Raw genomic sequence first — 72,089 nt, forward strand, 5'->3', positions numbered from 1 at the left:
CGTGCCATAAATCTGTCATCGTCCCGTAATTTCTCTTGTGCCCAGTGGCAGAACTGTACACGACGTTCAAAGTCGTCGCCATGCAATTCTTGGTGCACAGGAATATGGTACGGGTGCAATCGATGTTGATGTAGCATTCTCAACAACGACGTTTTTGAGACTCCCGATTCTTGCGCAATTTGTCTGCTACTGATGTGATCACAACAGCCATACATCAACACGATATCGACCTTTTCCACAATTGGTAAACGGTCCATTTTAACACGGGTAATGTATCACGAAGCAAATACCGTCCGCACTGGCGGAATGTTACGTGATACCACGTACGTACACGTTTGTGACTATTACAGCGCCATCTATCACAAAGCAAAAAAAGTGGTCCAACTAAAACATTCATATTTCTTTACGTACTACACGAATATGTAATAAAAGTGGGGGTTCCTATTTTAAAAAACGCAGTTGATATCCGTTTGGCCTATGGCAGTGCCATCTAGCGGGCCAACCATAGCGCCATCTGGTTTCCCCCTTCAAGCTAGACGAGTTTCCTTCTTTGTAGTTTTTTCGTTTGACGCTTACTTCTTGAGATATTTGGCCCGGCCAGGATCAATGGACCACCCTGTATGGTGATGCTACACGTAACCTTCAAAATGGCATCTGTAACGGAGGTCATTACAAGCAGAGACCTATCACTGAGATTCTGTTGGCGGAAAACGATAGCATCTTAGATATTTGTAGGCGTTTGCAGAATGTTTACAGAGACATGCAGCGAACAAAAGGACAGTGAGTCGTTGCATGAGGCGTCTGTCATCATTGCTACAAGGTTTGCACAAACCTGTCCAATCTCCCGCTTGCCAGCCAGCCGCACGTTATCTGTGACTCCTGCTGCAATATTGGAACGTGCGGACACTCTCATGCGATGTGATCGACGGATCTCAATAAAACAATTCACTACTAAACTGGGCGTCTTGGGCATCTCTGTTGGTAGTGGGACACACTCGTGTATCAGTTTGGTTACTCAAAGGTTTATACCCACTGTATTCCTTGCCTTCCAACAGAAGAAATTAAGACCAACGAAGGACCATCTGTGTGAAATAAATTGCGCGTTGCAATGCTGGTTGTGGCAATTTTTCGTCGAACAAAGGCGATGAAACATGGGTTCATCACTTCGAACCGTAAACAAAACGGCTATCTATGGACTGTCGTCACACAACCTCTCCTGAGAAGAAGAAGTTGAAGCTGCACCGTCAGCCAGTAAAGTCATAGTGCCCGTCTTGTCGGACTGTAAAGGGGTTACTTTGTTTGATTTCCACCCTCATGGTGAAATGATCAGCTCTTAAGTATATCGCGCAACCCTCAGGAAATTAAAGAAACGACTCAGTATGTTCGCCGGCACGAAAATTCAAACTAACTTCTACTTCCCTATGATAACGCAAGGCCTAAATCTTCCTTTTCCAACATACAGTCCGGATTTCGCACCTTCCGCTTACCATCTGTTTGGCCCATTGAAGTATGCACTCGGCAGGAAGAACTATGTGGATGTACGGGAGGTTATTGATGCAGCAAGACGTTGGCTCCCAAGTGCCGAGTAGAGTGGTTCCATTCGATCACACGGAGATTATATTCAGAAATATGGTTCTGTAGCCCAAAGAGCGGGGAATGTTATTGTGAATTGAGATCCTGAATAAAACCGACCTGCTTTCAAAAAGAGTGTGTTCCACTGCTTATTGAACGCCCCTCGTACTTACCAAGCCACTGTGTCGTACATGGCGGGTGGTTCTTCGAATCACAATTATCAACTTTCTGTCGGTAGAGGATCAGTGGGAACTTTGAACAGCATCAGCGTCATCGTTCCTGGAGTTTCTGGCAGCATCAGCCTTCCCGGAATCGCTGATGTCAGCATTCAGCGCTCAGGTAGTGATATCATTGTGAATAACAGTAAAAACACTCAACACTCAGTAACCACTCCAATTATCATAAAAATATGAGAATTAAAAGGTCATGAGTGATGAGGAGCTTGCAAAAGCCACATAGCCGTAAGGTGCTTCATTCGCTACAACCGGTTTCACATCAGTATACACTCCTGGAAATTGAAATAAGAACACCATGAATTCATTGTCCCAGGAAGGGGAAACTTTATTGACACATTCCTGGGGTCAGATACATCACGTGATCACACTGACAGATTCACAGGCACATAGACACAGGCAACAGAGCATGCACAATGTCGGCACTAGTACAGTGTATATCCACCTTTCGCAGCAATGCAGGCTGCTATTCTCCCATGGAGACGATCGTAGAGATGCTGGATGTAGTCCTGTGGAACGGCTTGCCATGCCATTTCCACCTGGCGCCTCAGTTGGACCAGCGTTCGTGCTGGACGTGCAGACCGCGTGAGACGACGCTTCATCCAGTCCCAAACATGCTCAATGGGGGACAGATCCGGAGATCTTGCTGGCCAGGGTAGTTGACTTACACCTTCTAGAGCACGTTGGGTGGCACGGGATACATGCGGACGTGCATTGTCCTGTTGGAACAGCAAGTTCCCTTGCCGGTCTAGGAATGGTAGAACGATGGGTTCGATGACGGTTTGAATGTACCGTGCACAATTCAGTGTCCCCTCGACGATCACCAGTAGTGTACGACCAGTGTAGGAGATCGCTCCCCACACCATGATGCCGGGTGTTGGCCCTGTGTGCCTCGGTCGTATGCAGTCCTGATTGTGGCGCTCACCTGCACGGCGCCAAACACGCATACGACCATCATTGGCACCAAGGCAGAAGCGACTCTCATCGCTGAAGACGACACGTCTCTATTCGTCCCTCCATTCACGCCTGTCGCGACACCACTGGAGGCGGGCTGCACGATGTTGGGGCGTGAGCGGAAGACGGCCTAACGGTGTGTGGGACCGTAGCCCAGCTTCATGGAGACGGTTGCGAATGGTCCTCGCCGATACCCCAGGAGCAACAGTGTCCCTAATGTGCTGGGAAGTGGCGGTGCGGTCCCCTACGGCACTGCGTACGATCCTACGGTCTTGGCGTGCATCCGTGCGTCGCTGCGGTCCGGTCCCAGGTCGACGGGCACGTGCACCTTCCGCCGACCACTGGCGACAACATCGATGTACTGTGGAGACCTCACGCCCCACGTGTTGAGCAACTCGGCGGTACGTCCACCTGGCCTCCCGCACGCCCACTATACGCCCTCGCTCAAAGTCCGTCAACTGCACATACGGTTCACATCCACGCTGTCGCGGCATGCTACCAGTGTTAAAGACTGCGATGGAGCTGCGTATGCCACGGCAAACTGGCTGACACTGACGGCGGCGGTGCACAAATGCTGCGCAGCTAGCGCCATTCGACGGCCAACACCGCGGTTCCTGGTGTGTCCGCTGTGCCGTGCGTGTGATCATTGCTTGTACAGCCCTCTCGCAGTGTCCGGAGCAAGTATGGTGGGTCTGACACACCGGTGTCAATGTGTTCTTTTTTCCATTTCCAGGAGTGTAGAAGCATCTACAGGTTTATCTGTCAAGAATACAAATCCCTGTTTGAAATTTTTGAAATGGTATAAATACAGAACCATACTGTTGGCATTCAACAAACAACAATGATAAGTCCATAGATGTATCACGGCACTGCACTGAACAGATATTTGAATGTTGTGCAGGGGCAGTCGAATTTAGTGAAACTAAACTTGTAATTGTTGTTGTTTATTGGTCCCCTAACTCTGACTTCAGAGTAATTCTGCTCAGACTAGAGAAGGTTCTTCATTAACTTTGTAGGAAGTACCAAAATTAGTTATATGTGGTGACATCAAAATAAATTTTCTATATGATGGAGCAAGAAAAGAATGTTGGTAGATCGTCTAAATTGATACGATCTGACGTTTCTTCCAACTAGGGTGCAGGGGAACATCAGCACAGCCATAGACAATATTTTTATTCATTCTTCACTACTAGATGGGTATACTGTTAGTAAATGGGCGAATGGCCTTTCAGACCATGATGCACAAATTTTAACACTAAAAGGCTTTTGTACTCAAACAATGTCACATATAATTACAAACTATGTGGGAAAGTTAATCCAACAGCAATAGAGAGTTTTTTAAACCTCGAACAAGAGTGACAGGATGTTTGTAGTGCCGATGACATGACAAATATATCCTTTCCTTAACACATTTCTCATGCTCTTTGAGAGTTGCTTTCCTTTAGAACGTTGTAAACAGGGTGCTAGCAGTAATAGGCAGCCCGGGTAGCTGACTACTGGGATAAGGATATCATGTAGAACAAAGTGGGAATTATATCTAAATGTTAGAAGTAGTCACAATCAAGCTACAGCAGTAAATTACAAACAGTACTGTAAGTTGCTTAAAAATGTTATTAGGAAGGCAAAGAGTATGTGGTATGCAAATAGAATAGCTAATTCACAGGATAAAATTAAAACCATATGGTCAGTTATGAAGGAAGTGTCTGGTCAGCAGCACAAGGTCGACGATATAAAGTCAGTTCATAGTAAAAATATTTCTGTTACTGAAAAGACAGATATATGTACAGCATTTAACAATCATTCTCTGAGCATTGCTGGTGAATCAAATAAATATTCCGTTTCTACAGGGAATCATACAACTTTCTTGGCAAATGCCTTTCCGAGATTGATGTCTGAAACACTGCTCTGTGATACAGACAGAGGGGGGGGGGGGACTCAATCAATAATTAAATCAGTGAAGACTAAGGACTCTCATGATTATGATGGAGTGCCTAGCAGAATATTGAAGTACTGTATTGCACAAGTTAGCCCTGTATTTAACCATATTTGTAATTTTTCCTTTAGGAATGGCCAGTTTCCTGAACGACTAAAGTAGTCAATAGTAAAGCCACTTTATAAAAAGAGAGAAAGGGATAATACAGATAATTTTAGACGTATTCTTATGGCATCAGTGTTTGCTAAAGTTATTGAGAAGGCTGTGTATTTAAGGATAATTGAGTTTTTTATATCACACGATTTACTATCAAATGTACAGTTCGGCTTTAGAAGTCGTTTAACAACTAAAATGCTATATTCTCCTTTCTTCGTGAGGTACCTGGTGGGTTAAACAAAAGGTTTCGAACGCTAGGTTTATTTTTGATTTAACTAAGGCGTTTGATTGTGTTGATCATAAAATATTGCTCCAGAAGTTGGACCATTACAGAAATGGGGAGTAGCTCACAATTGGTTCACCTCTGACTTTAGCAACATTCAGCAAAAGGTTATTATTCACAATGTTGAGAATGCCTATGATACGGGGTCTGAATGGGGTACAGTCAAGTGGGGGGGTTGTCCCAGGGGTCAGTGTTGGGGTCACTACTGTTATTTATATAAATGATATGCCCTCTAGTTTTCCGAGTAACTCTAAAATATTTCTGTTTGCTCATGACACTAGCTTGGTACTAAAGGATGTTGTGTGCAACATTGGCTCAGTTTCAAATAGTGCAGTTCATGAACTAAGTTCGTAGCTTGCAGAAAATAAACTAACGCTGACGTTTTAATTTTACAGAATGGGCATATGATTAGTGAAACTGAACAGTTCAAATTTCCAGGTGTTCAGATAGATAGTACATTGTCGTGGAAAGCCCACGTTCAGGAACTTGTTGAAATACTTAATGCTGCCATTTTTAATATTCGAACGATATGTGAATTGAGTGATCGTTCGACAGGAAAATTAGTCTACTTTTCTTATTTTCATTCACTTATGCCGTATGGCATTATATTTTGGGGGTTACTCTTACCACACTTAAAGGAAATTTTTGGCTCAGAAATGGGTGGTTCGGGCAATAAGCGGTGTAAGTTCGCGAACCTCTTGTCGACCCCTGTTCACGAGTCTGGATATTTTAACATTGGCCTCTCAATACATATATTCCTTACTGTAATTTCTTGTCAACAGTATCAGCTTATTCCTAAGAATAAGCAACTTTCACCCAGTTAACACTCGGCAGAAAGCAAACCTGCATTTGGATCGGACTCCCTTAACTCTTGTGCAGGAAGGTGCGCAGTATACTGCTGCATCCATTTGCAATAAACTACCTCTCGAGTTCAAAAATCTTAGCAGTAATCCACGCGCTTTCAAATCGAAACAAGATTTTCCTCATGGGTCACTCCTTCTATTCTGGAAAGGAGTTCCTTAAAAAATTAAGATAATTCTTGTTGTATTGTTGATTGCGTTTACTTAAACTTATAGTTTGGCTATTTAGGGTTCATAAACATTCTATTTTTATCTGTTATTACTTTTATGTTGGAGTTTCATGTACTGACACGTTCCATGGCCTTGGAAATTTGCGCCTCAATTTGGTCCTACGGAACTTGACATGTAAATGAAAATAAATAAAATACAGTAGTTACATGTCGATAGTGTGGACGGACAGTTGCCGAGTCCCAGCTTTCAGGAAGTTATCAAAGTTAAGGGTCAAACCACACTGGAGGGTTGTCCTAACAAAATTGAGTACAACCAAAAGATGCTTGTCAAAATGTGCAAATCATCGCTGCTGAATGAGCTAAATCTGGAAAGTGAGGGAAACAACTAACAATGAATGGGACACTACTGTGAACGGGTAAAAAACGCCTAAAAGTTAACTAACGCCTAGGGAAAGTGCTATAAGTACACGGGAAATATCGTCCAAAAATAATACTTTAGTATACAACCAAAACGTTAATAATGGAAGAAATCTGAAAAATAGTTTATCGGATAACACCCTGTAGGATATAAGATCCGGTGGACGTCAGTTGCGTAAAACTAACCAAGTAAAACGCATAAGCCCGTAGAATGTGCGTAATTTCCCCGTTTTGCTAGCAGGCTGTTGTGGTGTAAGCAGCCCGGAATTCACCTCCCCGCCCTATCCCCTCTTGGCCAATGGCATTACGCATTTGTAAAACGTGAAGGGTATCCCCGGGGACCAATGGTGTGTAATTTCAGTCTTCCACCCTTCGAGAAACTGTATTTTTATATTTCGGTAGCGTTATTTGTCGTCTGCACTTCTGACGGTGTAGCACCAGCATACACGCGGTGTACGTGACATTTGCATGTCATTGCGACGGCATAATGTCCGTAAGAACAGATGCATCTTCATATAGTTAAAGCTAACCGGCCATTGACCTTCTTCTGTGCTGGATGCACACGCATTGCCCGAACTCTTACGGGACTCGGTAAGATTGTCTGCCGCGAGTAATGAGTGTAATTGGCAGGGGTACTACGAATGTAGTGTGTGGACATAAAGTTGAAAATTTGGGTCTCACGGGGAGGGTGCAAGCGATAAACACCTGCAGTCGCACTATCCTCTGTGTCCTCGGTGGCTCAGATGGATAGAGCGTCTGCCATGTAAGCAGGAGATACCGAGTTCGAGTCCCGGTCTAGGCACACATTTTCAACTGTACCCGTTGATGTATATCAACGTCTGTAGATAGCTTAGGGTGTTGTAAGACATCGGTCCCAGAAATCGATGAAGTACGAAAATTTGAGCCTTAATTCTCACAGTACGCAGTTATAACCTTGTGTGTGAACAGCTTTCGAGCTTCCGCGCTTAATGGTTGTTGTCACACGCTCCGCCCGCCGCAGCCGCCTAATGCACGAGCGCGAATCACTGCACACTGGAGTGACAGCAAGAGCAGTCTTACTCGCGGGATATCACAGGCTTGGGATGAGGGGCAGAGAATTGTACATTCGTGCCCAGTCGGTTTTGAAAATTTGTTCGAGAAAAGTCATGTTATTCTACAAGAAAAATAGTAATATTAGAACGTAGGATGTCAAACTCACTCACACAAACGTTCAATATTATTTTAACAACATTCTCGTATCGATATTCTGCAGCAGTTTATATATACCTCAGAATTAAAACTGAATAAACTCAAACAACTGAAGAATTATTATGAAATGGGATTAATGGCTTTCGATTTGCAATTTAGTTGTGGCAAATACGTTGAAGAATAGCGTAATTTCTATAAATGTACCTCGCTTTAGCAATGTCGCCTTTGCAATTCAAAGAAAATAACGCACTGTAAGTAGGCTGTTTAGGTTTTCTTATTGGCAACGTTACGTAGCGCTCTGTATGAAAATCACTGGCTGTGCTGTGTGCAGTCTGTGGCTAGTTTGCATTGTTGTCTGCCATCGTAGTGCTGGGCAGCGGCAGCTGGATGTGAACAGCGCGTAGCGTTGCGCAGTTAGAGGTGAGCCGCCAGCAGTGGTGGATGTGAGGAGAGAAATGGCGGAGTTTTGTAATTTGTCATGAACTGCTATATATATGATGATATTAAGGTAAATACAGTGTTTGTTCTCTATTAAAATCTTTCATTTGCTAACTATCCCTATCAGTAGTTAGTGCCTTCCGTAGTTTGAATCTTTTATTTAGCTGGCAGTAGTGGCGCTCGCTGTATTGCAGTAGTTCGAGTAATGAAGATTTTTGTGAGGTAAGTGATTTGTGAAAGGTATAAATTAATGTTAGTCAGGGGCATTCTTTTGCAGGGATTTTTGAAAGTCAGATTGCGTTGCGCTAAAAATATTGTGTGTCAGGTTAAGCACAGTCATGTGTATAAATTGTTCAAAGGGGACGTTTCAGCACTATAGCGATGCAACTATTGGATTGCCGCATAAGTTAGTAGCGTTTTTTATAAGTTTAATAAACACAACAAATACACGTAGCAGAGACTTCAGTCATGAGTAATATAGTCTCCTTTACTACGTACGTCAGTACAACGCTGGGGTAACTGTTCGATTCCGTTACTACAGAAATCACGTGGTTTTGAGGCGGAGAGCTAACAGAGCAGTGCTGGCAGCAAATTTTCATCCGGAAGGAAAGTTCCTTGAAGGATATCCTATAGAGAACGGGAAAGGTAAAAATCTGTGGGCGCAGTGTCAGGTAAATACGGTGGGCGCGGAATGATTCACCGACCCAACTCCTGTATACAGTTTTTTGTCACACTAGCAGGGCTGGTGGTGTCGTACAATAGCATCACTTCCTGCAGTCTTACTAGTCGTTGATCTTGAAATGCGTCTGCAAGGTTGGCTACTCTGGGCTATAAAGGGAACAAACTACAGGGTCACCAGTCACTTTCTCCTCAAGCAAACAAGTCTCAAGGTAAAACAATTCCCAAAAGGAGTTGGGGAAAGTGAAAGCGAACCAAAAAGGGAGAACGCACACTGAAAGGGGAACTAGAGGGAGGTATTAAAATCATATAACAGATGGCCCGGGCTAGCGATCACAAGAATAAAAAAGAATGAGCAAGCCACTCTGCAATACACTAAAATCTCCAGCCTAAAAGACAAGGTGAGATGAATACAAATAGGGAAAAGACGATAGCAAGGCAAACAAAATGCAAAGAAAGAGTAACGAAGAGGTAAAATGGAGGAGGGTGTAGGCCTGGGAGAGAAGGCCAGACGCCGATCCTTAGATTGTATGATAAAAAAACTCCTCACGAATAAAACGCAAACCTAAATCAGCCGTTCAGGCATTGTCGCCTAACATCTTAGGTAGCGTACTGGGAAGTTTAAAAGTCCGACGCAGAGTGGCTAAAATTGGGCGTTCCAACAAGATGTGGACGACAGTCATATGCGAGCTACAGCGATACCGAGGTGAGTGTTCGCGATGGAGGAGGTGGCCACGAGTTAGCCACGTATGGCCAACGCGGAGCCGGCAAAGGACAACAGAGTCCCTGCGAGTGGCTCGCATGGATGACCGCGACACATCCGTTCCCCCCTTTTGAACATGGAGTTTATTTGGTGTACTGAGGGTGCGCCAATCAGTATCCCAGATCGCAGAAACTTCACGGCGGAACACCGATCGGAGATCTGTCTCCAGCAGGCCGGTCTTCAGAGTTGGTTAACTGGTAGCCTGTTTGGCCAGGCTGCGTCTGCAAAATTTCCCACTTGTTGATAACAAATGTGAGCAGTCACGGTTACACCTCGGGGAAGCAATTTGTAGTACACCACACCGTCGTTGAACTACGAGATGCATAATATTATCTTTTGCGGATGCGAGCAGGTCTTTCTACGGGGAATTGCTGATTTGTTCAAGATCAACCATTCCTTCCTTTTCCTTATGTTGCCACAAAGACACCATTTCTCGTCACCAATAACGATACACATCGATGTTTTTCACGATCCAATGGATGCGAGTAAACACAGATGCACATATGGCCATCTGCCGACTATTGTGATTTTGGGATGTGGTATCCATACACCTAATTTTGAACTTTCCACATTGCATGAAAATGTCGTACGATGGTGGAACGATCGCAGTTCATCACATCTGCTAGTTCTCCAATACGCTGACGTGGATCATTGTGGATCGATGAGTTTAAATGAAATTTCGTCAAACCCCGAAGGTCTCCCTGAACATGGAGAGGCACTAGTGTCAAAGTGATACTCGTTAAAACCATTTTCTTGTTATGTTCTATCCAATGGTGTTATCCCCATACATGGCGCAAATGCTTTTGGCTGATTTCGCGGCTGTCGCCCATTTGCTAAATTCAGATAGAAGAATATCTTGGAAATGTTCCCATATCTCCACTTGGCACTCCATTTTCTAGCATCCACAGCTCCACTCAGTACTTCCAAATGACAATATGGTAATATGTAAACTCAAATAAATAAAATATGTAAACTCAAATAAAAATGACAGTCTATAAATAAACTCATATCAGCCGGAATACGACCATGTAAAATAATAACGCTTCGAACTTATGCATCAACCTAATAATTAAACAGTATTACGCCAATTCTTTAATGACACACTCATTCATGTCATTAATTTACACCGCATTTGTAAATCGCAACATAAAAGTGTACAAAGCAGAGAGATTTCTGGCACCAGCCCCTAGTTAGAAAATGTGTAGTCTGTCACTGTGAACAAAGCACTCTATCCTTTGCTGGTTGAACACAAACGTGCTTGACCGATTGCTAAGACTGACATCTTGCAAGTGTGCTACTTTCTCCTTAAAATATGACGTCTAGTTGGTGAGGCTGCCTTGTGGGTTTTACAACGTAAAATAATGCGATTAGTTGAATAACTGACTCATATCTTCATCCTCCTCTGTGTTACCGCAGATTACGAGTTAATAATTCCGGTTGTTCTGGTGATGCATTACACATGTGGTGCATCGTTGTTTTCACCCTGAATGAAATTCATACAGTTCTGTTAATTTTGACCAACGTCAAATCTTCTAAAGATGTGCCCTGCGCAGACAGCATCACATAGTTCTATCTTGAGGCTGTAATGAACCGTTAGAGAGGAACTGATGTTACGCCAATAACAGGTTCTAGAGATGGGCAAAATGGTTCATCCTTGGGAACTAGTTCAATGGTGATCGCTCTTTTTTGGGAACCGTTCATTTTTACCCATTCACCGTTCACTGTGCTTGGTATATGGTTCTCATGAAAAACAGAAAATTACTAGCATAGGTGACTGAAGATGGAAGGCGCAGTGAGGGGTCACTTGCCTCTCCCCTGGAGTACAGAGTTTCTATTCATAACAGAATTCTCACTCACTTGTAATTTTCGTGATTCTGCAAAACATCTCGTTAGCCAACTGTAGCGGTATGTGGCTGATCGCAGGGAAATAATATAAGGTGGCTCACGAGAAACCGGCGCCGCGCGGGATTAGCCGAGCGGTCTCAGGCGGTGCAGTCACGGACTGTGCGGCTGGTCCCGGCGAAGGTTCGAGTCCTCCCTCAGGCATCGGTGTGTGTGTCTGTCCTTAGGATAATTTAGGTTAGGTAGTGTGTTAGCTTAGGGACTGATGATCTTAGCAGTTAAGTTCCATAAGATTTCACACACATTTGCACATTTGATTTTTGGGAAACGGGCCCCGAGTACAGACTGCTCGCCAATTACTCACGATTTGCTGACCGCTACAAGCAGACTAGATAAACATGTAATAATTAGGCAGTGAAGAAGTAACAAATAAGCTAATTCAAACAACTTCGAAACAACGGATGACGATTGGTAAGCGATAATGGGCAGTCTAGTACTCGGGCTAATCATCATAGCTAACACTTGGTTTAAGAATCATGATAGAAGGTTGTATACATGGAAGAACCCTGGAGATACTAAAAGGTATCAGACAGATTATATAATGGTAAGACAGAGATTTAGGAACCAGGTTTTAAATTGTAAGACATTTCCAGGGGCAGAGGTGGACTCTGACCACAATCTATGGGTTATGACCTGTAGATTAAAACTGAAGAAACTGCAAAAAGGTAGGAATTTAAGGAGATGGGACCTGGATAAACTGAAAGAACCAGAGGTTGTACAGAGTTTCAGGGAGAGCATAAGGGAACAATTGACAGGAATGGGGGAAAGAAATACAGTAGAAGAAGAATGGGTAGCTTTGAGGGATGAAGTAGTGAAGGCAGCAGAGGATCAAGTAGGTAAAAAGACAAGCACTAGTAGAAATCCTTGGGTAACAGAAGAAATATTGAATTTAATTGATGAAAGTAGAAAATATAAAAATGCAGTAAATGAAGCAGGCAGAAAGGAATACAAACGTCTCAAAAATGAGATCGACAGGAAGTGCAAAATGGCTAAGCAGGGATGGCTAGAGGACAAATGTAAGGATGTAGAGGCTTATCTCACTAGGGGTAAGATAGATACTGCCTACAGGAAAATTAAAGAGACCTTTGGAGATAAGAGAACCACTTGTATGAACATCAACAGCTCAGATGGAAACCCAGTTCTAAGCAAAGAAGGGAAAGCAGAAAGGTGGAAGGAGTATATAGAGGGTCTATACAAGGGCGATGCACTTGAGGACAATATTATGGAAATGGAAGAGGATGTAGATGAAGATGAAATGGGAGATACAATACTGCGTGAAGAGTTTGACAGAGCACTGAAAGACCTGAGTCGAAACAAGGCCCCCGGAGTAGACAACATTCCATTGGAACTACTGACGGCCTTGGGAGAGCCAGTCCTGACAAAACTCTACCATCTGGTGAGCAAGATGTATGAAACAGGCGAAATACCCTCAGACTTCAAGAAGAATATAATAAATCCAATCCCAAAGAAAGCAGGTGTTGACAGATGTGAAAATTACCGAACAATCAGTTTAATAAGCCGCAGCTGCAAAATACTAACACGAATTCTTTATAGACGAATGGAAAAACTAGTAGAAGCCGACCTCGGGGAAGATCAATTTGGATTCCGTAGAAATACTGGAACACGTGAGGCAATACTGACCTTACGACTTATCTTAGAAAATAGATTAAGGAAAGGCAAACCTACATTCCTAGCATTTGTAGACTTAGAGAAAGCTTTTGACAATGTTGACTGGAATACTCTCTTTCAAATTCTAAAGGTGGCAGGGGTAAAATACAGGGAGCGAAAGGCTATTTACAATTTGTACAGAAACCAGATGGCAGTTATAAGAGTCGAGGGACATGAAAGGGAAGCAGTGGTTGGGAAGGGAGTAAGACAGGGTTGTAGCCTCTCCCCGATGTTATTCAATCTGTATATTGAGCAAGCAGTAAAGGAAACAAAAGAAAAATTCGGAGTAGGTATTAAAATCCATGGAGAAGAAATAAAAACGTTGAGGTTCGCCGATGACATTGTAATTCTGTCAGAGACAGCAAAGGACTTGGAAGAGCAGTTGAACGGAATGTATGGTGTCTTGAAGGGAGGATATAAGATGAACATCAACAAAAGCAAAACGAGGATAATGGAATGTTGTCGAATTAAGTCGGGTGATGCTGAGGGAATTAGATTAGGAAATGAGACACTTAAAGTAGTAAAGGAGTTTTGCTATTTGGGGAGCAAAATAACTGATGATGGTCGAAGTAGAGAGGATATAAAATGTAGACTGGCAATGGCAAGGAAAGCGTTTCTGAAGAAGAGAAATTTGTTAACATCGAGTATAGATTTAAGTGTCAGGAAGTCGTTTCTGAAAGTATTTGTATGGAGTGTAGCCATGTATGGAAGTGAAACATGGACGGTAAATAGTTTGGACATGAAGAGAATAGAAGCTTTCGAAATGTGGTGCTACAGAAGAATGCTGAAGATTAGATGGGTAGATCACATCACTAATGAGGAAGTATTGAATAGGATTGGGGAGAAGAGAAGTTTGTGGCACAACTTGACCAGAAGAAGGGATCAGTTGGTAGGACATGTTCTGAGGCATCAAGAGATCACCAATTTAGTATTGGAGGGCAGCGTGGAGGGTAAAAATCGTAGGGGGAGACCAAGAAATGAATACAGTAAGCAGATTCAGAAGGATGTAGGTTGCAGTAGGTACTGGGAGATGAAGAAGCTTGCACAGGATAGAGTAGCATGGAGAGCTGCATCAAACCAGTCTCAGGACTGAAGACCACAACAACAACAACAGTACTCGGGGCCGAATTTTCGCGCGCCACCCTGTACCACTTAAATAATAATGTGACACCATACACTCTATTACGAAGCACGGGCTTCATTCGGATGTGAGTCGGTCTGCCTTCAGTGAATATCCTCTTTTACCTTGGATAAAAAAAAAAGGCGGAAAGCGGCCACTCGTGTGTGCCGTGTCGACTTCCTTTGCACGTGTAATAACAAAAAAAACCTGCCTTTTTACAAGTATTTCTTCTGCTGTTTAACGAAATAGTGAAGTAAGCTGATACGCCGTTTTGTTACCTGACAAGATGTATGTATTACATACCGCGTAATTTTAATGTAATTTATGTAATTATAAAATATATTTTAATTACTGGTCGTGGACGCTGAATAGAATACGAAAAGAACCAGAAATTCAGAGTTAAAAAAAAGTTTGAAACAGATCTAGAATGGGCGTGCGATGGGAATGAAACGAACAAGTGGATACTGAACTAACTATGATCAGTCGGCAGTGGAACTGCGACGAGTGGTCACGCGAAGAAGGACGAGTCCGGCCGAGCGAGACCGAGACAGAAGGGAACGGGACCGAGGCTGGAACGAGACCGGCCGACGTGTCGTTCAGGAACGAGACCGACCGCTTCCCGTTCCCGGGAACTATAAGTAGAAAGCCGCGACCGAAGTTAACTATGAAAGACCGTTCCTTAGAATTCGTTTCTCGCTCGTTCCGCTCATCTTGGTGAACCGTTCCTTTGGACCCGTTAGTTCGCGAACGACCCATCTCTGGTTCATTCAGTATTTAGGTATGCCACTCGTATTTAAGAAGAAGCGACAAACTACAAACCAAAAACTTAACCCAGTCTTTAAAACAAGTCACATGTCAAACGTTACCTTGAGACACCAGTAACTGACTACATTTACGATTTGTTGAAATGTTCTGATTCACTATTCCTACACAAAATTAAGATTTGACCCACACGTCAAGACAACACATCTGCCCACCACGATCACCCCTTCCGATCTGATTAACACATCACTGACTTTGCATAAAACTGAAATATAACTGTTCGCATCCGACACATATCTGTCTTCCATCACTATCCCTTCTGACATGCTTAGCACTTTACTGAATTGACAAAACAGTTTTAATAGAGCTGACTCGCCAGACAACGCGACTCTACCCCACGGCTGCCCCTTCCGATCCTGTTGGGCAATACCCTACTTCGCTTGGGAGTTCGGTTTAGGCGGAGCTCCGAAGAAACCCGAAGACCTTCGTTTGCCTTTTCGTATAGCTTTTGTTTTTGGTTATGGATGTAATTCTGCCTTTCTAAATGATTAGGCGATAGCTTAATACTTAGAGACACTTCTTCTACGATGTTGAGCAAGTTTAATGCACTGTTACTAAAATATTAATGAAAGAACTTTAGCACTATGGTGCGCAGGTTCCGAACGTATCAGCAAGTCTCATTAATACAGTTTTAGCCGTCTTTCCCACGAGGACAGTACCGTCTGATACTTGTGGCTCACACGACGGTTTACGTCATATCCATAATGTTGTAGCCTCTACTGCTCTGAGGAAAGAATTTTAGACCTACATATGATGCCTGCTAAGGTCAGAAATATCACACAGTTCGTGCGTTTAGCGACCGCAGGGATGGTTGGGCGTCGTACTCGGAACTTCTGTTAGCCATTAGTACGCAGGCACTAATATCTTTTTGCTGCGTCTGTGCTTCTGGCCTACATGAATGTGATTTGCAGTTAGCGAAATACAACCTACGTTGATTCGAGAGCGTGACTGTGCTAGCTGTAAAATTCCCACCTACGTGACGAGGCCAGAATGTGTGCGTGTGTGTGAGTCGATTATTAGGCGGCCGTAGCACGCTGCGGGAATACGCTGTACGAGGTGCATTCAAGTTGTAAGGCCTCCGATTCTTTTTTTTTCTGATTAACTACTCACCCGAAATCGATGAAACTGGCGTTACTTCTCGACGTAATCGCCCTGCAGACATACACATTTTTCACAACGCTGGCGCCATGATTCCATGGCAGCGGCGAAGGCTTGTTTAGGAGTCTGTTTTGACCACTGGAAAATCGCTGAGGCAATAGAAGCACGGCTGGTGAATGTGCGGCCACGGAGAGTGTCTTTCATTGTTGGAAAAAGCCAAAAGTCACTAGGGAGCATGAGGAATCACTTCAAAGTTGTTATCACGAAGAAACTCTTGCGTAACGTTAGCTCGATGTGCGGGTGCGTTGTCTTGGTGAAACAGCACACAAGCAGCCGTTTCCGGACGTTTTTGTTGCAGTGCAGGAAGGAATTTGTTCTTCAAAACATTTTCGTAGGATGCACCTGTTACCGTAGTGCCCTTTGGAACGCAATGGGTAAGGATTACACCCTCGCTGTCCCAGAACATGGATACCATTATTTTTTCAGCACTGGCGGTTACCCGAAATTTTTTTGGTGGCGGTGAAACTGTGTGCTTCCATTGAGCTGACTGGCGCTTTGTTTCTGGATTGAAAAATGGCGTCCACGTCTCATCCATTGTCACAACCGACGAAAAGAAAGTCCCATTCATGCTGTCGTTGCGCGTCAACATTGCTCGGCAACATGTCACACGGGCAGCCGTGTGGTCGTCCGTCAGCATTCGTGGCACCCACCTGGATGACACTTTCGCATTTTCAGGTCGTCATGCAGGGTTGTGTGCACAGAACCCACAGAAATGCCAACTCTGGAGGCGATCTGTTCGACAGTCATTCGGCGATCCCCCAAAACAATTCTCTCGACTTTGTCGATCGTGTCGTCAGACCGGATTGTGCGAGCCCGAGGTTGTTTCGGTTTGTTGTCACACGATGTTCTGCCTTCATTAAACTGTCGCACCCACGAACGCACTTTCGACACATCCGTAACTCCATCACCACATGTCTCCTTCAACTGTCGATGAATTTCAATTGGTTTCACACCACGCAAATTCAGAAAACGAATGATTGCACGCTGTTCAAGTAAGTAAAACGTCGCCATTTTAAGTATTTAAAACAGTTCTCATTCTCGCCGCTGGCGGTAAAATTCCATCTGCCGTACGGTGCTGCCATCTCTGGGACGTATTGACAATGAACGCGGCTTCATTTTAAAACAATGCGCATGTTTCTATCTCCTTCCAGTCCGCAGAAAAAAAAAAATCGGAGGCCTTAGAACTTGAATGCACCTCGTACTGTAACGTGGTCGCCTTGTCGTGTCGAGTCCCCTCGGGCACAGTGCCGTACTGCCGTGTTCCCACGTCCGGCCGGTCGCGGACAGCGGACGGTGGACAGGGGACAGCGAACACACGACTGGGATGCGCCGGCTCGCGGGAGCACACATCTACACACCACCCAGCCAGCTGTCTGGCGTCTTGACGTCGCTTCCCACGATGAGCCACTCCCGCTCAGACGCCCATTAGGCCGGTATTACACTATCGTTTCTTTGTCAAACCTGATACTTCAAATATTTATGTCAGATAAATTTCATGGTGTAATAGGGAACCTTGTCAAATCTCGGCTGTAGTCAAATAAATATGATCAAATATAGGACCTCGCCGTAGGTTTGATCATACACTACTGGCCATTAAAATTGCTACACCACGAAGATGACGTGCTACAGACGCGAAATTTAACCGACAGGAAGAAGATGCTGTGATATGCAAATGATTAGCCTTTCAGAGCATTCACACAAGGTTGGCGCCGGTGGCGACACCTACAATTTTCTGACATGAGGAAAGTTTCCACCCGATTTCTCATACACAAACGGCAGTTGACCGGCGTTGCCTGGTGAGACGTTGTTGTGACGCCTCATATAAGGAGGAGAAATGCGTGCCATCACGTTTCCGATTTTGATAAAGGTCGGATTGTAGCCTATCGCCATTGCGGTTTATCGTATAGCGACATTGCTGCTCGCGTTGGTCGAGATCCAATGACTGTTAGCAGAATACGGAATCGGTGGGTTCAGGAGGGGAATACGGAACGCGGTGTTGGATTCCAACGGCCTCGTATCACTAGCAGTCGAGATGACAGGCATCTTATCCTCATGGCTGTAACGGATCGTGCAGCCACGTCTCGATCCCTGAGTCAACAGATGGAGACGTTTGCAAGACGACAACCATCTGCACGAACAGTTCGACGACGTTTGCAGCAGCATGGACTGTCAGCTCGGAGACCACGGCTGCGGTTACCCTTGACGCTGCATCACAGACAGGAGCGCCTGCGATGGTGTACTCAACTACGAACTTGGGTGCACGAATGGCAAAACGTCATTTTTTCGGATGAATCCAGGTTCTCTTTACAGCATCATGATGGTCGCATCCGTATTTGGCGATATCGCGGTGAACGCACATTGGAAGTGTGTATTCGTCATCACCATACTAGCGTATCACCCGGCGTGTTGGTATGGGTTGCCACTGGTTACACGTCTAGGTCACCTCTTGTTCGCACTGACGCAACTTTGAACAGTGGACGTTATATTTCAGACGTGTTACGACCCGTGGCTCTACCCTTCATTCGGTCCCTGCGAAACCCTAAATTTCGGCAGGATAATGCACGACTGCATATTGCAGGTCCTGTACGAGCCTTTCTGGATACAGAAAATGTTCGATTGCTGTCCTGGCCAACACATTCTCCGGATCTCTCACCAATTGAAAACGTCTGGTCAATGGTGGCCGAGCAGCTGGCTCGTCACAATACGCCAGTCACTACTCTTGATGAACTGTGGTATCGTGTGGAAGCTGCATGGGCAGCTATACCTGTACACGCCATCCAAGCTCTGTTTGACTCAATGCCCAGGCGTATTATGGCCGTTATTACGGCCAGAGGTGGTTGTTCTGGGTACTAATTTTTCAGGATCTATGCACCAAAATTGCTCGAAAATGTAATCACATGTCAGTTCTAGTATAACATATTTGTCCAATTAATACCCGTTTATCATCTGCATTTCTTCTTGGTGTAGCAATTTTAATGGCCCATAGTGTATGATCAAATCTAGGGCCTCGCTGTAGATTTGATCATAAAAGTCGTTCGTCTTCTGTTCACTGCAGTGTGAAATACAACCGCTTGGAGTGCTGGCGTCGCTACAGCTACTTGACGCGTCTGTAGAGTGTTTGTAAACATGGCTTCAAAGCTGGTGTGTTCCTTCGACTCTCTCTCTCTCTCTCTCTCACTTTTTTTTTAATAAACCTGTTCGACTATTGTGGGGTGTCAGCAAGGGTCGCCGTTCATGCTATTAATTGTGTGTTCGTGGGCAAGTGGAATAAGCTGCAGGCGACTTAATGTCCACCACCATAGCTACAGCCATCCACATCTACATCTGCAAACAACCAGGCAGCTTTTCAGCAAGCCGGAATAGAGGATGTGATCAGACACTAAAATAAAATAAAATCTTTCTTAGCTTTCCATTCTACTTTGCTTACTTTTGAACTCCGGATGCCACAAGTTAAAAAGCACTTCATGTGTTTCTTCCTTTTTATTAACTTTGTAGTTGTTGGAACACTAATTCTATTAATTAAATTATTCAAAAATAAAAATAGTTATTATAGTCCATGTAGTGTACTAAACATTTATTTACTTTCACATATTCCCCCTCCAGTGCCTTATAAATCCCTTACACGTTTATGGAATTATTTTGGTTAATGAGCAATTTGATATTTCAGAGCTGTGTTGTAAACTAGAGTAACTCACTTCAAAATGGTTCAAATGGCTCTGAGCACTATGTGACTTAACTTCTGAGGTCATCAGTCGCCTAGAACTTCGAACTAATTAAACCTAACTAACCTAAGGACATCACACACATCCATGCCCGAGGCAGGATTCGAACCTGGGACCGCAGCGGTCGCTCGGTTGCAGACTGCAGCGCCTAGAACAGCACGGCCACTCCGGCCGGCAGTAACTCTCTCCTTTACCAAGAAATCACAGTGCCACAGTTTGCCTGTCTTCTGCATATATAGCATTTCTCAAGAGAGTATTCTGTTTTGTAATATGAGAAGCCACTTTACTCTCATCCATTCGTAAGTAATTTATATATGACTTGATGTCCTCCACTAGCAGCTCTCGCAACAAATTTTACTGAATGTTTTTACTATCTCGACATAATACCTATGGCTTTATCCAAGTATGTTTCCTTTTTTTCCGCCGCTTTTCTTTCAAATAGACACACGGTGCAATTATGGTACTAGCAACTGCAGCGCATAATAATAAGTTGTTGTTGTCAGCCATATTGAACTTAACCGAAAAATATGATGACAGTGTAATACCCCTTTTTAGCGCCACGTCAAAGATCTGTGACAAAGAAATTTGACGAATATTTAATCATATCTTTGATCAAATGTTTGTCAAAGAAATATGACAGTGTAATATCGGCCTCAGTAATTTTCTGTGTCGTTTCGGCCCCACAGATGGACTGGGGACGCTCCTTCCTAAAAAACTACGAGGGTCATTCAGCAATTGCTGAGGCAAATTGGTCTGCAGAAAAAATCGTCTATTTTTACAAAACAATACTTTTTCTGTTTTTCAATATAATCCCCTTGAATATTTATGCATTTGTTGCAACGGGCTAGAAGCTGTTTTATTCCGGCTGCAAAGAACTCTTTATCTTGATTTCTGAACCAATTTCCCACAAACCTTTTCACGTCCTCTTTGTCCTGGAACGTCTTCCGACGTAATGCCTCCTTCAGTGCACCAAACAAATGGAAATCACTAGGTGCTAAATCAGGACTGCAAGGGGGATGAGGCAGTACTTCCCAGCCCATTTTGTTGATGGTTTCAAGGGTTAGATGAGCAATATGAGGACGTGCTTTGTCTTGCTGGAGAATCACACCTCTCCTCTAAGATCCACCACGTCTCTCTCTCATGGCTGGCTTCGTCTTGTTTAAAAGCAAATCCGAGTAGTATTGGCTGTTCATTGTACGCTTCTCTTAGAGATAATCACAAAAAAACCGGACATTCAGCATCCCAAAATACCGTCAACATGACTTTTCCTGCTGATGCTTGGGTTCTGAAATATTTCTTGACAGTCGAGTTGGTGTATTTCCACTCCATGCTTTGTCTTTTTGATTCTGGCTCATAATAGTGAACCCAAATTTCATCACCAGTTAAAATTTTGTTGAGGAAGTGCTCACGTTCTCTTTCATAACGTTCCTTCAGCTCTCTGCACACCCTCAACCATGCTTCCTTGTGTACCCGCGTCGACTTCTTTGGGACCCATCTCGCAGACGTTTTGCGGTACTTCAGCTTGTTACAGATAATGTTATCAACTGTACCAGTACTAACTTGAAAATTATCAACTATCATTTCCACAGTCACACCGCGGTCGGCACGAATAACGTCATAGTTCGACTTTCAAGTAAGGGAATTGAAACTGCAACTGGTCGGCCGGAACGGTATTCATCAGTCACTGAATTGCGACCATTTTTGAATTGCTCTACCCACTTGTAAACATTTGCACGATTCATACTGTAACCTCCCCTTCACTTATCGACCTTAATGACAGTGAAAAATTAAACCACGTGTACCTAATGGAAATTCGGGAAAAACAATCGTCACCGAAGTTAATCTGTCGGTAAAGAGGGAGGAAAGGGTTACATCTAAATGAAAGGAAAAATGCTAATGAAACTGGTGGAAATTAATTTTGAAATATGGGTAAAGTTAATAAAGAAAGTAAATGTGCGGCCATCACGTTAACAATCAACTAGCGGTAATTAGGTATTTGAGATTTGGGGGAAATCACGGTCGCCAGTCCTAAGGACAATTACTATAGTCACTGAAAAAAGAAAGGTTATTACACATACAATTAGCACTAGAAGCGTGGCAACTGAAGGTTGACACGTGTAGTGTGAAAACTGAAAGCTTGTCAGAAGTAATAAATTTCGCTATACTCTGACTTAATTTAGCAAAAGAATTAATAAAACGGGAAAATCGGAAGTTAATTTTGTGATTGAAGTTAATAGTGAGCTTTCTTTCTGAAGTACATCGAAATTCAGTAAAATACGGTTAGTCTTGGACTACCTCAACAGTCATTTCAAAAGCTACTTGAATCTACGCAATTTAGAAATAAGAGATTTAACTTTGAACTTGAATTAAACGATTCTGAACAATTAACAATAGTAAAATTTAGTACGTACCAAGCTGAGCTGCAGTCACAGGTAAGCTAAAATACGGTAACAAAACTCGCACTCTTAATTCGTGCTTGTGTAATCTAAATATTGTAGCGAGCTATGAATACTTTAACTGAACTTTGAAATTAAAGCAGCGAAATTGAATTATGTTACTTTAATGCTGGCGTTTGAACTTCAACGACACTCGGGTTCATTTCGGAAAGGTAGGGACCCTGCTTGGCAATGCAATTGGGACAATGAGCAACAAAGGTTCATGCTAAGTTGCTGTAATTTTGCGATGCAACAATTTTAAAAGTTTGAAAAGCTGAGGTCTGCCATACAGTTCTAAAACCTTACGTGCTTCCAGTCTTCCTTGTTGGTTGATTGAAGATTTGAAGCCGTCAATCGAGGAGGTGGCGACAGTCACTTATTGTCGGCCGTCGCTGTTGCAGAAGCTGGATGTTGGTGCGCCTTCTTCTCGACACGGTCACCAGACGAAACGGGCTCTTGATGTGCGCCAGCTAATGCTTCCCGTCCGCGACACCGTGTCAGAAACTATCATAGCAAGTCGAGCGCAATTACATGCTGCCCAACCCCGAAAGTGCGGCTACTCGCGGGAACGTCACACAACACACCTGCTCCACTGCACTACCCCAGCCAGACTCCCCCTCCCGCGCTCCACGCGGCAGAGTTAACACTACCAAAGATCCTACACACTTTGATTCTTCACACGACCTATCGATGTAATCGTTCGATAGCAGTTTTCCCTAGGAAAGACCCAGCGTAAAAATAGAAATAATATTTACGAAACAAACCAATTATACATCGACATAAATGCATAAATATATATATACAAATAGTAAAACAATTACAATATGTAATGACACAGAAATGTCATATATTCAGGTAACAAAAATAAGGAAAGCAAATTTATAGTACAATAGATGGAAATAGGAGGACATGCATTTCCGGCGTTAAAATACATCCTTCACCATAAACTTTAGACATTCTACAGTATATATTCAATGGTTTGTCGCTTTGAGCAAGTAAAAAACGGATAACAGAGCGTTGTTCAACTAATGTGGACGCTTCAAGCGGACTCGACATCTTGAAATGTACTTTTGAGGTTATAAACAAAACAATGTTGATACATCAGCTGATCAGGGATCATCCTAGTGATGGCAACTTAAAGCCACTAAAGTACCAAACTTGCCCTAATAACAGTTTCTTCCCCACACCAATTTGTCTCTTTAATTATTGAATGACCCTGTAGAATAATAAGACAGTACAAAAAGATGCAAACCGCCTCCGTAGTAGAGGTCGCAAACGCGAATTTATGAAGGCGGTTTGGCTCGACGCTCACGAGCGATTTACCGTCGCGAACTCGCAGGTAATTTTCTCGCGCGTTTCAGCAGTGTACGTGAAACAATGGAGCGGCGCACACCGTGGCGGCGGGGCTGTCAATACTGAGCTGGTCGGAGACTGCAGCATCGCCGCGACCTCGCCAGTAGCCGCGAAGCATCAGTCGTAGGAGAATCTGGTAGCGTTCACGCGTTCGCAACCGCAGCAACAGTTGCCGCCTGTCCGCCATGGGCGCAGACGGCATTGTTCACTGAAGGGGTCGAAAAATACCCTCAAGTATGGGACACGTCTCGCAAGGAGTATCATGATAGGATTAAGAAGAGAGCCGTACGGTTTCAAGTGCGTACAACGTTTTGTTAGGGTTTTGCTGCAAACCGAATAAGGAGAGAAATGATGCATCACTGTTAAAACTGTTTTCTGTTTGTGTTCTCATGGTGGCGTTTCCGCTCGAATGCGACCACTTAAAATTTGCCATAGCGCTAAGCAGCAATTACTTTGCTCCCCGGAGACAGCCCTTTCTCGTGAATGAACGAATCTCCAGTTAAGAATAACACTTCAAATGAATTCTGCTACTTGCTAAAAACCATACAAAAGCAAAGATCGCACCGAATATTTTTTTCTTCAAGACAATCCGTTTCAACAGTCTTAGCTGTCATCTTCAAGTCTTATACATTTTTTGTGGTAAAACAACATGTTCATTTTACGCTGAACCTCATGCACAAGATGCCAGGTGGATAAAATTCAGCACACTATAAACGATTCTCATCGTTAAAATGTTTAAAAAGTTGGTTTTGCACCGTGTAGTATGTGTCCAGCATATGTATATCGATGCGCTTTTGTGTATCGTATTTGTATCATGTAACTAGCATCTGTGTGCAATATGTCTGTGGACAAGGCGTTTTGTACAAGGTGCTGAGCGTTTTTAAATACAATCCTGGAAATTGAAATAAGAACACCGTGAATTCATTGTCCCAGGAAGGGGAAACTTTATTGACACATTCCTGGGCTCAGATACATCACATGATCACAATGACAGAACCACAGGCACATAGACACAGGCAACAGAGCATGCACAATGTCGGCACTAGTACAGTGTGTATCCACCTTTCGCAGCAATGCAGGCTGCTATTCTCCCATGGAGACGATCGTAGAGATGCTGGATGTAGTCCTGTGGAACGGCTTGCCATGCCATTTCCACCTGGCGCCTCAGTTGGACCAGCGTTCGTGCTGGACGTGCAGACCGCGTGAGACGACGCTTCATCCAGTCCCAAACATGCTCAATGGGGGACAGATCCGGAGATCTTGCTGGCCAGGGTAGTTGACTTACACCTTCTAGAGCACGTTGGGTGGCACGGGATACATGCGGACGTGCATTGTACTGTTGGAACAGCAAGTTGCCTTGCCGGTCTAGGAATGGTAGAACGATGGGTTCGATGACGGTTTGGATGTACCGTGCACTATTCAGTGTCCCCTCGACGATCACCAGTGGTGTACGGCCAGTGTAGGAGATCGCTCCCCACACCATGATGCCGGGTGTTGGCCCTGTGTGCCTCGGTCGTATGCAGTCCTGATTGTGGCGCTCACCTGCACGGTGCCAAACACGCATACGACCATCATTGGCACCAAGGCAGAAGCGACTCTCATCGCTGAAGACGACACGTCTCCATTCGTCCCTCCATTCACGCCTGTCGCGACACCACTGGAGGCGGGCTGCACGATGTTGGGGCGTGAGCGGAAGACGGCCTAACGGTGTGCGGGACCGTAGCCCAGCTTCATGGAGACGGTTGCGAATGGTCCTCGCCGATACCCCAGGAGCAACAGTGTCCCTAATTTGCTGGGAAGTGGCGGTGCGGTCCCCTACGGCACTGCGTAGGATCCTACGGTCTTGGCGTGCATCCGTGCGTCGCTGCGGTCTGGTCCCAGGTCGACGGGCACGTGCACCTTCCGCCGACCACTGGCGACAACATCGATGTACTGTGGAGACCTCACGCCCCACGTGTTGAGCAATTCGGCGGTACGTCCACCCGGCCTCCCGCATGCCCACTATACGCCCTCGCTCAAAGTCCGTCAACTGCACATACGGTTCACGTCCACGCTGTCGCGGCATGCTACCAGTGTTAAAGACTGCGATGGAGCTCCGTATGCCACGGCAAACTGGCTGACACTGACGGCGGCGGTGCACACAAATGCTGCGCAGCTAGCGCCATTCGACGGCCAACACCGCGGTTCCTGGTGTGTCCGCTGTGCCGTGCGTGTGATCATTGCTTGTACAGCCCTCTCGCAGTGTCCGGAGCAAGTATGGTGGGTCTGACACACCGGTGTCAATGTGTTCTTTTTTCCATTTCCAGGAGTGTATTTTAGTGATGACAAATGTTTATAATGTGGTCAGTTTTATCCATTTGACATAGTGTGCATGAGCTTTAGCGTAAAATGCACATGTTTTACTACAAAAAAAGTTTAAGTCCTGAAGATGACAGCTAAAACTGTTGAAACCGGTTGTCTTGAATAAAAAAGTTATTTTATGCGATCTTCGCTTTTGAATAGTTTTTAACAGTAAAAGCTAATCGTCCTTCAATATTCTCATAATGAAGGAATTCAATCGAATTTTGCTACCTCAGCCCGTTCATTGTAATCAGAGCTTTATTGTACTGCAGCCACAAAATTAACACGTCAATAGAGATGGCACTGGTAAACGTTAAGTGCGAAAAATCGTTACTTAGCGTGAGAGCTCAGTGGGCCCACGTACATGAATAACGAATAAAGCACAAATACGAAGTCCAGAGCGTATCAGAACCTAGTAAATAAGGAGAAAAATACAGGGGAACAAGAAAGCGGTGACGATTTCAAGTTCATGATTTTTTGACTCAATCGCATCGTGACTTAATCTAATTTAGTATCCACTAGGAGCACACATGCTTACCGACCAAGGGCTGGAACACGACTCCTCGTACAGTGTCAGACCCTGTCCCTTGTTCAGATCGGAGGCTGAACTTTTTAGGAGAAGTAGGTGGCGCCCGCTCCATTAGGCAATAAGACTGAACAGAAAAGTCGTGAAAGCTGGTTGCTGTTTTAGCAGACAACCCGAACCAGCAGAACCAAAAATGCGTGGAAAACGAGATTTTAAGGTGGTACCGCTACTTGGGAGAATAAGTAAATGGACTTCTATGGCTTTACACGGTATTCAAACCGCTCACCCACGCTTTAGAGGTAAACGGACTGTGCGGGAGGGGAAACCATTATCGTTGCAGGAGAGAGACAGGTGAATTCAAGGAAAAATAAAACGAACTACCTCATGAAACGGAAAAGTACAAGCAGTCACTTTTTTGAAATAGTTGCTTATTCCATGAAGTGGCTTTCGAACCTTTTCAGGCATATCTTCAGATGGTGCGCAGGAGGTTACATGAATATTTGAAAGCGTAATGCTGGGTGCTGCCTCCTGTGACATGCTTTAGTGCATCGACATGAGTATCGTTTATATGGCGATTTGGATCCAAAAATGAATCCGAAAGCTGTCAGCTTCCGATGTGATGGACAGTTGGTAACATATCACTCAGTTTTCAAAAGATATGTATGCGTAAACAAAGTAGTTACGGAATTTTGCCAAAAACCAGAGTGTGCTGAGCAACTGCTGTTTGTTACAAAGATCTCTATACGAAGATATAACATAGTCCTACTTTGCTCGGAGACCAAATACTCATGATGATGGATTAAACCATGTTCCATCTTCTTGTTAAAAAATGGTTCAAAAGGCTCTGAGCACTATGGGACATAACATCGGAGGTCATCAGTCCCCTAGAACTTAGAACTACTTAAACCTAACTATCCTAAGGACATCACACACATCCATGCCCGAGGCAGGATTCGAACCTGCGACCGTAGCGGTCGCGCCGTTCCAGACTGAAGCGCCTATAACCGCTCGGCCACCCCGGCCGGCATCTTCTTGTTACAGAGCCAGCACCCAGCATTACACTTTGAAACAGTCACTTAACCTTCTGTGCACCATCTGAAGAGGACCTGAAAGAGGTTCGAAAACCGGTTTATGGAATTAATAACTACACTGCTGGTCATCCAAAATGAGACACCAAGAAGAACCGGAGATATCGCAGCCAAATTGATTTTGAACATAACACGTTGTACAAAGATCAGGTGATTGAAAATACAGTCCCGTGTGAAGTGAGGAAGATTATGACATTAGCATCGTGTGGTGTCACCATTGTTGACTATAACCGCTGCTACACGCCTCGGCATTGAACCAAAGAGGTCCTGGAGCTTGTCAAAGCTGATCTGGTGTAGCAGCGGATGCTGCATCGCGGGCCACTTGTTCCGCAGTCATTGACCAAATATTTTGGATAGACGAGAAATCTGGAGGACAAGGAGGCGAAGACAGCAATGCAGTCCCATGGACGACGAAGAAGTCTTGTACACTGCGTGCCACGTGGGGTCGCTGTTACATTGTGTCAATCGGCAAGCTACGAAGGTGCTACCAACATGAGAAACATAAAAGGAGATACCCTCGGTGTAGCAAAGCAGCTTAAATCACTTAATAAAAGCATGGCCTCCGGTCCAGATTTTATACCAGTCACGTTCTTTTCAGCTCCATATTTAGCAATTATATACAACCGCTCGCTCACAGAAAGATCCGTACCTAAAAAATGGAAAATTGCTCAAGTCACACCAATACCCAAAAAGGGAAATAGAAGTAACCGGTGAATTACAGGCCCGAATCACGAACGTCGATTTGCAGTAGGGTTTTGGAATATGTACTGTGTTCGAACATTATGAATTGCCTCGAAGAAAACGATTTATTTACACATAGTCAGCACGTACTCAGAAAATATCGTTCTTGTGAAACACAACAAGCTCTTTATACTCATGAAGTAATGAGTGCTATGTACAGAGGATGTTTAATTGATTCCATATTTTTAGATTTCCAGAAGGCTTTCGGCACCGTTCCTCACAAGCGTCTTCTAACCAAAGTACGTGGCTATGGAATATCGCCTCAGTTGTGCGACTGGTTTCGTGATTTCCTGTCATAAAGGTCACAGTTCTTAGTAATAGACGCAGTGTCATCGGGTAAAACAGAAGTAATATCCGGCGTTCCTCTAGGAAGTGTTATATGTCTTATATTGTTCCTGATTTATATTAACAACATAGGAGACAATCTGAACAGCCCTCTTGGATTGTTTGCAGATGATGCTGTCAGTTTCCGTCTTATAAATTCATCACGTGACCAAAACGAATTGCAAATTGATTTAGATAAGATATCTGTATGATGCGAAAAGTGGCAATTGACCCTGAATTGACCATGAGTACTAAAAGAAATCCGCTAAATTTCTATTACGCGATAAGTTACACGAATCTGAAGGCTGTAAATTCAACTAAGTACTTAGGGATTAGAATTACAAATAACCTAAATTGGAACGATCTCATAGATAATGTAGTTAGTAGAGCAAACCAGAAACTGCGATTCATTGGCAGAACATTTAGAAGGTGCAACAAGTCTACTAAAGAGACTACTTCACCACGCTTGTCCGCCCTATTCTGGAGTATTGTTGTGCGGTGTGGGATCCGCATCAGGTGGGACTGACGGATGACATCGAAAACGTACAAAGAAAGGCAGCTCGTTTTGTGTTCTCGCCACAAACATGACACGTGACTTGGAGTGGCAATCATTGAAAGAAAGGCGTTTTTCGTTGCCATGGGATCTTCAGAACAAATTTCAATCAGTAGTTTTCTCCTCCGATTGCGAAAACATTCTATTGGCACGCACCTACATAGGGACATCACGATAAAATTAGAGAAATCAGGGATCGCACAGGAAAATTTAAGTGTCGTTTTTCCCGCTCGCCGTTCGAGAGTGGAACGGTAGAGAGACAGCTTGAAGGTGGTTCACCGAACACTCTGACAGGTACTTTACTGTGAATAGCAGAGTAATCACGTAGACGTAGATGTACATGGGAGGACAACAGGCTCCAACACATCGGCGGTGTAACCCTGGCTGGTTAGTGTACCGGTAATGTGTACTAGGGGGGTGGGGGGGGGGGGGGGGAGTGCTGGAGAGGATACCAATACCACTCCAAACTATAACACCAAGTGCAGGACCAGTTTAGCAGCGCATAAGGCAACAGTTCAACATTTTCTCACCACAGTGTCTCCAGAATCCAATCCGACCACCGTGGTGGTGCAGGCAGAATCGGGATTCAAACAATATCATTCCATTTATTTGCTTATAACAATTTGTCCATTATATTTGGACTGTTGAGCTCCGTGGCCGTGGATAATGATATTTCACTGTAAAAATACAGCAACCTGCCACTTTTTAATGCGTTTTATTTATGCCAATATGCATTTCGGGTTTGCACCCATCTTCAGCTGGCAAATTACATGGATCTTCAGTTACTGCAGTAGTACAATCTCGACAGCAGTTTGATGCTGCAGCAGGCCTGTGCAAAAGCAACGATTCCAATCATTTACTTCAATTTCGCGAGTTTAAAGTTACGCACTATCAGTTGTTCATTTTACTTACATTCTCCTCTACAAAGGAAAAAGAATGAACCTCCTAGAAGAAATCGAAATTTATTCACATAAACATGCATCCCCTTCTGACATACTTAACGACCAAACAGAGCTACCAAACCGAATATTTCTGAAAAACTTCCACACTCTACTTATCAAACCACTTACTAAGCACAATCAAAAAAAAAAATAACGTAATCTAATATAATCCCAACAAATGCATGTAATAGTATAAAACATAAAAATCTTAATTCTATCTTTGTTATATTGTAAATGTATGAATTACTGCGTTGTATAAATGTGTTATGTTAGTTTATTATCTTCAATACTACCAAAAAAAAATTGTATACATCGTACTTATAATACTTCTGTCACCCAAGTCAATGTTTAGAAAACAGTAGCTTATCTTATAACCTCAAAACTTTCGAAAAATATAACTCTGTCCATAGATAAACCGTTTGTATGTGAACAAAAACTGTCAGTCGACAACATGGCGGATAACACAGTGCGCCTGTGTAAAATACGTGACAAAAAGTGTTTGTGTTGATGTAAAAAAGAAGAAAAGCCAAGAAAAAACAAGGAGAATGTAAGTAAAATTAACAACTGATAGTACGTAACTTTAAACTCGCGAAATTGAAGTAAATGATTGGAATCGTTGCTTTTGCGCAGGCCAGCTGCAGCATCCAAACTGCTGTCGAGATTGTACTGCTGTAGTAACTGAAGATCCATGTAATTTGCCAGCTGAAGATGGGTGCAAACCCGAAATGCATATTGGCATGAATAAAACGCTTTAAAAAGTGGCAGGTTGCTGTATTTTTACAGTGAAATATTTATTTGCTTTCTATGTCCGGGGCAAACCCCTGCGGCTTTGACTCAGTGGTAGACGTAGCAAAGGACGCCTTGCGCAGACAGTCATTTCTGCCGCAAACGTCATCGAATGGTGCGCGCGGACACTGCTTGTTGCGGAACAGACTGAATTTGCTGTGATATGGTTCGTGATGTGGCAGAGCGATCCATACTGCCATGTGTAGAATCCGCCTGTCGTCATGTGTAGTGGTGCAACGAAATGGGTGCAGCCGGTCCCGTCGGTCCTTCATTCCTTCCTGGATTCAGCGGTTACAGGTCCGCGTCACGGTTGCCTGGTTCCGTCCGAAATCATCACGAATTTCTCTGGAGGATAAACTTCAGGCAACGTCTTCATCGGTCGAACTCCGAAACCTACCAAAAACAACCTCGCGAAACATCAGTTCCAGCACGGTCACACGGATGAACGTTCCCCCTTTATTTAGCTCTTGCAAGCGAAGCTACTGGCGCCCGTGTTGTGGAACTGCGCTGAAGTGCTAATCATGTGCGTCTCTCTTCTCCGCAAACGCGTGATGCAAATTTCATCGGATCTAGGTGCTTCTTTCAGGGTGTTACAGTTAGGTGGCCAGCAGTGTATTTCAAAAAAGTGACTGGTTGCAGTTTTCTATGTTTATGTTGAGTAAACAGATTCGGTTTCTTAAACATCCGTAATAAACAGTCTCGGGTTCTTAAACAGCAGTAATGGATAACCCTAAGAAAATACCTCACTCCCATCCTCCCTGAAGTGTCAATGTGATTTTAATGTAATAAATTAAGACCAACCAGATTATGCCATCACAAGATTAAAAAAGATATAAATTGTGAAATGAGCGCGAAACAACTGTACAAGCACTCATCACAATGATGCAACCAACACAGATGCGCACTCAACAATTCGTGAAAGGCAACGTCAAACCACCTCCGCTTCACCCTGCCCAGGACGGTTACGCAGGGTTCTTGCATATGTTCCCCAACACTCAATACTTGCGTATGGGATCCTGAGTTATATTAAAAGCTAATAAAATTGTAAATACAGATATCCTGATGTATCACGTGCTTCTGCATCTACATCTACGTGGATACATTGCAAATCACATTTAAGTGTCTGGCAGCGCGTTCATCGAACCACCTTCACAGTTCTCTATTATTCCAGTCTCGTATAGATCGTGGAAAGAACAAAAACCTATATCTTTCCGTACGAGCTCTGATTTCTCTTATTTTATCATGGCGATCATTTCTGCCTGTGTAGGTCGGCCTCAACAAAGTATTTTCGCATTTGGAGGAGAAAGCTGGTAATTGAAATTTCGTGAGAAAATTGCTCCGCAAAGGAAAACGCCTTTGTTTTAATGATGTCCATCCCAAATCCTGTATCATTTCAGTGACACTCTCCCCTATTTTGCGATAGTACAAATCGTGCTGCCCTTCTTTGAACTTTTTCGATGTACTACGTCAATCCTACCTGGTAACGATACCACAACTCGCAGCAGTATTCTAAAAGAGGACGGACAAGCTTTGTGTAGGCAGTATTCTTAGTAGAAATGTTACGGTTTCTTAGTGTCCTGCCAATAAAACCAAATCTTTGGTTAGCCGTTCCCACAACATTTTCTGTATGTTCCTTCGAATTTAAGTTGTTCGTAATTGTAATTCCTAGGTATTTACTTGAATTTACGGCTTTTAGGTTTGACTGATTTATCGTGTGACCGAAGTTTAACTGATTCTTTTTAGTAGTCACGTGGATGACTTGACACCTTTCGTTATTCAGGGTCAATTGCCAATTTTCGCATCATACAGATATGTTTTCTATATCGTTTTGTAATTTGTTTCGATCTTCTGTTGACTTTACGAACCGATAAACGACAGTGTCATCTGCAAACAACCTAATACTGCTACTCAGATTCTTCAAAAAAATGGCTCTGAGCACTGTGGGACTTAACATATGAGGTCATCAATCCCCTAGAACTTAGAACTACTTAAACTTAACTAACCTAAGGACATCACACGCATCCATGCCCGAGGCAGGATTCGAACCTGCAACCGTACCAGCAGCACAGTTCCGGACTGAAGCGCCTAGAACCGCTCGGTCGCAGCGGACGGCGCACAGATTCTCTTCCAAATCATTTATATAGATAAGGAACAGTAAAGGGCCTATAACACTACTTTGCGGAACGCCAGAAATCACTTGTTTTACTCGATGACTTTTCGTCAATTACTACAAACTGTGAACTCTCTGACAGTAAATCACGAATCCAGACACATAACTGAGACAATATTCCATAAGCACGCAATTTCACTACAAGCCGCTTGTGTGGTACAGAGTCAATAGCCTTCCGGAAATCCAGAAATACGGTATCAATTTGAAATCCGTTGTCAATAGCACTCAACGCTTAATGCGACTAAAGAGCCAGTTGTGTTTCACAAGAACGATGTTTTCTAAATCCATGTTGGCTGTGTGTCAATATACCGTTTTCCTCGAGGTGAGTCATAGTGTTCGAATACAATATATGTTCTAAATTCCTGCTGCATATCGACATTAATGATATGGGCCTGTAATTTAGTGGATTACTCCCACTATCTTTCTTGAATATTGGTGTGACCTGTGCAACTTTCCAATCTTTGGCTACGGATCTTTCGTAGAGCGAACGGTTCTACATCTACATACATATTCCACAATCGACCATATGGTGCGTGGCGGAGGGTACCTCGTACCACAACTAGCATCTTCTCTCCTTGTTCCACTCCCAAACAGAACGAGGGAAAAATGATTGCCTATATGCCTCTCTTATCTTTGTGATCTTTCCGCGAAATGTAAGTTGGCGGCAGTAAAATTGTACTGCAGTCAGCCTCAAGTGCTGGTTCTCTAAATTTCCTCAGTAGCGATTCACGAAAAGAACGCCTCCTTACCTGTAGAGACACCCACCCGAGTTCCTGAAACATTTCCGTAACACTCGCGTGATGATCAACCCTACCAGTAACAAATCTAGCAGCCCGTCTCTGAATTGCTTCTATGTCCTCCCTCAATCCGACCTGATAGGGATCCCAAACGCTCGAGCAGTACTCAAGAAGATGTCGTATTAGTGTTTTATAAGCGGTCTCCTTTTTCAGGTGAACCACATCTTCCCTTTACATGATTGTTTAGTACGAAGCTATTGCATCAGCATACTCTTAAAGGGGCCTAATTGGTATACAGTCTGGACCTGAAGACTTGTTTTTATCAAGTGATTTAAGTTGCTTCCATATCCCGAGGATATCTACTTCTACGTCAGTGATGTTGGCAGCTGCTGCTTAACGTTAATGTCGACAGTATCTGACGTTAAGTGAAGAAATAAAGCAACTAGCCACTCTTTTCTTCTTTAATACCGTAGCTGTCTTGAATGATGTAACTTACAGCTTCTGCTTCATTTTCTTTTTCTTCTTCTTCTCTTTAGGTTCTCGACCTTTTCTGGTCCTTTAACTGGCCGTTCTATGTTCCTCTTTCCTCTGCATTTATATTATAAGGCTCTATGGAATCCTTGTTTCTTCCATTCATTCGACACGTTCCTTTATTTCGTCATTTACTGCAAAACTATTCAGCTCTCGTCTGCCGTTTTCATTACGAATTCTGTCCAACTTATCGCACCCTTTAACTGTTCGTAAAAATTACAGTTCAGTTCGTTGAACATGGCCAGAATATTTTCTCTTCAAAACCTAGGTTTCACTGCCACACACTAGAACAAGTACAGCCGTCACACAGCATTAAATGTTTCTGGTGCTCTCGTCGCGTGAATTCTCGAAGAAAATCTGAGTTTTATACAATATCCAACAACGGCAGTGTCAGGGAAGCAAGTGATTGTCCAAGAAATGTCGGAGATATACAGTGACGTAGTGTCCGATGTCGGTAGTGATGATTGTTTTGTTGGCAGAACAGCCAACACCGTGTTACTAGAGGAGGCCAAAATGCACGCGTTTTAGCTCACCCAGGTTGGCGTGAGGAGGGAAGGACTATACTGACGTGAGGTCTGGAACATGACGAGGAATGAGAATTCAGAAAGCGGACGTAATTAGTTTGATACTTAAGTTTAATCCATTAATGATGAACGTCGCTCTCGACGGTACACGATTCACAATATTATCTGTTCAGATTATAGTAACTGAATATGGCGCCTTGGTAGGTCGTAGTAAATGACGTAGCTGAAGGCTATGCTAAACTGTCGTCTCTGCAAATGAGAGCGTATGTAGACAGTGAACCATCGCTAGCAAAGTCGGCTGTACAACTGGGGCGAGTGCTACGGAGTCTCTCTAGACTAGACCTGCCGTGTGGCGGCGCTAGGTCTGCAGTCACTGATAGTGGCGACACGCGGGTCCGACGTATACTAAGGGACCGCGGCCGATTTAAAGGCTACCACCTAGCAAGTGTGGTGTCTGGCGGTGACACCACAATGATCGTGCTTTTCTTCGTGGGTTGTTGGTGAACATACCTACTTGCTGCTTAAGGGTCAACTTATAAGAAACCCTACCGTCAGAATAAATGGCCTACCAATCCTCAGGCGCAGAGAAGCTCGGTACCTTGGTGTCATCATCGACGAGAGGTGGAACTATGCATCGCATATAGACACAGTATCACAACGTTCACTCACAGTACTACACAACTTAATTGGAATAGGGCACAAAAGATTTCACCTCCCACCTGATCTCATTAAACTGTATCATAACAGCATTCTCACATCCATTGTAGGCTACGGATCAGCGGTCTGGGCACACAGGCTCACGAGGGTCATGCCTGCCGTGGCCGTAAGAAGAGTGCAGCGAAATATGCTCCTACGGTCAGTAGGCGCATATAGAACAACTCCGGGAGGGGCACTTTCAGTACTGATGGGGATATGTCCATTGGACATAAAAATTAGGGAACAGGCCACCTGGTACTGGGTCAAGAAAAATAGAAGGGAGAAGATAGAAGAAATTATGGGGGTATATGTAGGGGACAAGCCAAGCATTAAAAGAAGGGGAATGGAATTGTGGCAGGAACTCTGGGATAGCGAGGAAACTGGCCGAAGAACGCATGAGCTGTTTCCAAGCATAAAGGAACGCCTTGAACTTACCTATATCAAACCATCAAGGGGGCTACTGCACTTTCTTACTGGCCACGGACCCTACCCGACATATCTCTGTCGGTTCGGGAAAAGGGCGGCATCAGCGTGTGACTGTGGAGCAGTGCAGGGCACTCCAGACCATGCGGTGTATGAGTGTCCCCTCTTCGACGATGTAGCACACCAACTTAGGGAACAACTGCCGAACAACGACACGTACCACCTGCTCAGGCATGAAAACACCTTTGATATTCTGAATCAATTAACTAATGATATCTCAACTAAAGTCCTCAGAGAATATCTACGCAATAATCATTAATTAAACACCAGATTTGTCGCGTACGCCCCCCTGTTCCGCCGGGACATGGAATAGGCCAGTCGCTTCACGGCTGGAATCCGCCAGGTCTTCGGAATAGGTTGGGGGGCAGTACATTACTACCGGATTTGACAAGCACCGATCATGACATTAGAATAAGGTTAGTTATAAGATCAATAATAGGATAAGAGAAACAGTATAAAACTGCAGCGACCAGGTTTCCGGCCAGCCCAGTGTCAGGGGCACTCCCACTGGGATTAGCTCAGTGGGAGTGGCCAATAAAATTAGGTTTGTATTATATTCTGACACACTTGTAACGCTGCAGGTAGAATAGTTATAATAAGTAACCATTTGATAGTAGCATCTCAACAATAGAAGCTAAAATTAAAGCACACTAGAAAAATAATAACATAGTACAGCATAGTAGCAGAATACTCCCATAGTGGTGATGGATCGTAGTAAACCCTGTAGTGTTAAACATAACAATAGCTGCAGATAGAAACTTAGAAATAGTTAAATAATAGGACTACTAATGTATTTAGGTAGTAGGTTATTTTGTATAACAATAATGATAAAATAAAGAATTTAACAAAAAAAAAAAAAAAGAAAACATAAGATGGAGGCAGCCGGCAAGGCTGCAACACTTGTTGCGCTCGCTGTCGGCGCCGGCAGGGCTCTCCGCAGAGGGTGCGGACCCTCGGAGGGAGGCAGCCCTCCGCGGCGGAGTCTTACCGCCCGCCTTCCAGATCGCCCCAGACCGGCATTGTTCGGCCATCCGTACCTCTATATAAATGCTAATGGGATGCGGCATTTGTGAAGGAATAACGTGAGAACGCGCCGGGCCCGCTGAATGGTAATGCCGGCGTCGGCGGCAGGTCCCCCTGCACACGCGGCTCCACCTCCAAACAGGGGCCGCGCTGCCCGATTACGTGTTATTTTCGTGAGGCGGCTCGGCACGCGGCTCACGTACCTCCGGGGTATTAATTACACCGTCACAGGGGCGAAACCGCCGCCGCCGCCGCTGCCAGATCCTCTGATAACACCTGGCACACGGCGATATTTATCGCGCTTCTCGGATTCGTGATAGCACATGATCACAGGCTGTGCTACAACTTTAGGAGCTACTACGACGTAATGAAGAATAATGTCGGAAGTTACAACACGCAGGCACTTTTGGCTACTTTAGACGAAGAAGCAACTTCTTCCGCCTTCGTAACGCCGAAACTTCGAAAGACGGAGTATTCTAATATAATTAATACTAAATTAATGATCTTATTTTGTGGACCATTAACTGACAAGCCTCAAGTGTTGCGAAGAGACATGCAGTAACTAATAGCGCTTAGACATACTGTAAATGATACATGGAGATTCAATACCCAACGAGATGAAGCTAGGTTACATTAATACAATATTTAAGAAAGGGGATCGCAAAATTTGTTCAAACTATCGAGGAATTTGTGTTATAGTCACATTAATGAGAATTTTTGCAAAAGTAATTGAAAACAAACCGGAAAAAAATTTTAGAACCCAAGAAGAACAATGTGGATTCACGGCTGGGAGATCATGTGTAGACCATATTTTCACATTACGACAGATTTTGGAGAAACATAGAGAAAAATCAAAAAGTATAGGATTAATTTTCATAGATCTAGAAAAAGCGTATGATACTGTTCCAAGAAAATTACTTTGGAGATCACTACATATGGCAAACATAAACCCTTCCTTGATTAAAATAATACAACAGATGTATAAAGATAACATTTGCCAAGTGAAAGTTGGTAATAAACTTTCACAGAAATTTAGAACAAACAAAGGCCTTTTACAGGGCTGTCCCATGTCACCATCATTGTTTAAAATCTATATAGATATTAGCCTTAGAACATGGTCTCGTAAATGTAATAGTATGGGATTAGAAATAAGAGATGGAGTTTACCTACATCATTTATTATTTGCTGATGATCAAGTAGACGTAGCACAAGATGGGGAGGATGCTAACTATATGTGCAATCAACTAGCAGTAGCATACAAAACTTGGGGTTTGAAGATTAATTACCAAAAAACAGAATACTTGACTAATGATTCAGATGAGCTATACATCGAAGGAAAGAAAATCAAAAAGATAAACACTTCCTGTTATTTGGGATCCATTTTAGAAATCGAGGTAAAATCAGAGTCAGAAATCAATTAGTAGCGGACGGAGGGTCATTGGGATGCTTAACTCAGTCTTATGGAGCAGGAATTTAATGAGCAGAACTAAAAAATTAATATACAAATCCATATTAGAGAGTGTGGTTCTGTATGGAACAAAGACCTGGACAATTAACATGAACCACATTAAAAAATTACAAGCTCTAGAGATGGACTTTTGGAGAAGATCGGCAAGAATCTGCAGGAAAGAAAAGATAAGGAACACCGAAGTAATAAGGAGAATGGAAATAAAAGAAAGAATATATGACGTAATGGATAGGAAGAAATTACAGTGGTACGGGCATGTACGACGAATGGAGGAAGCCAGAATACCAAAATTGATACTGGAGTGGGAACCGGAGGGGAGAAGAAGAAGAGGACGACCTGTGACCACCTGGCTCCAAAATGTACAGCACACAGTGAGGAGAATGGGCGCAGAGGAAGAGGACACGCAAGATCGAAACACCTGGAGAAATATTTTGAGAGTATAGTTTAAGAACGTTTATTGTTTCTATTGTAATTTCCAAGTAAATTATTATCTTGGAGATCAGCCTCTGTAGTGAGGAAAAGCTCAAAATAATAATAATAATAAATACATACTGTAAGACAAAAAAAAGGACGCACCGCAAAGTCATTATCCGAATGGGACGGAAATCGTAGACGTGATATACATGTATAGACAAACAAACGAATATAGTTTCAGAAAAACTGAATGATTCATTAAAGAGAAGCAGCCTCACAAATTGAGCACGTCAATAACGCGTTAGTTTTCCTCTGGCTCTTACGCAAGCAGTTATTCGGCTTAGCACTGCCGGCCGCTGTGGCCGAGCGGATCTAGGCGCTTCACTCGGGAACCGCGCTGCTGCTACGATCGCAGGTTCGAATCCTGCCTTGGGCTTGGATGTGTGTGGTGTCCTTAGGTTAGTTAGGTCAGTCTAGGGGACTGATGACCTCAGATGTTAAGTCCCATAGTGCTCAGAGCCATTTTTGGCTTGGCGCTGATTGATAGCGGTGGGCTACCATCTGACTGTCGCACACCACACCATACGGTCCGACAACCAGGAGTGATGGTCTGGAAAGCTATTTCATTTCACAGCAGGACCGCCTCGGTTGACATCCGCGGTTGTCGTGCACCACAGCGGTATGTCGAAGACATGCCCTGTTTTGTTCCCCTTCATTGCAAGCCATCCTCGGCCTACATTTTAGCAGGATAACACCCGTCCACACGCGATAGGAATTTCTACGGCTTGTCTTCGTGCTTTCCAAACCCTACCTTGGCCTTCAAGTTGCCGGATCTCTCCCCGTTTCAGAAAGTTTGGGCAGCGCCCTCCAACCAGCTCGGCATTTTGAAGATACGACGCGCCACTCGGACGGAATTTAGCACGATAGCCTTCAAGAGAATATCCAACAACTCTATCAATCAATGCCGATCCGAATAATTGCTTGCAAAATGTGCAGAAGTGAATCAACGCCTTATTGACTTGCTCTGTTTGTGAAGCTATGTCTCTTGAACATATCATCCAATTTTTCTGAAACTACAATCATTTGTTTGTCTGTACATATACACCACATCTTTCGATTTCCGTACCAATCGGATAACTCCTCCGTGGTGTCTCTTTGTTTTCTTTTTTTCCTCTTAGTGTATTTCGACTTTACAAATCCCTTAGAGAAGAAATCATAGCTCTAACAAGAATCCACGCTGTAGTTTTTAATTATTGCAGCATTTATTTTCTCAAGATAAAACTGCCCGTCGTTTATTGTTTCTTTCTTCCTTCCTTCCTTCTACTGCTAATACACTGGTCATATGCAAGGTTAACCTGTGCATTCACGTCTGAGATCACCGTTGTGCTTTTGGAGGTCACGAGTGATTGCTCCCGCTAATTTCATGCGATTTTTCACAGGCACACTTCGCGTAACTCGACGGTCCCTGTCAGTCAGCACGAGGTCAGTCTGGCCTTGATTTAGCTGCAATTGTTCCTTGGCGTTTCAACTTCGCGGTCACATCCCCGAATGTCGGGCGGCTGTTGAAACGTTGAAATGTCTGTGATGGATTTCTTATTCAGATGATATCCAGTGAGTAGTCCATGTTCGAAGTCACTGAGACCTCCTGACCGAACCATGTACGTATGTATGCATGCATTAAACCGGGGACGTAGAAACGACGGAGAGGCTTCGACCCGCCGTAGCCCTCAGTGGTTCACAACCGCACAACAGGCCACAGCAGTCCACCCATTCCACACCGAACCCAGAGTTATTGTGCGGTTCGGCCCGAGTGGACCCCCCTGGGAACGTCTCATTCCAGACGAGTGTAACCCCAATGTTTGCGTGGTAGAATAATTATGGTGTACTCGTATGTGGAAACAGTGTTTGCGCAACAATCGCCGACACAGTGTAACTGAGGCGGAATAAGGGGAACCAGCCCGCATTCGCCGAGCTTGATGGAAAACCGCCTTAAAGCCCATCCACAGGCTGGCCGGCACACCGTACCTCGACACTAATCCGCCGCTCGGCAAGCAGCGCGTTAGACCGCGCGGCTAGTCTGCAGTTGCTGCTTCTCTGCTGACAATGCGGCACGCTGGAAACCCACAGTTTTTTTTTTCCACTTTTCATTCTCTGCCCAGAGGGGACAGAGCGGGCTGTTTTAGGGCTTGCTATTTGCCCTTTTCAGCCATGGGTTTGTACATTTTATTTTTAAACAATTTTTACATTTGTCTTGCTACATAGTGCAAGTTTCCTTTTGGTCATTAACAATTACAAAGATCTTTAGATATTTTAACATTTACAATGGGATTTTAACAATTACAATGATATTTTAGCATTTTTAGTGGTAGTTTAACAAATACAATGAGATTTGGACAACTACAATGATCTTTTAGCAATTTCAGTGGTATTTTAACAATTTTATTAATACTACATTAGAGTTTCGTTTTCCTTTAGTTTATTTTACATGCATTTGTTCTTTGTCGCAAATAGTTTATAATTACAGATATCTTATAATATGGGCAACTGCTTATGTTACTATACATATGCATTTGTTTTATATTTCTTATTTAGTGTACAGAGCGAGGGAGGGGGAGTAGAGGGAGTTGGGTTAGGTGTATTTTGGTGGTTCTTTTTGGGCCATGTTCTTGTGTGTTTAGTGGTGTTTGTGTTTTATGCTTGAGTCCTTTCGTCTAGGTGTAGGGGGGATGGTGGTGTTTGCTGTTAGTGGTGATAGTATTGGGGCGAGATCGGGGTACGTCTTAGCTGTGTTGTGGGCGATTGTGTGGGTGGGTGTTGTGTATTTTGAATCTGGGTTTCCTTTTTGTTCTGTGGTTGACTGTGATTAGGTCCTCCACGTCCGGTCTTTTGTTTAGGATATGATTTCCGTATCTGGCTCTCATCTTGGCTAACCTGGTTTGTAGTGGTTCCATTTTGGTTGTCTCATATACTTCATTGCTTGGTGTCAGATACGGCAGCCTTGCGATACTTCGTATTAGTCTGCGTTCTGTGCTGTACAGTCTTTTCGCAATCGGCGCATGTATGCCTCCCAGGGGGGCTGCAGCATACTCTAGAACTGGACGAATGAAGGTTTTGCAGGTATGTAGTGCCGTTTGAATGTTGCAGCCATGGAAGCGTCCTTGCACTTGTCGTATTAGGTTTTGTCTGAGTCGGGTTTTGTTAAGGAGGTACGTCAGGTGGGTTTTCCTGTTGAGATGTTTAACAGTACTGCCCGTCCGCTTTTATACTGGCGGGTCCGCCTCGCGTGACATCTAGCGGTCAGTTTCGCATTACATAGCGATGTATGGATACTTTAAATCAGGTAGTGTATTATCCGTGTGTACTCGAAAAATTTCGTTCATGGTTTTAGCTACCAATAAAAGGGGTGCAATTTCCAGTGAGTGTGCCTCTTGTGGTATACTTCCTCAGAGTCCTTGTTTCCTCGCTTTTCTTAATTATGACTAATTTTGTCGCCGCACTGTCGAACGACAGCATTCGTCGGTTCCTCAGTCCCACTGCCATCACCTGGTAAGCTCAACTTGTTGCTGGACTTTGTCCCTCGTACGCATCATACCCACCATGTCAACAACCACTGCCTCTAGCGGTAAAGCACGCGTCCAGAAATTGGATGCTGCTGTGCCCTTTAATCTCTGACGGGGGGAGAGGAAGCAAACCGTTGGCCATTAAAACTGCTACACCGTGCAGGTGTCATGAAAAAAAGGTAAAATTGACTTGCTTACACCTGTAAATGATTAGCTTTTCAATACAACCACACAACGTAGGTAGAAAATATGTCATATAGATTCTGAAGGCAATATTCTACAAGTGGAAGAGGATGTTGATGAATTAAAAATGCCTTTCGAGGAAAAATAATGAGCTCTACACGTAGCAAGAGCTCAGGTGGAAAGCCAGTAGTAAGCAAAGGTGTGAAAGCCGGAAGGTGGTAGGCAACATTATATAAAGAGAGCAGGAAGTAGATGATGGCATGCGAGTATTATACTGTGGGAAGATATTGACACAGTACTGAAAGACCTAAGTCGAAACAAAACCGCGGGAGTAGACAACATTCTGTCAGATTTACTGGTAGCCTTTGGAAAGCCAGCCATAATAAAACAGTTCTGGTGTAACCACAAACGCCGGAACGACGATGCGGAACGCATGACCAGAGAAGGCAGTGAGGAAACGGCGGCCAATGGTACGCCCCCTGCAAAACGTGAACAAAAGCGACGCTCTTGCCAGCCCATATACGTCCGAGTCTGCAACGTGATTGGTGCTACGCTCTCACACTGTCGTGATTCGAATCAAGTTGAAACGTCCCCTTTGAACATTTTATACAAGACTGTGCTTAAACTGACACACAATATTTTTAGCGCAACACAATCTGACTTTCAAAAATCCCTACAAAAGAATGGCCCTGATTAACATTAACCTAAACCTTTCACAAATCACTTACCTCACAAAAATCTTCGTTACTCGAACTACTGCAATACAGCGAGCGCCACTACTGCCAGCTAAATAAAAGATTCAAACTACTGAAGGCACTAACTACTGATAGGCATAGTTAGCAAATGAAAGATTTTGATAGAGAACAAACAATGTATTTACCTTAATAGTCATAATTGACATCCAGTCTTACAAATTACAAAACTCCGCCATCTCTCTCCCCACATCCACCACTGCTGGCGGCTCACCTCCAACTGCGCAACGCTACGCGCTGTTCACATCCTGCTGCCTCTGCCCAACACTACAATGGCAGACAACAATGCAAACTAGCCACATACTGCACACAGCACAGCCAGTGATTTTCACACAGAGCGCTACGTAACGTTACCAATAAGAAAACATAAACAGCTTACTTACAAAGTGTTTCCTAGGACTCTGTATATAACAAGAACTGTACTGTTTTCATGTCGCCTCTCGCTAGCGACATTTGCTATAGTAAAGTTAAATATTGTCGATTGTTTTCTAGAAATAAAACTACTAATTTTATTTGTTTGAGTTGTTACATATCATTCAGAGAACGCTGCACACCTAGGCACCCTGTTGGCGACGAGTGGGCGAGACCCCACAAAATGTCTTCCACCTGGTGTGCAAGATGTACGAGACAGACTACAAACCCTAAGGCTTCAATAATAAGGTAATAATTCCAATTCCAAACAAATCAGGTGCTGCCAGCTGTGAAAATTAACTAACCATCACTTTAGTAAGTTATATGAATCCGTGCTGTTTGTTCTTTCGGACATGTTCGAAAAAAACGAACACAACGTATTCACATAATTAATTCCCCTACTGGGCAACGGATCCACCTTGTTCAGTGCAGATGCACACAATGCTCACATGCGTCTGACCTCGTGCTGGAATCTCAGAGTGGCGAGCATGGGGGTGGGGGGATTGACAGGGACTGCGGATAGGTGGGCTAGATGGTAATGTGGGTCGGTAGTCGTCGCAGTTGCGAAAAATACCGTGTCCAGGGTGGCACAGTGGTTAATGCAACCACCGCCTACCGCTGGCGCGGTACCTCAGCGTGTTCAGTCAGAGAACTGCTTGCCTTCTGTAACGAAAAAAGTGAGTAAAGGAAACAACGATCAGCTTGCACGGATGTGTTGTGGCGTCCACCCAGACCAAACGCAACGAACTATACGGAGGCGCCGGCACAGTAGCTCAGCTTGTTCGGCCAGAGGGCTGTTCGTTCTCTGTAGTAAAAAGAAACTGAGTAAAGAAATCAACGATCAACTTGAACGGATGTCTTGTGACGTCCGCCCAGACCAAACGCAACGAACAATGCCGAACAAAATGAAAAAAAAAGAAAGGAAATGAAACTACCTAGTAACCAGGAGATCCCTGGTTCGAATCCCAGTCGGGAAAACATTTTCACTCGTTGTCATTCATTTCGCGTAATGTCCCGATGCAATTGACATCAGTAATCCCTTTCCTTTCCTTTCTTCCCTCTCCCCCTTCAATCTACATATAACAGTTCAATACGTCATGGTTGCAAAATACTAACACGAATGTTTTGTAGGCCAATGAAAAAACTGGTAGAAGCCGACCTCTCGGAAGATCGTTTTGGACTCCAGACAATTTTAGGAACACACGAGGAAATACTGACCCTACAACTTCGCTTAGAAGATACGTTACGGAAAGGCAAGCTTACGTTTATATCAATTGTAGGCTTAGAGAAAGCTTTCGACAATGTTAATAGGAATACCCTCTTTGAAATTCTGAAGGTAGCAGAGGTAAAATACACGGATGAAAAGGCATTAACCACTCGTGCAGAAACCGGACGGCAGTTATAAGAGTCGAGTGGCGTGAAACGAAAGCAGTACTTGATAAGGGAGTAAGACATCGTTGTAATCTACCCCGTTATTATTCGATCTGCTCACTGCGCAAGTAAATCTGGAGTACGAATTAAAATTCAGGGGGAAGAAATAAACAAAAAATTGACGTTTGCAGATACCACTGTAATTCTATCGGAGACGGCAAAGTGCTTCGAAGAGCAATTGAAAGGAATGGGGAGTGTCTTGAAAGGCGAATATAAGATGAACATCCACTATTGCAAACAAGGATAATGAAATGTAGTCGAATTAGATCAGGTGTGCTGAGGGAATTGGATTAGGAAACGAGACACTAAAAGAAATAGATGAGTTTAGCTCTTTGCTCAGCAAAGTAAACGAGTATGGCCAAAGTAGAGGGGATATAAAATGTAGACTGGCAATGGCAACAAAAGAGTTTATGAAGAAGGGAAATTTGTTGATATTGAATATAGAGTTGGGTGTTAGTCTTTTCCGAAGCTAGTTTTGTATGAAGTGCCACCAAGTGTGAAACTGAAACATGAACGATAAACAGTTCAGACAAGAAAAGAATAAAAGCTTTTGAAATGTAGTGCTACAGAAAAGTGCTGAAGATTTGGTAGGTATATTACGTAACTAATGCGAGGGTAATGAACAGAATTGGAAAACAAGTAATTTGTGGCGAAACTAAAAGAAAGGCTAGGTGGACAGGACACCTTCTTAGACATTAGGGGATTACCAGTTTAGCGTCGGAGCGCAGTGCGAGGGTAAAAAACGGAGAGCGAGACCAAGAGATGAATACAGTAAGCAGATTCAAAAATATGTAAGTTGTAGTATTTTTCGGAGATGAAGAGACATGCGGGGGACAGGGTGGCAAGGTTCAAATGGTTCAAATAGCTCTGAGCACTATGGGACTCAACATCTTAGGTCATAAGTCCCCTAGAACTTAGAGCTACTTAAACCTAACTAACCTAAGGACATCACACACACCCATGCCCGAGGCAGGATTCGAACCTGCGACCGTAGCAGTCCCGCGGTTCCGGACTGCAGCGCCAGAACCGCACGGCCACCGCGGCCGGCAGGGTGGCAAGGAGGGCTGCATGAAACCAGTCTTCGCATTGAAGGAAACAACAAGAGGTACTGTAAGTAACTAAATATCAGTCAGCGAGTTTCTCATGCAAATATGGTATTTGTAGACTGGTTGTGAGATGATCAAGTTAGGTCTTGTGTAAGAAGACTTGTCGGACAGTCACGTCCCATAGCTTGAGTCAGGAAACGAGCTCGTTTCCGGCAAGACAGCTACCCACGTGGGCACTGCGACGCCGTCTGTGCCATTACGGATTGCTCTGCAGTCCTCTGATGTGGCCTCATGAGAGGCGTACCGAAAATGGCGCCCCCAACGATAACGGTGAGAATTGGAGCGGTACCACATCGTCTGTTTTCGACGAGTCCTGGTTCTGCGTAGATCTTCGTCGCTTTGCCCTTCATCATCGCAGGGTCAGCATGGTTATCACCAGATTTGGCATGGTTACTTAAAGGGGTGGCAGGATGCTTTTCCTGTCGCCATTCCTTTAACTCCCAAGACAGAGCACGTGCACCTTTGCTGTCTGTGTGTAGCGTTATTCATGTGAAGGTGAACGGAATTTTTCATAATACGAGGGTTGTCCAGAAAGTAAGTTTCGCTCGGTTGCGAAATGGAAACAAAAGTGAAAACCGGAAACGTTTTATTTGCAACAGTTAGATACACCTTCCACCTACTTCTCTACATAGTCGCCGCTCCAACTTCGAGTTTTCTCGCAGTGTTGTATCAGCTTCCCAGTATCCTCGTCAGAGAAATCAGCCGCCTGTGCTTTAGGCCACTTATCTGCACTGGTCTGCAGCTCGCTGTCTGTGGAAAAATCTTGGCTTCATAGCCAGCAGTTCTTGTGAGCAGAGATGAGACTCAGGGGGAACCAATTACGGACTGTGTTACGGGTGATCAAACACTTCGCATCGGAAACGTTTCAGGAGCGTTTTCATTGCCCCTGCAGTGTACAGCCGAGAATTGGCATGAAGACGGAACTGCTCGACAGTTGTGTTATGTGGGCTGCATGACACAGGCGAAATCTCTAACCAGGCCCTCACACTTGGCGGGAGACGCTATTCCCTACGCATCTTTACGTGCGCGCTGTCCACTCAAAACTCAAAAGAGCGACACGACACGATCGGCGGGCATACTAGAGACACTGACCAACACATCTGTGCAAAGCTCTACCGGATTTTCCCAGTAGTTTCCATTTCGCGACCTATCTGAACTTACTTTCTGGACAACCCTCGTATTTGCGAATTGTGTAACTGAGTCAGGAGTGGGTAGCAGTCTAGCATTCGCTTAGAGGGATGTGAGAAATGGGTTAAAAACCACATCCAGGCTTGCCGGAACACATAAACTCGTCGTCAGTCCGACGAGTGGATTAGATGTGAGTCTGTCTTTTCATCCCAGAGGAGGCGCTTTAATACGAGTGGCCGACTGGATGCGATGGTTCTGCCTACATCACTACGGACTTTTCCATGTGTGGAGGTTCCGAGGAAAGAACGACGTTCCAGACTGTCTTTGTCATCGTAGTACAGGTCAAGCACCTGACGTGACGGTATGGAGTGCCATTGTGTATACAACACTATCCCTCTGCACCTTCGTATAGCCGGTAATTTGGACAGCAGCCGCAGCATATACGACGTGTTAAAATAGGCGGCTGTGTAGTACCTCAGAGGTATCAGTGACGTTATCTTTAAGACAAGTATCACAATACCGCATGTTTCCTGTATTGTCCTGACACAATATTACACTTTTTCTCTGGCCAGTACGTTCTCCCGTTCTCTTCTACCGGAAATACACCATCCATCTGCCAATAATCTGGACAACCAGTTTTTGCAGCACGAAGCACTGTGAGACGTACAGGAAGGGAGTCAACGAGATTCCGGGAGGCACTAACAGGATTGTGGAGCCATAGCATCTCCAGTGCCGTTGTCAATTGCATTAAGTTTGTCGAGTGAGGTTCCATGGTGCGAACAGCCCAATCGAGGAAATCCAGTAGACTCGCAATTGGATTTAAATCCAGGGAGTTTGGTGACATGGAGAGTAAAGTCGTCCTGGAAGTCTTTGAACCACGCACGTACACTGCTAGCTGTGTGACACGTGCTGGGGAAAGGGGGAAAAGAAACCGTTTTTGTGGGTGAATGTGTCCCCGAGGATAGATACATACTTGTGTAAGTGTCCAAGGAATAGAAAAGCAACTGGAATCACTCAACAGAGGAAAGTCCACTGGACCTGACGGGATACCAATTCGATTCTACACAGAGTACGCGAAAGAACTTGCCCACCTTCTAACAGCCGTGTACCGCAAGTCTCTGATTGGAAAAGAGCACAGGTAGTCCCAGTCTTCAAGAAGGGTCGTCGAGCAGATGCGCAAAACTATAGACCTATATCTCTGACGTCGATCTGTTGTAGAATTTTAGAACATGTTTTTTTGCTCGAATATCATGTCGTTTTTGGAAACTCAGAATCTACTGTGTAGGAATCAACATGGATTCCGTAAACAGCGATCGTGTGAGACCCAACTCGCTTTATTTGTTCATGAGATCCAGAAAATATTAGATACAGGCTCCCAGGTAGATGCTATTTTTCTTGACTTCCGTAAGGCGTTCGATACAGTTCCGCACTGTCGCCTGATAAACAAAGTAAGAGCCTACGGAATATCAGACCAGCTGTGTGGCTGTATTGAAGGGTTTTTAGCAAACAGAACACAGCATGTTGTTATCAACGGAGAGACGTCTACAGACGTTAAAGTAACCTCTGGCGTGCCACAGGGGAGTGTTATGGGACCATTGCTTTTCACAATATATATAAATGACCTAGTAGATAGTGTCGGAAGTTCCATGCGGCTTTTCGCGGATGATGCTGTAGTATACAGAGAAGTTGCAGCATTAGAACATTGTAGCGAAATGCAGGAAGATCTGCAGCGGATAGGCACTTGGTGCAGGGAGTGGCAACTGACCCTTAACATAGACAAATGTAATGTATTGCGAATACATAGAAAGAAGGATCCTTTATCGTATGATTATATGATAGCGGAACAAACACTGGTAGCAGTTACTTCTGTAAAATATCTGGGAGTATGCGTGCGGAACGATTTGAAGTGGAATGATCATATAAAATTAATTGTTGGTAAGGCGGGTACCAGGTTGAGATTCATTGGGAGAGTTCTTAGAAAATGTAGTCCATCAACAAAGGAGGTGGCTTAAAAAACACTCGTTCGACCTATACTTGAGTATTGCTCATCAGTGTGGGATCCGTACCAGATCGGGTTGACGGAGGAGATAGAGAAGATTCAAAGAAGAGCGGCGCGTTTCGTCACAGGGTTATTTGGTAACCGTGATAGCGTTACGGAGATGTTTAACAAACTCAAGTGGCAGACTCTGCAAGAGAGGCGCTCTGCATCGCGGTGTAGCTTGCTGTCCACGTTTCGAGAGGGTGCGTTTCTGGATGAGGTATCGAATATATTGCTTCCCCCTACTTATACCTCCCGAGGAGATCACGAATGTAAAATTAGAGAGATTAGAGCGCGCACAGAGGTTTTCAGACAGTCGTTCTTCCCGCGAACCATACGCGACTGGAACAGGAAGGGGAGCTAATGACAGTGGCACGTAAAGTGCCCTCCGCCACACACAGTTGGGTGGCTTGCGGAGTATAAATGTAGATGTAGATGTAGATGTATTGACGTGGCTTCCAGAATGGCGAGGTTAACCAGGGAATGCTACGAAAATATCCCCCACACTATACCACTCCCTCCTCTGGCTTGGTTCCTTCCGACGGTAGTTTCAGGGTGTTTGCTTTCAGACATTTCACGCCGTAACGCCAACGGCAATCTGTGCAGTGGAGCACAAAATATGATTGTCTGAAAAGGCCACCTGGCGCATTCAGACGACGTCCAGTTTCGGTATTGGCGCCAAATTGCAGCCTTCGTCGCACAGCAATCTGCGTGGGTGCACGAAGCAGGTGCCTATTGCGGACACCCATAAGCAGCAACGTTCTCTGAACGGTCGTTGAAGAGACGCTGTTGGTAGCCACTTGGTTCAACTCGGCGTTCAAATGCTCAACAGTTGCACGTCTATTCGCCCTTACAAATCTCTGCAACCGTTGCTCACCTCTGTCGTTTATAGCACGTGGTACACCACAATTGCCTCAGCGGCCGTTCTGCATAAAGCCGTTTTACCACTCACGATGTACTTCGACCAGAGCGGCACGCTAACAGCTTACGAACTTAGTCCTGTAGGAAATGCTTCCACCAGTGGTCCGGCAGCTAATGATCATTTCCTTTTGGACGTCAGATGAACCACTCCGTTTCAGCATTACGGCGATGACTGCACTGTTTCCAGCGTCTTCATATACCGTCCAATGTTAGTCCTGCCACCTGCCTTCTGTGAGTGGTTATTGCACGTTGAAATCGAACATAGGCGGTGGCCACACTGGTGTGACTAGACCGTGCATTTGGTCAGCGCTTACTGAGAGACTAGCACACCAAAATTCGACGACCACAAAGATTTATGAACGGGGATCGACTTAAAACGGCGTGGAATTTCGTGCCAGTGTATGTCATTAAAGCTTAATTCGACTCAGTCCCTATCCAGCGGAAAGCCTTTGTTGCGACAAGGGGTGGCAGCACGCTGCACTATATCATCTACAGATTTAGGCACTGAACCTTCTTTCAGTATTCGTTGTCGTGGTCTTCAGTCCAGAGACTGGTTTGATGCAGCTCTCCTATCCTGTGCAAGCTTCTTCATCTTCCAGTACCTACTGCAGCCTACATCCTTCTGAATCTGTTTCGTGTATTCATCTCTTGGTCTCCCTCTACGATTTTTACCCTCCGCGCTGCCCTCCAATACTGAATTGCTGATCCCTTGATGCCTCAGAACATGTCCTACCAACCGATACCTTATTCTAGTCAAGTTGTGCCACAAACTCCTGTTCTCTCCAATTCTATTCAATACCTCCTCATTATTTATGTGCTCTACCCATCTAATCTTTAGCACTCTTCTGTAGCAGCACATTTGAAAAGCTTCTATTCTCTTCTTGTCTAAACTATTTATCGACCATGTTTCACTTCCATACATGGCTACATTCCATACAAATACTTTCAGAAACGACTTCCTGACACTTAAATCTATACTCGATGTTAACAAATTTCTCTTCTTCAGAAACGCTTTCCTTGCCATTGCCAGTCTACATTTTATATCCTCTCTACTTCGACCATCATCAGTTAATTTGCTCCCCAAATAGCAAAACTCCTTTACTACTTTAAGTGTCTCAATTCCTAATCTAAATCCCTCAGCATCACCCGACTTAGATCGATTACATTTCCATAATACTCGTTTTGCTTTTGTTGATGTTCATCTTATATCCTCCTTTCAAGACACTGTCCATTCCGTTCAACTGCTCTTGCAGGTCTTTTGCTGTCTCTGACAGAATTACAATGTCATCGGCGAACCTCAAAGTTTTTATTTCTTCTCCATGGATTTTAATACCTGCTCCCAATTTTTCTTTTGTTTCCTTTACTGCTTGCTCAATATACAGATTCAATAACATCGGGGACAGGCTACAACCCTGTCTCACTCCCTTTCCAACCACTGCTTCCCTTTCGTGTCCCTCGACTCTTATAACTGCCATCTGGTTTCTGTAAAAATTGTAAATAGCCTTTCGCTCCCTGTATTTTACCCTGCCAACTTCAGAATTTGAAAGAGAGTATTCCAGTCGACATTCTAGAAACCTTTCTCTATGTCTACAAATGCTAGAAACGTACGTTTGCCTTTCCTTAATCTGTCTAGTAAGATAAATCGTAGGGGCACTAGTGCCTCACGTGTTCCAATATTTCTACGGAACCCAAACTGATCTTCCGCGAGGTCGGCTTCTACCAGTTTTTCTATTCGTCTGTAAAGAATTCGCGTTAGTATTTTGCAGCCATAACTTATTAAACTGCTAGTTCGGTAATTGTCACATGTGTGAACACCTGTTTCTTTTGGGATCTGAATTATTACATTCTTCTTGAAGTCTGACTTTCAGTATTATAAATGCACAATAATTGAAATTACTTGTTTTGCTGCCCTTCCTGGCGCTGCAGTTTTAATGGCCAGCAGTGTGATTTTTCATTGGACTGAGTCTACATCTACATCTACATTTATACTCTGCAAGCCACCTAACGGTGTGTGGCGGAGGGCACTTTACGTGCCATTGTCATTACCTCCCTTTCCTGTTCCAGTCGCGTATGGTTCGCGGGAAGAACGACTGTCTGAAAGCCTCCGTGCGCGCTCTAATCTCTCTAATTTTACATTCGTGATCTCCTCTGGTGGTATAAGTAGGGGGAAGCAATATATTCGATACCTCATCCAGAAACGCACCCTCTCGAAACGTGGACAGCAAGCTACACCGCCATGCAGAGCGCCTCTCCTGCAGAGTCTGCCACTTGAGTTTGCTAAACATCTCCGTAACGCTATCACGGTTACCAAATAACCCTGTGACGAAACGCGCCGCTCTTCTTTGGATCTTCTCTATCTCCTCTGTCAATCCGACCTGGTACGGATCCCACACTGATGAGCAATACTGAAGTATGGGTCGAACGAGTATTTTGTAAGCCACCTCCTTTGTTGATGGACTACATTTTCTAAGAACTCTCCCAATGAATCTCAACCTGGCACCCGCCTTACCAACAATTAATTTTATATGATCAATCCACTTCAAATCGTTCCGCACGCATACTCCCAAATATTTTCCAGAAGTAACTGCTACCAGTGTTTGTTCCGCTATCATATAATCATACAATAAAGGATCCTTGTTTCTATGTATTCGCAATACATTACATTTGTCTACGTTAAGGGTCAGTTGCCACTCCCTGCACCAAGTGCCTGTCCGCTGCAGAGCTTCCTGCATTTCGCTGCAATTTTCTAGTGGTGCAACTTCTCTGTATACTACAGCATCATCCGCGAAAAGCCGCATGGAACTTCCGACACTATCTGCTAGGTCATTCATATATATTGTGAAAAGCAGTGGTCCCATAACACTCCGCTGTGGCACCCCAGAGGTTACTTTAACGTCTGTAGACGTCTCTCCATTGATAACAACATGCTGTGTTCTGTTTGCTAAAAACTCGTCAATGTAGCCACACAGCTGGTCTGGTATTCCGTAGGCTCTTACTTTATCAGGTGACAGTACGGAACTGTATCGAACGCCTTCCGGAAGTCAAGGAAAACGGTATCTACCTGGGAGCCTGTATCTAATATTTTCTGGGGCTCATGAACAAATAAAGCGAGTTGGGTCTCACACGATCGCTGTTTCCGGAATTCATGTTGATTCCTACAGAGTAGATTCTGGTTTTCCAAAAACGACATGATCTTTTTTTTTTCTTTTTTGGTCATCAGTCTACTGACTGGTTTGATGCGGCCCGCCACGAATTCCTTTCCTGTGCTAACCTCTTCATCTCAGAGTAGCACTTGCAACCTACGTCCTCAATTATTTGCTTGACGTATTCCAATCTCTATCTTCCTCTACAGTTTTTTCCCTCTACAGCTCTAGTACCACGGAAGTCATTCCCTCATGTCTTAGCAGATGTCCTATCATCCTGTCCCTTCTTCTTATCAGTGTTTTCCACATATTCCTTTCCTCTCCGATTCTGCGTAGAACCTCCTCAGTCCTTACCTTATCAGTCCACCTAATTTTCAACATTCGTCTATAGCACCACATCTCAAATGCTTCGATTCTCTTCTGTTCCGGTGTTCCCACAGTCCATGTTTCACTACCATACAATGCTGTACTCCAGACGTTCATCCTCAGAAATTTCTTCCTCAAATTAAGGCCGGTATTTGATATTAGTAGACTTCTCTTGGCCAGAAATGCCTTTTTTACCATAGCGAGTCTGCTTTTGATGTCCTCCTTGCTCCGTCCGTCATTGGTTATTTTACTGCCTAGGTAGCAGAATTCCTTAACTTTATTGACTTCGTGACCATCAATCCTAATGTTAAGTTTCTCGCTGTTCTCATTTCTACTACTTCTCATTACCTTCGTCTTTCTCCGATTTACTCTCAAACCATACTGTGTACTCATTAGACTGTTCATTCCGTTCAGCAGATCATTTAATTCTTCTTCACTTCCACTCAGGATAGCAATGTCGTCAGCGAATCGTATCATTGATATCCTTTCACCTTGTATTTTAATCCCACTCCTGAACCTTTCTTTTATTTCCATCAATGCTTCCTCGATGTACAGATTGAAGAGTAGGGGCGAAAGGCTACAGCCTTGTCTTACACCCTTCTTAATACGAGCACTTCGTTCTTGATCATCCACTCTTATTATTCCCTCTTGGTTGTTGTACATATTGTATATGACCCGTCTCTCCCTATAGCTTACCCCTACTTTTTTCAGAATCTCGAACGGCTTGCACCATTTTATATTGTCGAAAGCTTTTTCCAGGTCGACAAATCCTATGAAAGTGTCTTGATTTTTCTTTAGCCTTGCTTCCATTACTAGCCGTAACGTCAGAATTGCCTCTCTCGTCCCTTTATTTTTCCTAAAGCCAAACTGATCGTCACCTAGCGCATTCTCAATTTTCTTTTCCATTCTTCTGTATATTATTCTTGTAAGCAGCTTCGATGCATGAGCTGTTAAGCTGATTGTGCGATAATTCTCGCACTTGTCAGGCCTTGCCGTCTTCGGAATTGTGTGGATGATGCTTTTCCGAAAGTCAGATGGTATATCGCCAGACTCATATATTCTACACACCAACGTGAATAGTCGTTTTGTTGCCACTTCCCCCAATGATTTTAGAAATTCTGATGGAATGTTATCTATCCCTTCTGCCTTATTTGACCGTAAGTCCTCCAAAGCTCTTTTAAATTCCGATTCTAATACCGGATCCCCTATCTCTTCTAAATCGACTTCTGTTTCTTCTTCTATCACATCAGACAAATCTTCACCCTCATAGAGGCTTTCAATGTATTCTTTCCACCTATCTGCTCTCTCCTCTGCATTTAACAGTGGAATTCCCGTTGCATTCTTAATGTTACCACCGTTGCTTTTAATGTCACCAAAGGTTGTTTTGACTTTCCTGTATGCTGAGTCTGTCCTTCCGACAATCGTATCTTTTTCGATGTCTTCACATTTTTCCTGCAGCCATTTCGTCTTAGCTTCCCTGCACTTCCTATTTATTTCATTCCTCAGCGACTTGTATTTCTATATTCCTGATTTTCCCGGAACGTGTTTGTACTTCCTCCTTTCATCAATCAACTGAAGTATTTCTTCTGTTACCCATGATTTCTTCGCAGCTACCTTCCTTGTACCTATGTTTTCCTTCCCAACTTCTGTGATGGCCCTTTTTAGAGATGTCCACTCCTCTTCAACTGTACTGCCTACTGCGCTATTCCTTATTGCTGTATCTATAGCGTTAGAGAACTTCAAACGTATCTCGTCATTCCTTAGTACTTCCGTATCCCACTTCTTTGCGTATTGATTCTTCCTGACTAATGTCTTGAACTTCAGCCTACTCTTCATCACTACTATATTGTGATCTGAGTCTATATCTGCTCCTGGGTACGCCTTACAATCCAGTATCTGATTTCGGAATCTCTGTCTGACTATGATGTAATCTAATTGAAATCTTCCCGTATCTCCCGGCCTTTTCCAAGTATACCTCCTCCTCTTGTGATTCTTGAACAGGGTATTCGCTATTACTAGCTGAAACTTGTTACAGAACTCAATTAGTCTTTCCCCTCTTTCATTCCTTGTCCCAAGCCCATATTCTCCTGTAACCTTTTCTTCTACCCTTCCCCTACAACTGCATTCCAGTCGCCCATGACTATTAGATTTTCGTCCCCCTTTACATACTGCATTACCCTTTCAATATCCTCATACACTTTCTCTATCTGTTCATCTTCAGCTTGCGACGTCGGCGTGTATACCTGAACTATCGTTGTCGGTGTTGGTCTGCTGTCGATTCTGATTAGAACAACCCGGTCACTGAACTGTTCTCAGTAACACACCCTCTGCCATACCTTCCTATTCATAACGAATCCTACACCTGTTATGCCATTTTCTGCTGCTGTTGATATTACCCTATACTCATCTGACCAGAAATCCTTGTCTTCCTTCCACCTCACTTCACTGACCCCTACTATATCTAGATTGAGCCTTTGCATTTCCCTTTTCAGATTTTCTAGTTTCCCTACCACGTTCAAGCTTCTGACATTCCACGCCCCGACTCGTAGAACGTTATCCTTTCGTTGATTATTCAATTTTTTTTTGGTAACCTCCCCCTTGGCAGTCCCCTCCCGTAGATCCGAATGGGGGACTATTCCGGAATCTTTTGCCAATGGAGAGATCATCATGACACTTCTTCAATTACAGGCCACATGTCCTGTGGATGCACGTTACGTGTCTTTAATGCAGTGGTTTCCATTGCCTTCTGCATCCTCATGTCGTTGATAATTGCTGATTCTTCCGCCTTTAGGGGCAATTTCCCACCCCTAGGACAAGAGAGTGCCCTGAACCTCTATCCGCTCCACCGCCCTCTTTGACAAGACTGTTGGCAGAATGTGGCTGACTTCTTATGCCGGAAGTCTTCGGCCGCCAATGCTGATTATTTATCAAACTTCAGGCAGTGGCGGGTATCGAACTCGGCACCAAAGACGTTTTGATTATGAATCAAAGACGCTACCCCTAGACCACGCGAGCAAAAAAGATGTTCTAAAATTCTACAACAGATCGACGTCAGAGATATAGGCCTATAGTTTTGCGCATGTGTTGGACGACCCTTCTTAAAGACTGTCTCTACCTGTGCTCTTTTCCAATCATTTGGAACGTTCCGGTCCTCTAGAGACTTGCGGTACAAGGCTGTTAGAAGGGGGGGGGGGGGGAGTTCTTTCGCGTACTCTGTGTAGAATCGAACTGGCATCCCGTCAGGTCCAGTGCACTTTCCTCTGTTGAGTGATTTCAGTTGCTTTCGTATTCCTTGGACAATTATTTCGATGTCAGCAATTTTTTTTCGCTTGTGCGAGGATTTAGAGAAGGAACTGCAGTGCGGTCTTCCTCTGTGAAACAGCCCCGAGGGAGATTAGTAGCAGACCGGGTCCTCGTGCGTTTCCTGGACGGGGGGTCCGTGCCCCGCCGTCGCGGTCCAGTGGGCCGGCCCCGCCGCCTACAAATCCTCTGCGGCGGCCACACCGTCCGAGCAGCCGCGGCCGCGCGTCCTCCGGAAGACAAAGCGCTGCGGGTGGGCGGTCGACGCATCGGCGGCACCATCAAAGCTCCCCCCGCGACCGATACCGGCAAAGGGGCCGTAGATGCCCGACGCGCCGCGGGCCGCGATGCGTGATGGCTGCGTCGCGTCAATTATAGGAAAAGGCGCAGCTGTAGGCACGGCGACTCCGCCGGCGCCAGAACCTACGAAAGCAGTGATTCCACGGCGGCGAGGCAGAGGGGGGAAGCAATTATGAGCGGTACTCGTGCGACGCGCGTGCGGGGAAAATCGGGAAGTCGGCGTGTCGCAGCATGCGTGAGGGGTTACGCCGGCTCGCCGAGGTGTGGGAACCTGCAGGGTGACGGGATGGTCACACGTGGAAACGCCGTTTCTCCGTCCAGTGTCTAGATCAGAGGTTCACAACCTGAGGGTGCCGGCCGGTGTGGCCGAGCGGTTCTAGGCGCTACAGTCTGGAACCGCGCGACCGCTACGGTCGCAGGTTGGAATCCTGCCTCAGGCATGGATGTGTGTGATTTTCCTTAGGTTAGTTAGGTTTAAGTAGTTCTAAGTTCTAAGGGACTGATGAGCTCAGCATTTGAGTCCCATAGTGCTCAGAGTCATTTCGAACCTGAGGGTAATTACCCCATGAGGGGTAAAACGAAATTTTCTGAGGGGTAAACAAAGCGTTGAGCAGATTTTGAGTTTCGAAACTGAACTGTTTTCAAAAGATCATTATTATCATCAGTATTTCATAAAACTGTAATACTGATTCCGTAAGCTACCAATAATTACATTTTTTTTTTAATTTCAGGTAATAGCAATACGCAAGAGACAGTGTCGTAGAGGTTAAAGCTTGTGAAACAAATATATTAACATCATCTCCCTGGTTCCTCAAATAGTCCACCTACTGCACATATAATTCGTATCATCCACTGTCACAGTAAAATTGATGTATATATGCTGGGTGATTATAATTAAAAATGGTGAAAGGTCTCTGTCGGATTCCTTTCATGTTAATTTTTTAAAACTGTTGTCATTTACGGCATACATTCCACTTCTAAATTTACTGTGGTGTTTCTCACTATATGGGAGGAGTCTTAGCAGTGGAACGTGTTACTTTTACACATAATCAAGAATGATCTGTCACACCACGACACTTTAAAACACAGTTTATACGTAATTCATGTGACACAGTCTCATACCGAACCTACATCCGCTTTCTTTTACATACTGTATGTGATAAGATACTGTCATCCCCCTTCCCTTCTGTGTGAAAAGATGAATGAGCAAATATATTTCTAGTTGCATGCTTGATGGTAGCAGACAAGCCTGTGTGCTAGAGAACAGTAGGACCAACGTCGGAACAGGCAGCTACACTTTCTAAAAGAAAAGAGGTTTCTACTCTTCGTATGGTCCTGTCCGTCCCTTGTCATGTTGGTATAGCAAGCTGCCTCTCTGGTCACTTCCGTTTTGTATCTGGAAGCACCCTTGGTAGGGGCCCACGGCAGTCTGTCAACGGCGAGCGTCTGAAGTGGTAAGATCTCCAGCTAAGCGTGTGTCTGCTAAGTCCGTAGGACAATGGATTTCTTAAGTTCAGCCTAACTGAAAATTTAGTCACCTTTATTTCAGGTTTATATCTAAAATATCTAATGTTATCTTATATTGCAACACAGTGTAATTCGAGTGTTAAGTTCAGAATATCTTCCAGTAGTTGCTTTGTCACTACTTTGTGAGTAAAGTGGAACCACGTGTTGATCAGTAACTCTAACTAGCATCATCAATCTTCAATGCGAATGTGCGTGAGATTATAACGTCTCGTCTTGACCAAATTTTTCAATATAGCAACTTTTTTTTATGTTCAACCGACGTGGGGTGTACTTTGTGAGATCAGTACCACGTGCTTATACAATTGTTTGACCCATCAGGTTAATAGTAAGACGATAGTAACCAGTTCGAGGTTTTTCTTTTGTAAACTGTGTTTCGATGTAATTTTATTTTAATTATCAAAATTATTGTGGAGTTACACTCTTTGTGTAAACCAAGTTGACCACGCGAAGCATGTGGTGTAATCATCAAAGTAGCCCTCAGCTATTCTTTTCGGGAAGATTTCACAGAGAGTTAGTATGAATTTAGTGTATTGCGCTACGAACGTAACTTATTTGGGTGAAAATTGAATCGGTTGGTTGTCGTTAATTTCCTCTTGCATGTGTTTCAACGTTCTTCGTGTGTTATTTTATGAATGCAGTGTTCTATGCAGTCTCCCAATCTTGGCTCCATATTTGTTGTGTTCCGTAAGATTACAAACACACATTTTCAAAATCCTAAATAAGGCACCAGTTTAGTTATGAATCAAGTTTAATATGCTGAAATTTTAACGGAACAATTGTAAGTAGGCTGTTTATGTTTTCTTTATGTAAGTAGGCTGTTTATGTTTTCTTATTGGCAACGTTACGTAGCGCTCTATATGAAAATCACTGGCTGTGCTGTGTGCAGTCTGTGGCTAGTTTGCATTGTTGTCTGCCATTGTAGTGTTGGGCAGCGGCAGCTGGATGTGAACAGCGCGTAGCGTTGGGCAGTTGGAGGTGAGCCGCCAGCAGTGGTGGATGTGGGGAGAGAGATGGCGGAGTTTTGTAATTTGTCATGAACTGCTATATATATTATGACTATTAAGGTAAATATATTGTTTGTTCTCTATTAAAATCTTTCATTTGGTAACTATCCCTATCAGTAGTTAGTGACTTCCGTAGTTTGAATCTTTTATTTAGCTGGCAGTAGTGGCGCTCGCTGTATTGCAGTAGTTCGAGTAACCAAGATTTTTGTGAGGTAAGTGATTTGTGAAAGGTACAGGTTAATGTTAATCAGGGCCATTCTTTTGTAGGGATTTTTGGAAGTCAGATTGCGTTGCGCTAAAAATATTGTGTGTCAGTTTAAGCACAGTCATGTACAATTTTTCTAAGGGGACGTTTCACAATGATCAATGTTGAAATAAATGTCCAAATATAAACTGATTTATTTCTTTTCATTTAAATTCTCTTATATATATATATATATATATATATATATATATGACTATTAAAAGATTATAATTAATGTTGCCCTGGTTGGGAATTTGGTAAGTTAGACTCGATACTTGGTGAAACAGTTGCTCAGTAATGCAAGGTTAACTTCCCCAGATAGCTCACAGCTTTTAACCCGCTCTTATTGGCTTGAATATCAGCACCGCTTTCAGATCAAATTCCTGCATCAACATTACAATGGTCCAAATGGCTCTGAGCACTATGGGACTTAACATCTGAGGTCATCAGTCCCCTAGAACTTATAACTACTTAAACCTAACTAACCTAAGGACATCACACACATCCATGCCCGAGGCAGGATTCGAACCTGCGACCGTAGCAGTCGCGCGGTTCCGGACTGCAGCGCCTAGAACCGCGTGGCCACCGCGGTCGGCGATTTTAATTAAACTTTCCTTATTTAACACCTTATAACAGGTAAACTAATTACCGTACGAGGACCAAACTTGGTAGCATTAATTTCAAGGACATGGGAAAGAGAAATAACGCAGAATAAATTCAATTGAAACACTTTTAATGTACTGCTTCGGTATATGTGTATTGAACCGGGGACCTAGAAACGACGGAGAGCCTTCGACCCGCCCTAGCCCTCAGTGGTTCAGAACCCCACAACAGGCCACAGTCCGCCGCTCGTGGTCTCGCGGTAGCGTTCTCGCTTCCCGAGCACGGGGTCCCGGGTTCGATTCCCGGCGGGGTCAGGGATTTTCACCTGCCTCGAGATGACTGGGTGTTTGTGTTGTCCTCATCATTTCATCATCATCCAGGAAAGTGGCGAAATTGGACTGAGCAAAGATTGGGAAATTGTACGGGCGCTGATAACCACGCAGTTGAGCGCCCCACAAACCAAACATCATCATCATCATCATCATCATCATCATCATCAACAGGCCACAGCAGTCCACCCACCCACACCAAACCCGAATCCCTGGGTTATTCTGCGGTTCGGGCCCCAGACCCCTCCCCCTCCCCCTCCCCACTCTCCCGGGAACGTCTCATACCAGACCAGTGCAACTCCAATGTTTGCGTGGTAGAGTAAGTAAAGTGCACGCGTGCGTGGAGACAGTGTTTGCGCAGCAATCCCCGACATAGTGTAACTGAGGCGGAATAAGGGGAACCAGCCCGCATTCACCGAGGCAAATGGAAAACTGGCTTAGAAACCATCCACAGGCTGGCCGGCACACTGGACCTCGACACTAATCCACCGGGCGGATTCTTGCCGGGGACCGGCACGCCGTCCCGTTCGGGAAGCAGCGCGTCAAATCGCGCGGCTAGCCGGGCGGGCTACTGCAACATCATACCATTACATAGCGGTACCATTACTGTTACAAAAGGAGCTCAATATGGCGGCCATCAGTGTGCAGAAGTGTCTAAAAGCGGAGGATTGCATTACGCACAGCAGAACGAAGCATGTCTGTCGTAATGCTGGCTACCTCTCTTGATACACTGCGTTTCAGATCAGCGCATGTGCGGATGTTCCTCTGGTAAACCATGTCCCTCAGGTAGCCCCACAACCGGAAATCCCAGAGTGTGATATCAGGTGACCGTGCCGGCCAAGCATTTGGAAACGATCGGCTGATAATTAGATCGTTTTAAAAATGTGTTTTAGAGAATCAGGTGAACTTCACGAGAGATGTACCGCGGGGCCCCACCTTGCATGAAACTGTTGAATTCAATGCGTCCGTCTCCTGTAGGGCGGTATGACACACTGGCGAGGCATATCGCAGTAACGCTGGCCAGTCGCACTACACATCTTTGGTTTCCGAGTGGCAACCTGCTCAAAAAAGAATGGGTTAATGATCAACGTAGCCGTGAATCCACGCTGTATGGTGACACGTGCACAGTGACTGGTGGTGAAGATCCCTACCCTCAGCAGTTCTGTGTGTTCACCTCACGTGCCAGAGAAAAATGAGTTTCGTCTGTCATTGGAGGGTCCAGGACCAGCCCTCGTCAACTTCAATCCTTGCGGGAAAGTGGAGAGTGAAGTCAACACGTCGTTGTGCGTCCTGTGGTGCAACCTGCTGTACGATGTGGATCTTGTACGGATGCCATTTGAGAATGGTTCGAAGCACCTTCCGTATACAGGGTGAGTGACCTAACGTTACCGCTGGATACATTTCGTAAACCACGTCAAATACTGACGAATCGATTCCACAGACCGAACGTGAGGAGAGGGGCTAGTGTAATTGGTTAATACAAACCATAAAAATATGCACGGAAGTATGTTTTTTAACACGAACCTTCATTTTTTTAAATGGAACCCCGTTAGTTTTGTTAGCACATCTGAACATATAAACAAATACGTAATCAGTGCCGTTTGTTGCATTCTAAAATGTCAATTTCATCCGGAGATATTGTAACCTAAAGTTGACGCTTGAGTACCACTTCTCCGCTGTTCGATCGTGTGTATCGGAGAGCACCGAATTACGTAGGGATCCAAAGGGAACGGTGATGGACCTTAGGTACAGAAGAGACTGAAGCAACACATTACGTCCACATGCTAACATCTTTTTTTGGTCTTTTTCACTGACGCACATGTACATTACGATGAGGGGTGAGGTACACGTACACACGTGGTTTCCATTTTCAATTACGGAGTGGAATAGAGTGTGTCCCGACATGTCAGGCCAATAGATGTTCAATGTGGTGGCCATCATTTGCTGCACACAATTGCAATCTCTGGCGTAATGAATGTCGTACACGCCGCAGTACATCTTGTGTAATGTCGCCACAGGCTGCCACAATACTTTGTTTCATATCCTCTGGGGTTGTAGGCACATCACGGTACAGATTCTCCTTTAACGTACCTCACAGAAAGAAGTCCAGAAGTGTAAGATCAGGAGAACGGGCTGGCCAATTTATGCGTCCTCCACGTCCTATGAAACGCCCGTCGAACGTGTACCTCACCCCTCATGGTAATGTACATGTGCGTCAGTGAAAAAGACCAAAAAAAAGGTGTTAGCATGTGGACGTAATGTGCTGCTCCAGTCTCTTCTGTACCTAAGGTCCATCACCGTTCCCTTTGGTTCGGTGCTCTCCGATACACACGATCGAACAGCGGAGGAATGGTACTCAAGCGTCAACTTTAGGTTACAATATCTCCGGATATAATTAACATTTTACAATGCAACAAACGGCACTGATTACGTATTTGTTTATATGTTCAGATGTGCTAACAAAACTAACGGGGTTCCATTTAAAAAACGTAGGTTTGTGTTAAAAAACATACTTCCGTGCATTTTTTTATGGTTTGTGTTAACCAATTACACGAGCCCCTCTCCTCACGTTCGGTCTGTGGAATGGATTCGTCAGTATTTGACGTGGTTTACGAAATATATCCAGCGCTAATGTTAGGTGACTCACCCTGTAGTGGGCCACGGGATGTTCAACTGTCGAGACACAGCACTCGCACTGCCTGACGATCGGATATTGCGCGCAGCGTTGTCTGCGATAGCAACAGTGGTTTTGTCAGCCACCTGCAGTGCAACCGGGCTCTTCCCGGACCGACGCCCGGTTCTCCAGTTGATTCGAACTTCTTCATCACGCTCTACACAGCAGGCGATATTCTTGAAGTGCAGCTGCAGCGTTACTGTTGTTTTGATAACAGAGCTTCACCAATAATGCCCTGCTCGTTTTGTCCAAGCAATAATCCACTTGGTCAATGAGATCACAGTCATCGTATGAACTTATCTCATTTCCTCTATTTAAACTCTGTAATGTGTCATGATGACGGTTATATCAATTTGATTTTAAGGGTGAGCATTGGAACTGAGGAGTGCTATGTATATGAAACGGGTGACTCGTGATGATTATTCAAATGATCCGCAGGGAGCTGAGGGCATGCAGGCTTCCGCAGAACCACAGGGGAGGAGAGCATCAGATAAAGCCACGTTGTCTTGTCGAGAAGAAAGTCGGTTCGCCAAGCAGTGTGTTGGTGCAGGCGCTACAGTGCAGTTTATAGTAAGAGTCCACTGTGGACGGCCAAGGTAAAAGCATTTGTTCCGGAGCATGGAACTCTGTTGGTGGGTGGTAGGCTCAAGGATCATTTCAAGAGAAATACTTCAACAAATAAACATCTCCTGGATTTCTAAAAAGCATTGCAAAATAGCTCTGACGTACTACAGGTTCAGATGTTGCAACTGAGTCAGCGAATAGGCTCGTGGACAGTTTGTAACTTTTCTCAGTACCGCCGGCCGCGGTGGTCTAGCGGTTCTGGCGCTGCAGTCCGGAACCGCGGGACTGCTACGGTCGCAGGTTCGAATCCTGCCTCGGGCATGGGTGTGTGTGATGTCCTTAGGTTAGTTAGGTTTAAGTAGTTCTAAGTTCTAGGGGACTTATGACCTAAGATGTTGAGTCCCATAGTGCTCAGAGCCATTTGAACCATTTTTTTCTCAGTACCTGTAAAGTGAGGCTGACTGGTGGCTGTGGGAGCACCGATTGGCACCTGTAGAGTGCAGCTGAGGATTGTCATGAAGACGGAAACGCATGACAATTATGGTACGTGGGCTGCATGACATCAGGTGAAGTCTCTAACCAGGCCCTCTCGCTCGGCGGGAGGCACTATTTTCCAGGCATGTTTACGTGCTTACTGTGCGTTCAGAACTGTAAAGAGCGATGTGGCGCGATTGACAGGCATACTAGAGACACTGCCCAATACATCTGTACAAGGCCTCATGGGATTTTCACTGTGGTTTCCATTTCAAGCCCATTCGGACCTTACTTTCCGAGCTGCCCTCATATTACACTGAATATAATGGTGAGCGTTGCTTATAGCTCTGGCATATTAGGACGAGCAAAAGTTTTTAATGCAGATCCATGATAGGTTTCACTGTCTCGTGTTCGTAAGTATCTTCAATCTTTGAGATTCTTCGGTTTTTGATTCAGTCACTGTGATCTTAAAATTTTCCCTGCGAATTGCATATCTAACCAAATTTCTGGCTTGTAGTCGGTCGTCGATTAATTCATTGCACGATATTTCTCTTGCACTCCTGTCAGTCATCTTCACGTGAGTCACCGAAGACTGACGAAGACTTGATCCGTTCCGCCCTATATAGCGCGCTGCGAGAATGTGCGGAATACTCGCAGCGCGCTATACAAAGCGGAACGGAGCAAATCTTCGTCAGTTTTAGATGGCTCACCTGAAGATGACTGGCAGCTGCCCAGCCGAAATTTCGTGCAATGAATTAATCGACGACCGGCTGGAAGCACTAAATTTGTTCGAACAGTCATTGTAATCGTCATACAGTTCGATTGCGATACATTTCACAAAGCCAGATCCGAAATTATTAAGTAATTTCATCCCATTGAGTAACTTTTCCAACTGACAGTCTCCGTCTTGCAACTGTCATCGGAAAGTATGTCCTTGTAACGTTAACAATTTTGAATGATCTATCATTCCAACTTTTTTTTTTTTTGTATATCACAGAGGGCATTTAAATCTTGAGTTTATTATCACATTCAGTGATAAATATCATGTCAGTTCCAACCTTAAGAATTACTGGTAGGACCTCCATAATTTACCGCGTTAGTAGATCCGTTGCGTACAATAAATTCAGCACTGAGTCTCAAGCGTGTGCCTATTTCTGATTCAATTAAATTCACTTACACACACGGCGTTTTGCATACTTTCATTTGACCAGCATTCATTCACAGCTCATGCTCCATAGCGTGGTTTTTAAAGTTCTAAGAACCCTGAGATAAATCTGACAGTCACTTCACTCACAAAAAGAATTTGTCTGAAGCTGCTTTGCAGCTAATATGGCTAGTTTACATAGATTTGACGAACACATGGCTGTTGAAAAAAATCTGTGAGAGGAAAATCTCAAAATGGCTACGAGTCTTCCAAGAATGTTAGTTGGTCACAAATTCTAAAAATGTATTTGTTGTATATCAGCGTCTTAAGCTTGAAATAGATGACGACGTTATGGCGTTCAGTCATGGAAATAAATGGAAGATGAAAGTCCTAAAGAACAACGAGGAAGGGTTGACTGGAATACAGCAACACTTCTTGAGTGTTTCGACAATTAGCAAATCACAAAAACAGAGCTGCTCATAATTTCATTAAGACAATTAAGGTTTATAACAATAAAAATATCTGACATAGTTATCTTATAAGAAACCAAATCTTACCAGGAAATGGCGAGAAGATTAAACGCTTTAAAAATTGCTATTTCATTTTGTATAACGGACATATTAATAAAAATACATCAGTAAAACTAGTAAGATTGACTCTGTGCTATCTAGAAATATCCTGCCTCCCGCCTTTAACACTTCTTGAAGTAATGGATAAGAAATATTGCCTATTTAACACGGCGTGCAAAGACCATTTACACACTGCTTGGTAACATATTTGCTGATTAAAGATTGTTTGTTGTATGTGTAAGGAGTATTTGTAGTACTAAACGAGATACATTATTTGCTTCCCTAATATTTGTAATTTTGTTCTACTATGAGAAGATGTCTGAAACAATTGAAGTAATCTCCGGAATAAATTTTCATCCTGCAGATGAGTGTGCATTGACCTGAATATTTCTTGCTTAGGCACAGCCTGGGGGATTGTTTCCAGTTTCAGACTACCGGAATGTTTCGTATCACTTCACAATCCGCTGTAGAGTGACAGTTCATTCTAGAAACAGTCCCCGGAGAGCCGGCCGGAGTGGCCGAGTGGTTAAAGGCGCTACAGTCTGGAACCGCGCGACCGCTACGGTCGCAGGTTCGAATCCTGCCTCGGGCATGGATGTGTGTGATGTCCTTAGGTTAGTTAGGTTTAAGTAGTTCTAAGTTCTAGGGGACTTATGACCACAGCAGTTGAGTCCCATAGTGCTCAGAGCCATTTGAACCATTTTTGAGTCCCCAGAGCTGCGGCAATATCCTTTACCCAAGGAGTTGTGTTGCCACAAGGTACGCGAGGGAAGTTTGTGAAGTTTGGAAGGTAGGAGATGAGATACTGGCAGAAGTGAAGTGGTAAGGAAGGGTTGAGAGCCGTATGTGGATAGCTCAGTCGGTAGAGGTTCGAGACCCGGTCCTGCACACAATTTTAATGTGCCAGGAAGTTTCAAGTGAAATAATGTAACGAATCAAGTTTCAACTTTTCGGTCAGTGCAAGCTGTCTCAAAAATTTTCATCCTGTTACACAAGGATAGAAATGTGGGCTGAATTTTTTGCTTCCACATCGAGCAATGCAACCCGGTGACAGATATGGATTCCTGGTGCCGAGAATTCTTCCGCGTTGTATGGCCGTGGTCCACGGAACTCTTCTATCCCTGACGTTTCGTCCAAAGCTACGTTGGACATCTTCGGAGGTGCTCCTGGTTGTGCTGAGTCGTAGAAGAACCGCCTAAATACCGTGGAAAGTGGGCGTGGTCTGGATTTCACGTGATAGCAGAGATAAACCTTGTCAAACTATCGATCATAGTACGTCAAAGATAAAAACTTCTCATCGATTCTGTAGTGCCACTGTCCATATATGGCTGAGTTTTTATCTTTGGCGTACTATGATCGATAGTTATATTTTATCCTTGACAAGGTTTATCTCTGCTATCACGTGAAGTCCAGACCACGCCCACTTTCCACGGTATTTAGGCGGTTCTTCTACGACTCAGCACAACCAGGAGCACCTCCGAAGATGTCCAACGTAGCTTTGGACGAAACGTCAGGGATAGAAGAGTTCCATGGACCACGGCCATAGAACCTGGAAGAATTCTCGTCGGCTGAAACATCCGGTCGCGAAAGCCTTCATTGCATGATGGATTCCTAGTTTATGAGACTGCAGGTAGGAGCTTACATGCACATCTAAATCTACATCTACATACACCGTATGATGCGTAGTGGAGCGTACCCTGTGCCACTATTAGCCGTATCCTTTGCTATTCCACTCACAAATAGAGCAAAGGGAAATACACTGCCTGTGTACCTCCGAACGAGCCCTGATTTCTCGTATCTTATCTTCACGGTTATTACGTGCAATTTATGTTGGTGGCAGTAGAATCGTTCTGCAGTCAGCCTCAACTGCCGGTTCCCTAAATTTTCTCAATAGTGTTTCTCGAAAAAGAACGTCGCCTTACCTCCAGGCTGCGCGGAGTGGCCGCGCGGTTCGAGGCGCCATGTCACGGATTGCGTGGCCCCTCCCGCCGGAGGTTCGAGTCCTCCCTCGGGCATGGGTGTGTGCGTGTTGTTCTTAGCAAAAGTTAGTTTAAGTAGTGTGTAAGCCTAGGGACCAATGTCCTCAGCAGTTTGGTCCCTTAGGAATTCACACACATTTGATATTCTTCCCTCGAGAAATCTCCATTTGAGTTCCCAAAGCATCTCCGTAACACTTGCGTGTTGTTAGAACCCACCGGTAACAAAATCTAGCAGCTCGCCATTGAGCTGCTTCGATGTCTTCCTTTAATGCGACCTGTAACGGATCCCAAAGACTCGATCAGTACTGAAAAACAGGTGGCACTAGCGTCTGCACATACAGTGCCCTTTACGGATGAACTTTTCCGAAGTTCTCTCAATAAACCAAAGTCGACCTTCGCTTTTTCTACCACAATCTCCACATGCTCCTTCCATTTCATGTCACTGTGCAACGTTACGCCCAGATACTTAAACGACGAGACTGTGTCAAGGACACTATTAATGCCCTATCCGAACATTATTGGTCTGTTTTCCCCACTTATCGGCATTACTTACATTTTTCTACAGCTATAGCAAGCAGCTTTTCATCACACCAATTAGAAATTTTGTGTAAGTCACCTTCTATCCTCCTGCAGTCACTCAACTTGAAACACCTCCGATTTAATTCGACCCAACCTGATCTGATCGAATAGCAGCCCAATAATTATTATTAATGTGACCGTGTACCTAATGGGGCTGGCAATCGGAATTGACTGCTACGGGAGTTGTTACTTTCCAGTTCGTCCTTCTCAAATGCTGTAATAATGAAATGTCTGGTAACAAGAAGAACACCAACACAGTTTCACTAATCAAGAAGCTATATTCGTCTCAAAAACACAAAAAGGAGGAGACAGCCACTGCCTTCGTCATACATATCTAATTACGGCTACTCTCAGCACAGGCTTCTTCGCTATTCATTATCGTCACACGCTAATTCATCACTGCAATCCAACACTGCAGTCCAACACTGCAATCCAAAGAGATGCCGGCGCGGTAGACGCGAAACCAAAATATCGGCACTAGAATATCACTAATCACTTTCGTAACACTACTTCTTCACTTTCCCGGTATTATTCTAGCACAAAGGGGTTAAACCGCGACGATGGCAACTCCCTTTGTCGTTAAAGCCTTGCATTACAGCAACCTGGCCTCCACACACCTCTGCCCGCAACATGGGACTCGCTCAACTACACACTCGCTCTCGCAACACGACACAATCGATTGTTCGCCCTATCGACCTGTGCCGAGTGCAAATTTATAGTAAGGGCCTACGGACCCCTTACAAACTGTACACTACAGCATCATAAGCAAGCAACCGCAGACAGCCGCCCTCCCTGTCTGCCAAATCATTTGTGTATATAGAGAATAATAATGGTCCTATCACACTCCTCTGCGGCACAACTTACGATACCCTTGGCTCTGGTGAACACTCGTCATCAAGAACAGCGTACTGGATTCTACTACTTAAGAAGTCTTCGAGCCACTCATGTATCAGGTAACCTAGTCCATGTGCTCTTACCTTCGTTAACAGTCTGCAGTAAGGCACCGAGCCAAATGCTTTCCAGAAATCTAGAAATATGGAATTTGTATGTTTCCCTTCGTCCACAGTTCGCAGTATATAACGGAAAGAAAAGGGCAAACTTCTCGGTATAAAGAAAATTTATTACATTCGAAATGAAACTATGCTTCCCCCTACTTACACCTCCCGAGGAGATCACGAATGTAAAATTAGAGAGATTAGAGCGCGCACAGAGGCTTTCAGACAGTCGTTCTTCCCGCGAACCATACGCGACTGGAACAGGAAAGGGAGATAATGACAGTGGCACGTAAAGTGCCCTCCGCCACACACCGTTGGGTGGCTTGCGGAGTATAAATGTAGATGTAGATGTAGATGTAGATGTTCAAATATTATGCAGCAAACCAATGTCAGGGATATTAGTCTGTAATTTTTCAGGTCCATTCTTTTACCCTTCTTATATACAAGAGTCACCTGCGCTTTTTTTCAGTCGTTTACTTTTACCCTTCTTATATACAGGAGACACCTGCGCTTTTTTTCAGTCGCTTAGAACTTAATGCTGGGCGAGAGATTCGCGATGAAAGCAAGCTAAAAAATGGTTCAAATGGGTCTGAGCGCTATTGGACTTAACTTCTGAGGTCATCAGTCCCATAGAACTTAGAACTACTAAAACCTAAATAACCTAAGGACATCACACACATCCATGCCCGAGGCAGGATTCGAACCAGCGTCCGTAGCGGTCGCACGGTTCCAGACTGTAGCACCTAGAACCGCTCGGCCACCGCGGCCGGCAATGCAAGCTAAGTAAGGGGCAATGCCGTAACGTATGCTTTGTAAAACCGAACTGGGACTCCATCCGGACATCGCGACCTATTTTTTCTACTCTTTTAGTTGTTTCTCTGCGCCAGGAATGGTCATTACTATGTCTTCCATACAGGAGTGTGTACGATGGTCAAACGATAGCATGTTTCTACGATTCTCTTGCGTGAACCATTTCTTAAATAGAAAATTTAAAACTTTGGCTTTATCTTCTGTATCTTCTACTGCCACATCAGACCGGTCAATGAGTGACTGAATAGAGGCCTCTAGGGTGCTCGGCAAGATCTATTGCTAAGATAAGACGGTGGTAGTTGTAAGCTTCGCGTATCGATCTTTTTACAGACACACGAATTTCTTCTGTCTATCATCATTTGCACTTTATCTTTTGAACCGAGAATGCAACAGCCTTAGATTCTACAGCATATTTTGAATTTCGTTGTTAACCACAGTAGGTCTTTTCTGCCCTTAATCCACTTATGCGGCACATACTTCTCCAGAGTATGATTTAGAAACCTTTTAAACTTTGCCCCTAATTCAACTACGTCCATCGTAGAGGAACCAAACGATGTCAATTCATTGTCTAAGTGGCATGCCCTTTCTAGCACAAATACTTTCCTAGCCTTCTTGATCGATTTATTAACTTCATGGTTAACTTATGGTCATTAATCCACTGTCTCCATACCTACGCTGTCGATTAGGTCAGGCCTGTTTGTAGTTACGAGGTCTAAAATATTTCCATTGAGTGTGGGCTGTCGAACTAATTGTTCAAGATAGTTTTCGGAAAACGTGTTCGAAAA

Source organism: Schistocerca cancellata, chromosome 6 (assembly GCF_023864275.1).
Source record: "Schistocerca cancellata isolate TAMUIC-IGC-003103 chromosome 6, iqSchCanc2.1, whole genome shotgun sequence".
NCBI lineage: Eukaryota > Metazoa > Arthropoda > Insecta > Orthoptera > Acrididae > Schistocerca > Schistocerca cancellata.